The sequence below is a fragment of the Euwallacea similis genome, chromosome 24 (genome assembly GCF_039881205.1).
Source record: "Euwallacea similis isolate ESF13 chromosome 24, ESF131.1, whole genome shotgun sequence".
Taxonomy (NCBI): domain Eukaryota; kingdom Metazoa; phylum Arthropoda; class Insecta; order Coleoptera; family Curculionidae; genus Euwallacea; species Euwallacea similis.
In genome coordinates, this window is record NC_089632.1 from 168,511 (window position 1) to 228,206 (window position 59,696).

The 59,696-nt window shown below is 34.0% G+C and overlaps 6 protein-coding genes and 1 pseudogene across 7 annotated transcripts; 2 read left to right on the forward strand and 5 right to left on the reverse strand.

Annotated features, from left to right (window-relative positions):
• Positions 1 to 2,743: 2,743 nt before the first annotated feature.
• On the forward strand, positions 2,744 to 8,279 carry Ppt1 (Palmitoyl-protein thioesterase 1). The gene is made up of 7 exons (XM_066401979.1): positions 2,744 to 2,993; positions 5,777 to 5,900; positions 7,294 to 7,407; positions 7,470 to 7,628; positions 7,689 to 7,827; positions 7,947 to 8,084; positions 8,144 to 8,279. The coding sequence occupies exons 1-7, from the start codon at positions 2,873 to 2,875 to the stop codon at positions 8,270 to 8,272; spliced, it is 924 nt and encodes a 307-aa protein (XP_066258076.1). The 5' UTR covers positions 2,744 to 2,872; the 3' UTR covers positions 8,273 to 8,279.
• Positions 8,280 to 10,541: 2,262 nt separating this feature from the next.
• On the reverse strand, positions 10,542 to 14,624 carry LOC136416640 (uncharacterized; annotated as a pseudogene).
• Positions 14,625 to 14,747: 123 nt separating this feature from the next.
• Positions 14,748 to 18,945, reverse strand: LOC136416683 (mpv17-like protein). The gene is made up of 5 exons (XM_066401980.1): positions 18,735 to 18,945; positions 16,593 to 16,749; positions 15,552 to 15,640; positions 15,381 to 15,493; positions 14,748 to 15,328 (listed from the first exon to the last, which is right to left on the reverse strand). Exons 2-5 carry the CDS (start codon positions 16,719 to 16,721, stop codon positions 15,039 to 15,041), a joined length of 621 nt encoding a protein of 206 aa, XP_066258077.1. The 5' UTR covers positions 16,722 to 16,749; positions 18,735 to 18,945; the 3' UTR covers positions 14,748 to 15,038.
• A 3,013-nt stretch (positions 18,946 to 21,958) lies between these two features.
• Positions 21,959 to 26,848, forward strand: LOC136416693 (uncharacterized). 2 transcript variants are annotated; one of them, XM_066401993.1, is made up of 5 exons: positions 21,959 to 22,037; positions 22,093 to 22,529; positions 22,585 to 22,708; positions 26,208 to 26,429; positions 26,486 to 26,847. In XM_066401993.1, exons 1-5 carry the CDS (start codon positions 21,980 to 21,982, stop codon positions 26,746 to 26,748), a joined length of 1,104 nt encoding a protein of 367 aa, XP_066258090.1. In that variant the 5' UTR covers positions 21,959 to 21,979; the 3' UTR covers positions 26,749 to 26,847. The 2 variants fall into 2 exon arrangements, with proteins under 2 accessions (XP_066258090.1, XP_066258091.1); XM_066401994.1 differs by having other exon boundaries at positions 21,970 to 22,037; positions 22,099 to 22,529; positions 26,486 to 26,848.
• Positions 26,849 to 28,968: 2,120 nt separating this feature from the next.
• LOC136416692 (uncharacterized) lies at positions 28,969 to 37,118 on the reverse strand. Its single transcript, XM_066401992.1, has 5 exons — positions 36,898 to 37,118; positions 35,590 to 35,771; positions 30,045 to 30,167; positions 29,658 to 29,989; positions 28,969 to 29,605 (listed from the first exon to the last, which is right to left on the reverse strand). Exons 1-5 carry the CDS (start codon positions 37,044 to 37,046, stop codon positions 29,189 to 29,191), a joined length of 1,203 nt encoding a protein of 400 aa, XP_066258089.1. The 5' UTR covers positions 37,047 to 37,118; the 3' UTR covers positions 28,969 to 29,188.
• Positions 37,119 to 46,882: 9,764 nt separating this feature from the next.
• Positions 46,883 to 48,395, reverse strand: LOC136416641 (uncharacterized). Its single transcript, XM_066401913.1, has 6 exons — positions 48,239 to 48,395; positions 48,070 to 48,189; positions 47,822 to 48,000; positions 47,591 to 47,772; positions 47,382 to 47,537; positions 46,883 to 47,323 (listed from the first exon to the last, which is right to left on the reverse strand). The coding sequence occupies exons 1-6, from the start codon at positions 48,370 to 48,372 to the stop codon at positions 46,883 to 46,885; spliced, it is 1,212 nt and encodes a 403-aa protein (XP_066258010.1). The 5' UTR covers positions 48,373 to 48,395.
• Positions 48,396 to 55,833: 7,438 nt separating this feature from the next.
• Positions 55,834 to 56,702, reverse strand: LOC136416704 (retinal homeobox protein Rx3). The gene is made up of 3 exons (XM_066402010.1): positions 56,454 to 56,702; positions 56,274 to 56,388; positions 55,834 to 56,223 (listed from the first exon to the last, which is right to left on the reverse strand). The coding sequence occupies exons 1-3, from the start codon at positions 56,658 to 56,660 to the stop codon at positions 55,943 to 55,945; spliced, it is 603 nt and encodes a 200-aa protein (XP_066258107.1). The 5' UTR covers positions 56,661 to 56,702; the 3' UTR covers positions 55,834 to 55,942.
• Between the last annotated feature and the right edge of the window lie 2,994 nt (positions 56,703 to 59,696).

Consider the following 59,696-nt stretch of genomic DNA (forward strand, 5'->3'; position numbering starts at 1 on the left):
CAATGCCCAGGAATGAGAGAGACGGAATAAAAGTTACAGAACGTGATTGAGATTTTCGAGTGCTCGTGCACTTGTACGAGAAGATTCTTGAAAAATTAGTAATACTGTGAGTCGATTGGGTTCTGAGTCTACGAGTGTTTATTATAACTCGATATACATTTATTACCTATCTTATCATTTATTTATTTAAACATATTGCTATTATCCTTAAAATGGTGATACAACTAAATATAAAATAATTCATTTTCACAATTATTAAATACCTCTAATTGGTTTCTTTATTGGATCGTTGATAGGTATGAAGGGTGTTCTCAAATTAGGAGGCCTACGTAAAACAGTGAAACTTTGAATCGACAAGAATACTATTTTACTGTATGAACTAAATTTCGAAAATCCTTCGTTACCGAAAACAGGGTACTTCAGATTTTCTAGAATTTTATTCCACAGTTCCTTTAGTTTTTTGAGATATCAAGATGAAATGTACCTATATAACTTTTTAGGAACTAAAAAAAATAAAATTTCATTATAAAAATCTACGGAGAGGCACTTTTTCAGCGATTGCAGTTCCTTTTACCATACCGTTTTTTTGTTGCACACCAATGACCACGTGTCTTTCGCTTGAACCTTGAAGTCACAGCTCAATTTATTTTTTTTTTGTCATATTTCATGACTTTCGTATCTGTTACCATTTTCGTCGATACTGGAAGAATGGAAAACGGCGAAAAAAATGTCTAAATTGAACAGATACTTAAAGCTTCGAGATCTTGACCCTCGACAAGATGTCATTATGGTGACTTTGGTAACAAGTTGTGAGTCGTAGTCATATAAATTTTAAAGTAGGTTTCTGCTTAATATTTCAAAAACTGAGGCTGTGAAATATAATTTTATAAATATCTGAAATTTTGACACCCTGTATTTCGCCAATGAACGATCTTTGACGTACACTCTATATAGCAAACTAGTATTATTTTCAATTAAACGTTTCGTTATTTGCCATCTAATTTTAAGACATCCTGTATATTTACAAATAAACGTAATTTCAAAAAGGAATTAGTTCTTGTTGTAATTTCTTAGATTATACGTCACAGAGAAAAAATTAAAAAATAATTAAGAATTAAAAAAACATTAAATTAAAGAATGTTTAACTTTTCTGAATTATTAATTTGGACTATTAAACAATGTCTTTCAAAGTTATGATAACGGTCAAATATTTCAGAAGTGACTTAAGAACAAATTATAACATTTTTCAATGTAAAGTCACCCAGGTTGTCTTATTTAAGACCGTAACAACGTAATAATCCTTTTGCTTTTTGTCCGAAATGAAACTGGTCCCTAAAAATTGAGTTCATCGAGCTTTATTGAAAAGTTCAAATGCAATTTGAATCTGTCTTTGATCGTATTTTTTCTGACTCATTTTATTCGAGAATACCAAATTTCTTTCATTCCAATGCGAAATGGAATACCTTATAGGGCAGTTTACCGAATGTTTTTCGGCACAAAGAAACATATTAACTGAAATTAAGGAAGAAAATAATGAAAAACTTAGTAAATTTAACCATATTTTTACAATATTAAAATAAATTCTGCTAACGAGCGTTAACCTGAACTAAATTCAAAAATCGATAAATTTTGAATCAAACTCAAAAGTCAACAGAATATTTTCCTTGTGAGAGTTTCTTTATTTTTCCGCTAATTTTTATTTTTAAGCTTTCAGCATTGTTACTTGGTTTTAAACCGTATTATTGTTAATTTTATTTATCTAAAAAATGAAGTTGGGAACTTTCTTAGTCAATCCAAAACACATTGAATTTTAAAAATGCTTTGTATTTCTTTGCTTCGGTTACCTTGCATGTACTATTTTTATACTATTCTATATATTATTCCATTAAAAAAAATGTATTTTCGTGACGCCCCGGTTTTCTGCACCATCCCGTAACTTTGAAAATATTAAAAAAATAAAAATACGTGAAAAACTAAATAACTTTTATATTGAACTATTTTTCCGAACTTTACGATTTTTGAAATAAGGTAGTGCACTATCTTACGTAGACAAAACAAAATTTAGTCGTTTCATCTAAACCATTTCTCGAATATTTGACTGTTATCGTACTTTTGAAAAACGCTGCACGATAGCTTGAAATATGTAATTGTACCACACATATCCTAACATTATAGTGTTTATCAAGTTGCTTATTGCGTGGTCTTCCAAAGAGCATTAAGTGCATAGAAATCTAAATAGCGCACATCCTTCTGACTGTGCTTCAAATTGGTGATTCAGACAAATGATATTTGCCACGTCAGCGCCTAAAATCATTAACATACTAATTATGTGCTAATTGGTGTTTATACACGATACTGAAGGAAATATTTATTACCGAAGCAATTAAGAAAATGTGCTAAACGAATATTTTTATGTTTTTTTATGCAGAAACTGAGCACCATTCAATGGTATGAACAAGTGGACATAGCAAACATTTACCAACGTTCTACTACAAGTAATTTCATTTTTTGAATATAAGACATAAGAGGTCATGGTGATGTCTATTTTTGTGCCTCATTTGTTAAAAAGGGAGGATAAAAATGTCAAAAACAATATTATATCTAGTCCTTCCAGACCATGGGCACGATTATTAGATACGCAAAAATTAAATGTCCTTTGCCGTCTTTGAATCAAAATTATAACAAAAATGAGGTATTATTAATAAATGCGTGGTACCCCGTATCATAATTACACTTCGATAAGCCACTCGTAAGTACCACCACAAGTACCACAGATGTGCACTCGAGACAGAAACCGCTTTAATATTAAACTAATTGGCTATAAACAACAATAAGTTTCTTTGCAGTACTACTTACAAAACAGTACTGTAAAATGTCGGCCACGAGCAATAATTATCCACTATGCTTGGTGTTAGTGTTGACAATTTTAGGTCCATTCCTTTTGGGACATGGGTCCGCAGAACCCACACCAATCGTCATGTGGCATGGAATGGGTGAGTTGCATGTTTTTCGATACTAAGTTGGAATTCTCATTAGGTTGTTTAGTATCAATAGCCGGTCAAGGTCAGTAGAATGTTTTCTTTGTTGTATTGCAATGACCAGCACCAGAAGAATGAGGGTTTGGAAATAGGAAGATAATTATATGTAAATGCAATTGTATAAAGGGTGTCTCTAAAAAGTCTGTACAAAATTCTACCATAGATTTCTGGAGCAAAATATAATGATTTAACCCAATTTACCTTAGTCCAAGAGCGGACGGTTTTCAAAGTACAGGATATCAAAGTGAAGATTGAAAAAAGGAAAACAAATATTTATTGGTTTATAATGCTACTATCTGAACAGAATATCGCATCAGAGGGTTTTTAGAGGCAAGAAATCAGAATCCCTTCAAATTTTCGATGCACATTGTAAAGGGCGACGTCAGCGCTAGGTTAATTCTCTTTAAAGGGGCATAACTTTTTTTATCACCCGGTATAAAATTTATTTACTACTAAATTCGTATTTTCCTACATATTTTACGAAAAAAAAGTATCTTAGTCAAGCTTCTATCGGCATTCCTTCTTGAGATACTTGAAGTTTAAAATTTGCTGCATGTCTTGAAAAATAACTTTAAAGCACATATTTCTTTGTGGAATACAGCGAAATAAATAGTAAAAAATTGGTATAGTCAAAAAATATGAAGATTTAAAAAATTATAAGAATTGAAGATTAATTGAATGTTTTGATTTTTTTCGTTTCATCTGATGAATTTTGAACAGACCGTTTAGAGGCACTGCGTATATTTTCAGTATATGTATTCATATAATACATTTGAAAATAGTCTGTAGTTCAAGCGCAATGGGATTTCTCATTTAAATTTAAATCAGATAAGGTATTCCAAAATTTTACCTATTCTATAGGAACATGTATAGGGTATCTTAATTTTTTTGCCTTTTACTTAAAAATTCTGTTACATTCAAGGTTTCAGAAGATGTTTCTTTTTGTAAACATGCACTCGAACAACTTTGAATATGCGTCAAGATGCTTGGGTAAAGGGTTATCCCTTATTCACTTTAGATTTTTTTCTATTTCTTACATCTTTCCTGCATCTGCCACCTTTTCTGGTTATCCGCAAAAATATCTAAAAATACGCATGATTTTCCTGCAATAAGTACATACGCTCCCACTTGTGTTTCCAGATTTCAGACAAATTGCGGTATATAGAATGGTATTTGTTTTAAACCCATTAGACAATAAATTTTATTAAATTATTTTTAAATGTTGATTTTCTGCATATTAATACCCACAGTCAGCTACTGTCTGTTTAAATATAAGTATGATCTTATCTATAAGCCTGTGTTAGTTCTAGTTAGGTCAGGTTAGTTTTGCCGACTGTGTGTTTAGATGCGAAGCTGTTACGATAAGTGATATTTATAATCATAAACTGATACATTGTGAGCCCTGCCTCTTGAAGCCTAAACAGTACCTCCCGCATGGAACATATACATATATGTATATGTAGAGACCATAAAAACTTTATGCTTGCTTGATATTAATTGAAATTTGCGATATTAATTATCTAATGTTAATGACCTGGAGCTCAGATAAATAAAAATTATACTGAGAAAGAAAGGTGGACGAGGATACTTAGGCAATCTATCCAAAAACAACTAGAAGCGAATGTTCAGCTGCAAATGTATGGTTAAAAAGCAGATGAAAAAGAGGATGAAAACTAAGGAAAAAGATAAGAACGAGACAACGTACGTATTTGTAACGGAGCAGAAAACGAAAAAAAAAAAATGCAAGGCTGTGTTCCTGCGATAGATGTTCCAGAAGAGTAAAATGGAAATTTTACACACCACCATGCGAACTTCTCGTAAAGTAGAAAAAAATGACGACGATTCTTTGGATTGAATAAAGATTAATTTGCTTAACCACCATTCAGATTTCCCAGAACGAAGTTACAGGCAATTCAAAATTTTGACGGGGGTAGAAATGTTTGAATTATTTTTTAGTGATGGTATTTTAGGCACATCCTGACCGAGTCGACAAATTATGTTTTATAAAAAATCTTTCCTGACTCACAAATACTGGAAAAATGAGATACTTTCTTGTCATTTTGAATCTGTCATCGAATTGCTTTTAATCCACCCTATGTGCGACTTCAAAATTTAAAAACTCATTACAAATATGAAGTTCAAGGTTCTCTAGCTGCTTATTTAATTTCATATTTAGCATTTGTAATTTAGGAGGCCTTATTATGTCCCTTAGGGACTATGTTTGTCTGGAATGGCTTATATAGATTTATTGAAATGGTAATTATACGAGTATAAACTGTCCTGCAAGACTAAAACATGGATATCTACAAGGCAAAATACTTATTTGGTAGATCTAGGTACCTAATAGTGACAATATCTGCAACCAATAATAATTAGTATTGAATATACAATCGTTACGACAATTCTGGTCACTTTCGCTGATTTCCTATTTTAATGAGAACCAAACTAGAGAATATCATTTACTAACACTTTGTTTAGTGTCGTTGTTATACAAACTCATAATACTTATTCTTTTAAATGCTGATGTTTTGCCTTAAAAGTGAAAAAATTCTGATTGCTTTCAATTACCAAAAAACATCTATCAACTTCTATAAATCGTTTTACATCTACACGCCTAATAGACAATTTGTGGTTTTGTGCAAAAACGTTATTAAGTTTTAAAGGTGAAGTAACTTTGTGGTTATGAGTTTTCCTACGCAAATTTTACAGCACATTGTTGTTTTATTACCCAAATTTAGGCGATTCCTGTTGCTTTGACTTTAGCCTCGGAGCCATAAAGGAGAAACTAAACACGTCGATTCCAGGAGTCTATGTTCTTTCTTTGCAAATTGGAGATTCTGTCATGAAAGATGTGGAAAATGGGTAATTATTCACGTATCATGTTTCATGTTGCGCATATTACGTTTTATCACACATAAATACGATAGTACATATTATACTATAACATTTCATTGAAAGTAATGACCTGGGAGATGTAATTTGGTATAGTTTCAATACCAGTTCAAGTAGCTAGATCAAATTTTTGGTACTACTTTTCGATGCTAATACGCATTTAATTCATTAAACGCGTAACTTGATCACATTATGGTGCACCGATGTATCTGTTATCTGCGCAGTATAAAGTAGTTTACAGTTTTTTCGATTTACTCAAAAATTATTAATTTTTATACTTATGGTGTATATCATATTTGTTCATTTTTTTTCTACCAATCGAATGATGCAAAAATAATTGTAGGGTGCTATTTGAAAAAAATTACTTTTTTCAATTTAAAAATTCTAAATTTTAAGAATTTTCTTCAAAAACGTTTCAAATGTTTTTCTTGATTCATTAATTGTTTATACAAATTTGCAGCAATTTAAAATTTACTCCCTCAATTTATATCAAATAGTTTTGTAAATAATTGAGCTTTAGTAAAGTTCTATAAGTGTCGAAAAACTCGTAAAAATCAAAATAAATCAAAAACAATTGAGAATCGGTACTATGTTGTATTATGAAACTTATGTATATTTTCGACCCAAAACCCATATTTACTAAAAAAACTACCCACTATAAAAAAACTACTACTATGTTTTATTAAAAGATGATGAAGTAAGCGTCAGTTTCCGGTTTAACCGGAAGTCATATCAGGTTGAAAATATTTTTACAATATCAGGTTTTTTCCATAAAACAAAAATACATTATACTTGTAATTTTCCATGTAGTTTTGTATACTAGATGCTAAATTTTACATCCTTGAAGTTGATCTCGCATCGTAGCAGAAATAGTACATTTATCTCGTAAAAAAATCCTACAAGTCTGTGATATTTGCTAGCTTCGGCTATCAATCGTCTTACTTAATACTCATTTTTATTTATTCAATAATTATTATCCACAAATTTATTGAAACAAAATGTTTACGTTCTAGTTTCCATGGGGAGAAAAATGAATTTACATCCAGGAAGAGTTATATTTTTACTGCTTGTAAATAACTAGGTACAATATTATTATTTTATTAAATGTAAAAGATTAAGAAAATATCATTTGGGTATGTACAACATAAAACGTTCTGCATTCTGAACTGAATAAATGCCCCCTACTCGGCATCTGCCTCAAATTTCGGTTTCACGAGTAATCTTCGTTTTTCAGCTCTTTATACGGGACTAACTATTATTCTGCCTTAAAAACCCAAGTAAGATGCTGATGAGCTTCTAATATCTGAAATAGTGTCTAGAGACACCATGCTATTAAGCATATTACAATAATTTCTATTTCCAGATACTTCCTACATCCAGATGAGCAAATAAAAATGGCTTGTGATATTATTAATGAAGATCCAAAGCTCGCAGGAGGATTTAATGCCATCGGGTTCTCTCAAGGAGCGCAATTTTTGTATGTATTATACTAATTATGTTTAGCACATCCTGTGGATTTTACATCATTTTCATGGTTAGGCGAGCTTTAGTGCAAAGGTGCTCCACAGCTAAAGTAAAAAACCTCATTTCTGTTGGAGGACAACATCAAGGCGTGTATGGCTTACCAAATTGTGGTGCTTTGTCCAGTAACACCTGCGATTATATTAGGAAGTTGCTGAACCATGCTGCTTACATAGGGTAAACATTATGCAATTTCTATATAAAGCTCAGTTTACTTTGACATTATTGTGTGTGTAGATGGGTGCAAAATGCTTTAGTGCAAGCCACTTATTGGCATGACCCTCTCAACGAGCAGGAATATAAGAACTATAGCAGTTTCTTGTCGGACATCAACAATGAAAAGCAAGTCAACGAAAATTATGTAACACATTTGCAGGTAAGCATTATTGTTCAGTGAGTATCAACATAAAATATAGAATAAATTTATATTAATATAATTTATTATTAATAAAATTTATTATTGATTGATAATATTGAGTTGAATGGTCGTGACAGGCACTGGACAATTTTGTGCTAATCAAATTTAACAATGACACAATCGTCCAGCCAGTGGACACTGAATGGTTTGGATTCTACAAGCCTGGCCAATCTGTAGAGATGGAATCGTTGGAGGAATCTGATTTATATACTGAGGTATTGTTATGTCTGCGTGCATGAAAAGTGCATTATTTAAAGCTGAGTTTTTGTTGAAGGATCGACTAGGATTGAAGAAACTGAATGAGAACAACAAGTTGAAGTTCCTGGCCACCTCAGGAAACCATCTCAAGTTTGAATGGGCGTGGTTTGAGAAAAACGTCGTTGCGCCATATTTGCGAGACTGATGCAATTGGACCAAAGTTGAAAACGTGTAAATAAATATACATGTATGAGTACAAGTAATAAAACATAAGGGTTATTGTTTGCCGTAACAAGTTTGATAAATACTTTGTTTCTTATCAACACTTGAAGCTGTCAGGGTACAAACTGTAACCATTCTGTTTTGCTGGAGTTACAGTAACTCCTGATCAAATTTTAATTGAAAGAACCATCGTCTCTGTTTCCCTAAAGATATAGCAGAATGATCTATAGTATTAATTAAGAATAAGATGTTTTCTATCTTCCAGAACCAAGCCCTTCATTGACCTGGTATTTCAAGATTCTTGAACCTGAACCCGAAAAAGGAACGCTTGATTAATAGAGGATTATTTTCTTCATTCAGCACGACATAATTTTCTTTACTTGAAAAATACCTCAACTAGAAGATTTTCTTTGAGTCTTTTGTATCTGTTACATTTAATAGCATGTATTTGTTTTCCTAATAAGTAGGTATTGTCGTAATGTTCGTGCAAAGTACTCCAGTAATATTCTCACATCCTTCATCGTCATGGCTTTTTTTTTTATAAGGATACCGTACTTTCCGTTGTTTATCATCGAATCCCGTGTAATTTTCCACAATAAAAAGAGGATTATTTCAAACCAAAATGTAAAAAATATAGAGATTATACTGCTACTCTCCTCAGAATGTGCACCAATAAGGAATAAAACGTTTATGCGTAAATTGCATAAGTTGAAAAGCATTTACTTAATCTAAATTTATCACATGCAAGGATAGTCCCAGAAGAATTTTTTGTCAAAAATTTGCTTATATTACAAAGACCTAAACTTAAAAAGTTTATGTTTAAAGTTTGAAGATGTTACGTTGATTTGTATTGGTTTTGGGGCCGTTTTTAGTAAACGCTTTTAGATACTTTGTGAACATGAAAAAGTTGGTCATCGATACGTGATTCAATACTTTTGTTTGAAAGGTTTTAGTTCACCTAACATCAAAACAGAGTTAGATTCTACTCTGGAAGAATTTGGTCCTTCGTTAACGACTCTAAAATATTGGCAGAATTTAAACACGCTTGTATGAGCTGCCAAGACGAACTCCACAGTGGTCGACCCAATGAGGTGATCACTCCAGAAATTGTGGTGAAAATCCAAAAAACTGTACTGGAAGACCATCGGCTAAAATTGCTTGAGTTAATAGACATGATTGGCATTTCAAAAGGTACTGTACATTGCATTTTGATCGAACAATTGGATATGAGAAAGTTGTACGTTAGATGGGTGCCGCGATTACTCATAGTTGAACAAAAATACCGTCGTGAGGGTACAAAAGGAAGCCCTGTTTCATCGACGCACGAGTCCACAATTCCGTCATCGCGATGACCAAAACCAATCAATTTGGTTTCGAACGTTTTCCTCACCCATTCCATTTACCAGATTTGGTCCCCTCAGATTATTTTTTATTTCCAAACTTGAAGAAATGGCTCAGTAGAAAGACGTTTGCAAATAATGAAGAGGTGGATTTCAAGACTGATGCCTATTTTGGAACATTTGAAGCTTCTTACTATAATCAGGACATAGATGCCATAGAATATTGCGGGGACAAGTTTCTCAATTTCAAAGGAGATTATGTCGACAAATAATGTAATATTTTCCATTTTTTTTTCTTGAAGTGTTAGGTCAGGTCCTTCTGGAACTATCCTCGTACATATTGACAGATAAAATGCGCATTGGAAACTGTTTACGATTTGGGTTTAAGGCAATATGCATTTTAGGATATGTAATTAAATAATATATAACCCTAGTAGTTTTTAATACTTAATGTGCCATAATAATGTCTTATTCACCCTTTCTTTAAAAGCCCCGTTGATATAGCTTTTTTCTAGTTTTTTTTCGCTTGGGATTTTTCAAAAATCGTGCTATAAGAACTTTTAATTGTTTTTTTATGAAAACTCTCTTTTATATATAATTTTTATAAGGCAGACATTTTCATGTCAATCTGGTGATTATTTTATAATGAGATTAGTTAGAGATTGCTTTTTTGTTGGAAGGAATAGGATTTAAACACCTGAATGAGAAGAATAAACTCATGTTTCTGGGGAGTTTAGGCATCCCCACGCTTGAATGGGCGTCGTTTGAAAAAAATACCATAACTGATACGATCACACCAGCGTTAACGACGCTTATAAATAATTACACAGGTATGTACAAAAAATAAAAGCAAATAGAAAATAACCTTGTTTTTTGTTGCTACAACTTTAGTAGACCAATAATTATGAAGTATTAGCATTTGAACTCTCCGGGATCAGAATTACAGTCTTTGAATTTATTCCCACATATATTAACGCGTGACCAATTCCAGTTGAAGCAGCCATCACTTGCGCAGACTATCTTCATAGGTATGGCAGAACTACCCACATTGCCAGTTACATCCTCCAAAACTAAGTCTCTTATTGGTTTGACATTCAAGAAAGTCGCGTTTGATGGGGGATTATTAGTGTAATTTTCTTTAATCAGTATGGCATTGTATTATTTGGTATCTGAAATATATTATCCCAATCCAAATACATTCTGTATTTTTTTAATAGTGATGTTACCTCTCAGAGTAAAGTTCTTGTAAAGTACCCCAGTGATATTGCCATAACTCCCTTCCACATGCGTTTTAATATGAATCCAATTCCTTCCGTTCTCTATCATTGAATCATAAAATGAGGCATTGAGAGTGATGTTCAGGGGTATAGAGTCATTGTTGAATCCCACGGAAATATTTAAACCATAACTACTATGACAGTACAGATTAGAGGCTGTTATCTTGGCTTCTGTAATAAAATAGGAATTCATCCTTATTACATCCTTTAAGGAATCCCTTATTAAGTACTGTCAGTTACTTCTTACCGCAACGTAAATCCACACAATCGTCCTGGTTCTAAATGGTACAATTAGAAATAACCACGATGGTAGAGTTCCAGACGTCAAAAGCATCCGTGTTGTGGTCTTATTTTCCTTCTCCAGTCACACTCTTATAATAATTTTTTTAGATTTTTCTAAACAAGGGAGGTAACTTACAGAATCACCAGCAGAGTCATTAATGTTCTCGTTAGTGAACAGAATATCATTTAACTTGGTAAGCTGCACGACATCTTTAGCGATGTTAATCACATAAACGTCTTCGAAAACTGACCCTCCGCAGGTATCAATTGTGAAGAACTGTGATTATGAGTTGCTCCAACCTCCTTGAATTCCCTTTATTATGGAACCTTCCTCGTTGGAATTAATTGAATAGTTCGTGAGAAATATAGAAATGAAATGTAACAGTAACAAAATTTCTTATCATTTGTTTCAATGAAGTAAATGTTGAAAATGTTTACCTCTAACTTCCAAGCAATTATAAAGGCATTGTTTGAAATGTTCGCGAACATTATGAAGTATTTCAGGAGTTCCTTGTTGACATTCATACATTATTCGTTGCCGCAAGTCTTTTAATGAATTGAGTTTGGTGGCATAAACTTTGGATTTCAAATACCTCCATAAGAAAAAAACCAATTGTGACAAATCAAGAGATCTTGCGGGTCATTTACATCATTTACATCATTCACAATAATATTGTTCTAAACCATCGATTACTGAATCTACACTTACTTTTACATGAAATGCAACACCCAGTAATAATAATAATTAAGTCTTGTAATTTTGGCAAAATAATGCTTCACAATAGAGTATCAAATGATCAGACTTTCAGTTAAAAGATACAACATTTGATAATGAAAAAATTAATAATGAGTGACATCACCTCGTACGGCAATGCAAGCACGTACTCTTCGCGGTATGCTTTGCAACAAATGATCAATATCTTCCTGGGGTATTTCATTCCATGCTATCTCAAAATGATGTCGTAGGTCATCCACATTGTTTGGAGGCCTCGGTAAATTTCGAAGACGGCGATTCATCATATCCCAAAGATGTTCGATGGGCGATAGATCCGGTGACCGTCCAGGCCAAGGCAGTATTTCCAATTGTGCTTCTTCCAGGTATCGTCGAGTAATGTTCGCACTATGTGGTCTTGCATTATCCTGTTGGAAAATGCCATTTGGTAAAGTTTGCATGAAAGGTACTAATACTGGCCTCAGAACATTGTCAATGTAGCGACGTGCGTTTAGGGTGCCTGGAACAAACACAAGAGAAGATCTTCGGCCAACACATATCGCACCCCAGACCATAACACTAGGTGTTAAAGCTGTGTGGCGCCTTTCAGAAAATTGCAAATTTCTTCTTTCACCTCGGTATCGTCTGACTCTTCTACGACTATCACTGATCCATAAACAAAATCGCGACTCGTCACTGAAGACGATATTGTTCCACTCATGATTCCAATCAATTCGTTCTTGACACCAGGCCAATCTGGAAGCTTGGTGTTGGGCGGTTAGTGGCGGTCGTAGATTTGGGCGGTATGAATGCAGGCCAAAAGACGAAATTCTTCTGTAAACTGTTGCCATCGTCACCCGACAATTTAGAGCTCCCATCCAATCTACTGCAACAGACATTGTTGTTTGAAATCGATCACCAATGGCCATCCGTCTAAGAAGTCGATCTTCACGTGCGTTGCTGCTACGGGGAGGACGTCCAGCTGGACGATGTCGCTGAACCCTTTCTTCAGACCACGAAGACCATATTCTCGCAATCGTGGTGTGGTTCCGATTCATTCTTCGGGCAATCTCACGAAAAGAAAGTCCACCCTCCTTCATGCCGATAATTCGCCCTCTATCAAAATCCGAAACGTGGGAAAAATTTCGACGCTGTCTCACTGGGGACATTTTGAGATGTCTTGTTCACAGTTCAACAACAAAATAAATTGATATTTCCATGTAAATATTATTTTATTTATTTACAATTGAATTAAAAATCTAATAGGTCCATGACAAAAAAACCACCAGCATTCTTTCTTTTTTACTGAAAGTTTGATCATTTGATACTCTATTATGAAGCATTATTTTGCCAAAATTACAAGACTTAATTATTATTATTACTGGGTGGTGCATTTTATGTGAAAGTGAGTGTATAAAGTCATAATCTTGCACCTGGTGATTATACTATAAATGAGAAGTACTTTACTAGCCTCTCCACTTAAAGTAATTCTAGTATCATTAATAGTAAAAAGAAATTAATCCGAATTTTGACTTCCAAAGGAGGTATTTCTTTTAAAAATTACTTCGGACCCTTCAGTCAAATTTAACTTTAAGGTCACTCCCGCAGGTTCCTCCAAATTATCTAAAACTATTTGCTGGCATTTCAACGATGATTCAACTTCATTGAACTTTGTCACTATACGGTTTTCGGCGAAACAATGTTGAAATAATGTGATGAGAGCAAAGAGGACGATAATATATATTCTTGTTGACATAATAGCGATGCAGTTCGAATTGAAATTATGAAATTGATAAATATTTTTTTTAGGTGAACAGGTTAGTTAAGTGTTTTATCAGTTGAATAGGTTTTTTATTTCCATTGGTAGGTACATGGGGAGGAATCAATAAATTTGAGAAATGAGTGCATAACGGCACTTTAAACTTTGATACAGAGTATAAGTTAATCGATAAATATGAGACAAAAAAATTACAAGAAATATTTAAGTGATACTTGAAAACTGCGACGTAAAGTACGAAAACTAATTTAGAGACAATTTTTAAAGACAATGGAGGTACTTACAATGGGAACGCCTATAAAAGGGAAAACAGGAAAATCTTGAAGACTTGAGAGAATCCTCTGCAGAGATTGCGAGCTAGGTTCTTTTAAGAAAATTCTACTGGACCACCTTAGATATGCAAAACAGTAAAATTAAAAGTAATAAAATTTCTTTCTCTTTGTGTCAATGAAGTAAATGTTGAAAATGTTCACCCTCAACCTCCAAATAATTATAAAGACGCTGTTCGAAATGTTCGCAAACACTATGGAGTATTTCAGGAATTATTTGTTGGCATTCATATACTATTCGTTACCGCAAGTCTTTTAAAGAATTGAATTTTGTTACATAAACTTTAGATTAAGAAAGTCCAATGGTGACAAATCAGGAGATCTTGCGAGCCATTTACATTATTTACCTCATTCGCACAAGTGGCAAGAAATTTTACTACTTTTGCATTTTATTTGTTTATTTTTCACAAACTATTCAATTGATTCCAACGAAAAATGTCCTATAACAAAGAAAATTCTTTAAAATAGCATACTACTCGTTTCCCCTTTCCGTTTAAGATTTAAAACAGACAGCCACCCTTTCGTAGGAATTAGAGCAGAATGAGTACAAATGTGTAAAAAATATGTCTTCCTAAAAACTAAGTTTACGTTTCCGAGCATATTTTCATTTATTCGTTTACAAGAAAAAGATCTGAGTAAAAACTTTTCGGTACGCCACCCTTTATATTTTGTACACAAATATCTTCTTAATATGATTTCAAGTTAACACAATAATAGATATCTTCTTGGTATAAGATATGGTTGGTGTAAGTCAATTTATTTGAAAAATAAATGTATAAATGTTTCCCTCAATTTGATAATTTTGATGTAATATAAACGGTAAATATGTACGGACAAGAGAATGGTAACGCTAGTAGCATTACATTTGCTTTATCATAACAGTATGTTATGGGATCAGAGTGTACTAAGGTAGCTACAGGAACTTTTTATTCTAGCACTAGTGTTTTGTATGTAAAGAATATAATATATTTTAAAAAATCATTCTTGAATCTTACCCGTTTTCAAAAAATAATCATTAACATTTACTAATTATTAAATATTACCACTTTTAACATATTCTACTTGCACTGTGCCATCGTCGCTTTTAATAGGCTCGACAACTTGAACCTTATCAGAAATATCCTGGCGTTTGAACCAACATAAAATGTTAATCCAGGCAAATGAACAGCTACCAACGTATGTCACCCTGTACACGCTGGGAACCAAAGAGAAATTTATGGTTTGTGCTGGAATCCAAAACAAGCAGCTTGCTGAGAAGGTGTCAATGAATTTTCTTTTACATTCTTCCAGAAGATCCGGCTTTCTCTCCAAGATGCTCATTGCTGCAATACTCGTAATTAAGTACCTAAATTAAGTTGGGACATAAGTACTTACTGACATAAAACACTACCAAGAGTTGGGGTGTGAAGAAGAACTGGTCAATGAACATTTTCTTGGCGACAATTTTCATGGTCTTTCCAGGTAATTTCATGTCGAGGTATTTGTACCTACATGTTTAAGAAAAATTATTATTTCTACATTATGCAGTTGCTATACAATCATTACCAGATTGATAGTAAAGGGCCCGCGACTACAGTGCCGTAAATAGCATAGCGCCCTATTATGTCTTTATCCAGAGGTTTTGGAGGTTTTTCCTGGAATAAAGGCAAAATGAAATTAGGAATTAGTTAATGAAAGATTAATTTTCTGCGAAAAATAGTTTAAAATTTGATTTTTTTGTGTTTGTGTAGAAATAGGTAGTAATTAAGTATAAAATTACAATATGGAAATTTGCAAGTAAGTCAAAGTCAATATATAAAATAAATAAATAATAATCCTACCCATTTTTGGCTAGAATGATTGTAATCCCCATATCCTGCAAATAATTAATTGCCAGAAAACTGGGGGAGGATGTTTCCTCAACTTCCTCCACGAATGTAATTACTGTGGGCATGAGTATAGTGGGCCCGGTTAAGTTAGCTCTTTATCAACCATTGGAGTGACGCAATGTGCCCCTGATCGGGTGTACGTGCAGTGTAATGGCTCATTTCAGAGAATCCATTAATAAACTTTTCAAATTCTATTTCGGGAATTGAGATGCCAGGAAGTTTCATTATTTTTTAAACGTGGAGAATGCTTCAAGTTCACTAAGCCGCAAATTATTTCTTATCCCCATGTACAAAATACTTTAAAAAATTTAATTTATTTTTCTTATTAATCTCTTCCAAATTTACAATTTCTACGCATCTGTAAAATGTGCTTTTATAGTGAAGCTTTGTTGAAAAATGAGCATGTTGTTATCCATCTATTCCATGTGTTGGTCCTTTTACTATGTTTCTAATTTTTTGCTTAATTTTTTCAACTATCTGCTTTATTTTGTGCCTATTTACGTGAAATTTCAATCTCTATTTATCCTTAATAACATTAATTGCAATCAATGGAATAGCCGTAAAGTAGATTTGCTTGCAAATTTTCCGTTTGTCATTTTATTGCTTACTCTACATTCATGGTACTCACTTTTGCGTAAAAGCTAAAAATTCTAAACTTAAACTAGGGATGATTTATTACGAGAACTAATTTAAATGTATACAAACATTACACTCTTACCAGTACTTTCTTGTTCAGTGCTTGCTGGGATGTTTCCGCGGCAACACACAGGGTTCCATAGACGATAGAGTTTCCAATTATTGGGTGTTTTTCCAGAAAGGAACGAAATATTGTTCTCAGTTTGCTCATTTTAAATTTCAGTTAGTTTTTCTCAGATCTATTTATAAAAATTAAAAAAATATCTTGAATTAACACTTCGTGTAGGTTGAAAAGAAAACATTTACTCTACATCAAATCTAGACAATTAAGATATCTTCGACACATATTAGAGACTTCTTTTTCCGTTCGTTTTCACTTATCTTCATATTTTATATATTACTCTTTTAATGCTTTTGATTTTTTTTGTATTATTGTTTAATGTACTAGATTTTGATCTTCGAATGATGTGCTTTTCAAGTTGATTTTAAAATTTTCACACATGAGAAAAAATTTGAAATAGCGGTAGACATAAGGGTACAAATAAGTTTCCGCCGTTTGATATCAAAAATTAGAAATTTATTGTGAAAGAACAGTGCATTGTGTTTTATTCAAAGTATCGTCTATCTCTAGCCATTACTTTTTTTTCCCATCTTTCTGGCAGCATTCGAATACTACGTCGGAAGAACTCTTCATCTTTTAAGGCTATCCATGAATCGATCCAATTTTTGGTATCTTCATATGATGCAAAGCGCTGCTCAGACAGAGCATGTGCCATCGACTGGAAAAGTGATAGTCGAATAGGACAAGGTCTGGCGAATGTGGCGGGTGGGATAGGACTTCTCAATTAAGTGTTTCCAAATAAGTTCTGACCGGCACCGCAACATACGGACGAGCATTATCATAGCAGGAGAATAATTTTATCGCGTCTGGAGTAGTAATGGGCGCATTTTTTTTTGAGTGTTCGGCTCAATCTCATTAATTGTATTCGGTAGAAAGTTCCAGTAATGGTTGTTTTCGATTTGAGCAACTCATAATATATGAAACCAAGCTGATCCCATCAAATACACAACATGAGTTTTTTTCCATGAATATTTGGTTTGGCTATCGATGTTGAAGCATGGCCAGGTAGTCCTCATGATTTTCTCTTCTTTGGATTATCGTAATGGATCTATTTTTCATCGCTAGTGACTACTCAATACAAAAAAACCTTTTTTTTATGCCTGGCAAGCACCATTTCACTTATGTAAAATCGGCGTTCAAAATCTCTCGGTTTCAATTCATAAGGAACCCCATTTCCAACACTTTTAAACGATACGAAATTGCTTGTTGAGTCACTTTTAAGGTAAGTGCAAGTTCTTTTTGCGTTTAGGATTAATCTTCCTCCAATAATACATCCAATTCCGTATCTTCGTACACTTTAAGTCTTCCACTGCGTTCTTTGTCTTTCACGTCAAATTGACCGTTTTTAAATTTGCGAAATCACTCGCGACAAATTCTCTTACTTAAAGCAGCTTCAGCACATGCTTCTACAAGCAATCGATGCGCCTCAGCTGCAGATTTCTTCAAAATAAAAAAGTAAATTAAAAGATCCCGCAAATGACGCTTATTCGGTGCAAACTTGACATTATTGAACAAAACAAATTATGTGATGTTGATAAGGAATCACTAATATTTCAAGGTTATGTTGTTCAGGTTAGTTCAGGTTAATTCAGGTTAGTTCAGGTTAGTTGATCAAACTCGCGATAATACGTTTTACATCTGACAATTTCAAGATTATCTTCTGGTGTGGCCATGTTTTGTTAAACGGCGGAAACTTATTTATACACCAGATATTTACCAGCTCTAATGGCGCTTCCGATCTAAACTAGTCTTCTGTCGCAAAAAACTAGTGCAAAAATAATATATTTTCTGATATCTGTCAAACTGAATGTCAATAAGATAGTATGACAATACGCGAATTGTACATTAAATTTGCCATAAAAAAATGCCATAAGGTTGTTTAAGAGTTGGACATTTTTCACAGAATGGTACCTACAAGATATCAGTGCTATTCGTATTGTAAAATAAATCATTTTTGTCTCGTGTAATTATGAACCGAACAATTAAGCGCTAGTGATAACAAGAAGCAATAAATCTACTATATAGCACACTCTCATGTGATCTGAGTATTGATAGGCTTCTAATCATAAATAAATAGGAAAATAAAATATCGATTCAACATACCTTCCAATTCAGAGCCCTAAGGCCCTAAAAAGCTGCTGGAAGTCACTAAAATACAAAATGTTATGGTGAAAGGTATCCCATCTTTAATTATGATGTTAGTCCTGCCTTCGTTATTTTGTTGGTTTAACAAGTCAAATTGAAATAGATTAACCTCGACGAATAAAATAAATACATTATGGTACTGCGCCAAGGCAAGAGTGCGACTAGCGCGTATTATACATACTGTTAGTCTATAAGTTTGTATAACCTAACAGCATGCATAATACGCGTTGGTATTGGTTTTATGACGTACATATGTATGTAGAGGAGGTAGAATATGTGTTTTCCATTTTATCCTCACAAACAAGTCTTTTTTTAAAAAAGAAATAAATAAATAAAAATAACCAAAGACTCTTTATGATCACAAAACAAACCAATTTCCTATTAAGAAACAAGTCTTTTCATCGTTTACGTACCATTTAAATAAGTTTGTATTGCATTTTTATCAAATTTATGCTTGTTTTTCTCAAAAACTAATCGGTAGATTTTGAATCGTAATACACCATTGAATGTGGTTTTGAAATACCTTTAATTTGAGGTGTGATTTGACCCATGTTTCAATTTAAAAAAACAGCCATGTTGTGCTATCGGTAACGTAAGGAACATTAAAAAAAACAAATGTGAAAAGATAACATTTTTTATCCTATGTAATGCTGCTTTTGAATTAAAAAAATAATTTGTTAAAAAGTTTACAAGGGTTGAGAGGGGAAAGAGGGGGGGGGGGGGGATTATTTAGGGCTGCACGATATAATAGACGGTACGCATAGACGATATGATTATATTATTTGTTTTATACTGTTGCTACGAGTAGTATGTTTAGGTTAAATGTTATTTTGGGTTTTTAGGGGCTTCCGTGAGTGTAAGCATAGGTTCATTTTCTTCAGTGATAGAACATATTGAAAAGCATATTTTTTGTTCACATACAACAAGAACCAGAACTTTATAATATAATATAAGTAGGTGATGGTAGTTTTTCGGACTTATTTAGTTTATATATAATATAATATATTTTCTAAAGGCACCAAAATTCGCCTTCATAGTAAAACAAGATTAACTTGTTCGAAGGTATCATCAGTATCTTTTTTGTTAAGATAATGATCGTTGAATTTATTTTTTTAATGAGCTAATTACGTTTCAATGTATTTTTCTATTTCATAAAAATTAGACTATTTGCTTATTTTATACTTCCATATATTTATTAAATCTTACTCACTAATATGCGTTTTTCATAATTTATGTAACATACAGATTTTTTTAATCAAATTGTCAAATTTCTAAATCAAACAATGTTATTACCTAGATTCTTTCACTCTGACTCACTAATTTCCTTAACATTTTTTTCTAACTCTGTATTTTTTTATCTCCACTGTTTGCTGCAGTTTGTTTTGGTTATCACTTTAAACACTTAGTTTATTTGTTTACTATTAATTTTCCCATATCAAGAACATCATGACTTACATTAAATATTGCTGATGTTACCGCTGGTGCAAATATTGTATTGATAAGTAAACGAATAGGAGCGAACACACTTGATTCGTATGAGAACAACACATTTATATAGTTATGGAAAAAAGTGCAGTAATTGAAGAAGAATTAGTTACATTAATGCCTCACCCTTATTATACTTGTTCTACAAAAGATTCACTTAATTAACTGTGGCAAACCTTTTATTTTATTCCGTTTAAATACCACTAAAATGTAGCACGTACCTCCAACGGATATCGACACTGTCGAGGGCAAAGTTTTGCATCAACCAGGTGGGCCCAAAAATATTTATTTTTATTTGAAAAAGCACAAGCAAAAAAAGTATAATTCTTGAAATCCTTGACGTAAATATATCATTTGCTGGAAAATCAAAAAGGATTTAATAACTTAAATCCTCAGGAATATAGTTACAATTATTATTTTTTGAGTTGACAATAAACATATTTTTGAAGCTCCAATTAAAGCATCCTTTATCAGCATACCGGAGGAATATTGATATGGCTGTAGACTTGATTCTTCCAATAATATTTTTGAAAGTTAAATTAACGATTGGAATATTATCCCTCGAATCTGCCTCACTGGACCATTCATAATTTTTTTGGAGATTTGTTCCATATTTAATAGTAGCTGCAATGAGAGACAAATAAATTATCAAAATAATTTTATGAAGTGATACTAGATTTTTTCCTATAAAAATTACTTAATTAAACATAATACTCGAGAAAATGTATATTATTTCAACCGGTTTGTAGAGCCAAGTTGTGGAGGTACGAATGGAAGAGGTTCTTTTTCATAGACCTGCTCTCATCACAAACAAATGAAAAATTTGTCAATTAAATGACTTATATACATTCTCAATATAAATTCAATAATTCTTTGATGTGTGACTCACCTCCTCCCTTATGTTGAATTCGTCTGAATTTTTTTTCAGGAGAGTTTTAACACGAGGAAATAAATTCATTTTAAATGTTTAAATAAGCTCAGATAAGTCAGTTTTTAGTATTAGCATCGCGTTTTTTAAACTGATTTTCAGTTATACAGAGTGATCCAAAAACAACTTATTTTTTTCAACCATATTTTACTCATGTAAGGTGTGGTTGAGGAGACAAACGGAGAAACTACTCCTAGGATTAATACTCCTATCGGTGATTAAACTACAATATTATTTCTGATGATTTTTTACGGGCAACACCTGGGAAAATCAAAGAAGTTTCACTAACATTAATGGCTATCACATGAAATTACACTTCCATGTTGAGAAATGTTCCACATGGCAGTGGCCAGAGATTTCGGCCAGAAGGCCAGGTCGTTGATGGTTTTAGTGCTATTGGGCACTCATCAAACGACTGTAGGCAAACAGAGAAACTAAGAAGTCATAGGGAAAAATAGTATAGGTCAAGGCCTGCGTGGACATCGGCCACACAGGCATTGGTTTTCGAACCGAACTCCCGATTTCAAAGAATGATGTACTAAAATGTAAAGGTGTATAAAACTATTAACCCTTAAGAAGTGTGACCACTTAATTCACTTTCTTCATGTATTCTAGGAAATTCAAAGACGTCAACTATCGATAACAGTAAATTATGTAAACTTAATATGTTCAATTGATAATTGTTTATCTCAACAAGTAAGGTCCTTCAAGCTGCATCAGTTTCTATAAAAGGTAAATTCATAATATTGATTCATTCTGAGCTCGTTTTTATTGTCTAGACAGAAAAACCATGAATGCACTTCTCTTAGCCTGTTTGGTTAGCTGTGTCCTTTTCCAGTGCGCCACAAGTAAGTTTGCACATGTTAATTACTGAAATATCATTAAAATTCATACACACCTCAGCATTAGGTTGTGTCGTAACTGATTTCAGCCAGGTTAGCGTCGCTTTGCAAATATGTGATTCCATTACCCTGGACAATCTCTACATACCTGGAGGCGAAACTTTGAGGCTCCACTTGAACACTGAGACTAAATTGTATTTTAGAGGAAACACTACATTCGGCTATTATGAATGGGAAGGGCCATTAGTGGAAATCAACGGAACAAACGTGACAATTGAAGGAGAAGAAAATTCTATATTAAACGGTCAAGGGCCACTTTACTGGGATGGACAAGGGGAATGGGGCAATCTTAAGCCCAAGTTCTTTACTATTCAACTGCATAATTCGTCAATGAACAATATTCACGTTTTGAATAACCCTATTCATTGTGTGAACTTGGTTGATTCTTCGGATGTCCGATTGGAAGGATGGGTCATTGACGCTTCAAGTGGAGATCCTGTAAGTTTTTCCTATTGACTTTATTACTGCTCATTGATTTTCTTTTGTTGGAAAGGAAATGGCAGGTGTTGACAAGGCCGGAAACAACACTGATGGTTTTGATATTTCGAACTCTACTAACGTAGTTTTGTCAGGCGGAGTAGTTCACAATCAAGATGACTGTGTTGCTCTAAGAAGTGGTAAGTTGGGGTTTAGATATCAGTTGGGGTATCATAAAAGAAGACTTGACAACGTGTAATTGGTCGATATCTCTTTTAGCATTAGATTAGAGGAGGTTAAATAAGAAAGTTAGCGAAAAGAATGCTGTGCATATTTTATAATTACAGGAAAGGAAGTGGGATTGCAGTTTCCTGGCAGATTCATATAGATATTTTTCTTGAGAACACTTGAATTTCTCAAGTGGTCAAGTAATAAACACTTAACAAGTGGCGCATTTTTAATCTTCAAAACTGGATGTTTAAGAGTTGTTTACATTTCGCATATAATTTTGAGATTGATAAGACGAAAACTGTTATTAGTGCCACATGCCCCATTTTTTGAGGAATGAAGGCCATATCGAAAAATTGAATAAAATTTCCATGTTCGTAAAAAAATAAGTTGAAGATAGTGGACCAAAAACTAAAAGTTGTATTTCAAGTTTAATGACACACGAGACACAAAAACTATCACAATGAAGTCGAGATCAAATTATTGTATCTGTTCAAATAACCGCAGGAAAATTAAAAATGAAATTCAAGAATTTTCATTTATTTTTCTACATTTCTGGAAACTGTAATAATATACTATCGACCACAAAAGTGGCCGACCAGTTTCAAATCAAAATCGCTTGCGGTACTGTGGGTCGGATACCATTTTTTGTCACACTTGACCTAGATTACTTTTTGTTGGATCCTCCTTTTTGTGTATATACATCAATATTTTGCACACAAACATGTATTACTAGCCCAATTTATTAAGACAATTTTATTTTTTTGTATTTTCTCAGTTCATCGTTAAGGCGCGATGGCTCTGAATCTGAGCAAAGACATAAAAAGTAATGTAGTACTTTTGTACGAACAAGGGCGCAATATATCCGAAATTAGTCGTGAGATGAATATTATGGTACGTAATCACATTGTCTTTTTTCAATTAAGGTAACTTTATCACTGGCTTAAATTTGGAGACGTTTTTTTGTTTATATTGTTACTTCTGGCAAGAATTTCATCTCGACTTGAGCGAAAAGTCTGTGAGACGTCGGCTGTGTTATACAGGGTGTTCCCAATTCGATGTGCTATTATTGCTATCTCTTAAACGGGAAGAGTTACAGGGTCGGTTAAATTGGAAAAAATGTGTCACATTTAATACTCTTCTAAGAACCGAAAACAATGTTGCCGAATGATTTTTAGTTTCTGAGTTACTGTAAAAAAACTAAAATTAGGTCTAATTTAATTTTCTAAATGAATTGATAACTAAAGGTTTTTCATCAAAACATTTGATACAAGAACTTCGTAGTTTTCTTATGTCTACAAACCAGTAAATTTCAAAATTTTAAATGTTCCTTAGCTTTTGAGATAATGAGAACAACTTGAGTTTTTCAAATACGGACCAGTGCATGTTTCGGCGATTTTTAAAAGATCTTAATAACCCCTTTACAAGGATGTATCACAAGATAGAATTTTTTTATGTTTTAGTTTAAAAGAAGTAATTCTACATTTTTCTCTCAATCAGCTAGGCCGGTCTTGGAGGGCCAAGTAAAAAATGCAATTATTATACCTCAAAAATGTTATGCAGGCAACTGAATTATCAGTCTGTGACTTGAAATTTTCTCTTTTAACGTACGCATTACGAAAAACGTCGTTTATGTCATTTTTTGTTTAAAGAACTTTTGCGACATAGAAATCACTTGATTGTTAAGTGAGAGGTAGGAAACAGTCAGATTAATTAATTCCTAATTCCCAGCAAAATATTATTGTTAATAAAAGTCTTGAAGTTTAGTAAATTGTACTACAGTGTTTTGTAAATTGTTGGTTTTGTTTATAATTGAATTCAACATGTATTTTTTTTGTTTTCATCTTAAACAATTATATAACCATATCAACTTTTACAATTTACAAAATTCAATGTTAATATAGTGATGTTTTCATACAATTACTAACCGAATTGATTTATTTGAAATTATCATCCTGAAAATATTCCAGCAAACTTGGTATTCGATGTAAAATTCTAAGTTTATTCGCTCGACACAGCGTTTTTGTTGTGGATAATTTTTTGTGAACTGATAAGGCGCCTTCGCCCGGAATACGCTTCAAGCGATTTTGAACCTTAGCATGGTCGACCACTTTTGTGGCTGATAGTACATACAAGGTGGTTCCTAAGGATATTCCGATAGTCAAGGAGTTGATTCTCTGGAATATTCTAAGACAAAAATGTTACATAAATGTATGTCCTAAAATGAGTCGTTTCCGAGATACAGTGTTAAATATAAAAAAATAAAATATTTTTCTTCGCGTTTTCAAAATGGCGCAAGATATTTTATTGAAACTCGGTATATCTACACAGTAGTCCAAACAGCATATTTCCCTTTTATTTAAAAAAAATGCTGAAATTATAGACGTGTGTAGGGGTTACCATGTGAATTCTTATAGGGGAAGGGGGGGGGGTACCCACTAATATTTTCCAAATGGGATACTTATTTGTTAGATGAACTAAAGTGTGGGAAACAGGTGTTCTTGTATTTCTGTATTTTAAGTTGATATCCCTGTATATTTGTACTGCATTTGTGCAAGAAATCGTGTAATCAAAATTCGTAGCGTATCTACCGCAATTCTTAACAATACGTTCACAAATTCTACACGCCGATTTAATGAGAATGCGTTCCAGAAACGTGTAAAATATCGATAAGATGATACATTTTAAGCTAGTTCAACAACATGGGAAGGAAATCGGGAGAAAAGAACTTATTTTTATGTATTTTACCTTTACAGCAGATAATTCGAAATCGCGAATTGTTAATGGTATATATTATTATTTGACATTTATTTTCAATTTCTGTATTACATTTAATTAATCAAGCTAAGGCGAGAATTAGGTCAAAGTTCTTGTAATTGTATAGGTGCAATAAAATAAATAATCTATGCCAAAATTACATTTTGAAAGCATTGGAGTATTCTTATCAGATTATGGCAATAGTAATGAAATCCTTCTGGACTTTTTTTCTTCTATAATTTAAGGGAAACGATTGTTGTTTCAGTGAATTTTAGGGGTTAGAATTCTAAGAGTGTGTAGTACCTTTACAGGTATAGATACTTTGACTCCATCGATCTGGATGAAGACTAAAGAATATTAATATTCTCAATATACAATATATTAATATTTATTACGAATATCAATATATTCTCTAGGGTCGCTTAAATCCTATTTTTCAATATTTATAAGAATGTTGGCTATAGACTCCAACAATATAACATCATTCACGACAGAAAAAATCCATCGAGTTGATTTGAGAGAGAGATTGATCTATAATGTATCTACTGGGTAGTGATAATTATTCACCAATAATATGACCGTATTTTTCAATTTCTTGCTAAAATTTCGGTTACAACCTTATTTTCATTTGGTGTATAAGTACCTTAGAAATTCATCGAAAAGGCGCCACCTTGTACCCTAGTATCTACTTAGTGTTAAAACCGCGGTTTCTAGGATCCAACATATTAGTTGACGACATGATCTGTTATGGGGGACATGGTTTAAGTATATCAGTGGGATTCAGCAAAGACACATTTTACCTCAACCACCTGCAGAATGTCACAATCAGCAACTCAAATCTCGAAGGTGGGGAGAACGGAATACATATCAAAACTCATATAGACGGGGGTGAAGGGCTTTTGCGAAACATCACTTACGACAATATCGTCTTCGAAGGTGAGTACAGTGACTTGCGATTTTACCAACAAGGTGGTAATCTGAATGTTTTCCAGGACCAGTCAACTATGGAATTAATATTCAAGAAAACTACAGGAATATGCCTGAAAATTCTACTTTCCCCAGCCCCAGGAACAATATCCCTATAAGGGATTTGAAATTACTTAATATCGTTGGCAGTGTTGAACCAACAGCAGTTCCTATCTATATCTTGTGCGCTGAGGATGGTTGTTTTGACTGGACTTTCACCAACGTGTTGGTTAAAGGTAACAAGAACAACGAGTGCAATTTCGAACCCGAAGGCTTCAAATGTACTTAACTTTATTATCGTGAATATAAATTATTTTTAATGAGCATACTTGTGACTTTTACTTATCTCGTGTATTTAAAATATTGAGAAATACTCATATAAAAAAATAGAGTTGTAATAGCATACATATCTGTAAGTGAAAATTAGCACCTCTGATCAACATATTAATGTTGTATGTTGTATTTATATTATATATAGCTACAAAAGCATTTATACTCTAAATATTTGATTAGTCGATATTACAACCCCTAAAAATAAAATTCAATCGATAAAACCGGATTTATATACAATGAATTCGGTACAAAGATTGTCTTCAACGTTTCAGCCATGAGTTCATCTTATTTCAGCTTGCTACAAATTATAGCAATAGGCTCCATTCGGTAACTCAATTTGCCAATCCAAGTCAGAGCAGACAATAACAGCCCTTTCTTAATGAACTTACCTACTGCAATATTAAAACTATGTTAACATTAAGCACAATCTTAATGTAGAATACAGATAATATAATAAAAATATGTTAATTTTTTGTCTTGTTGTTTCTTCAATTTTAAGTCAGTTTCGAATGGTGAGTCGAAGAATGCGCCTTTGGTGTCCCAAATTGGTAAGTTTGTTTTATACCAATGCCAATTCAAATCTTTGGAATCTTGAAAAGGTGTCGCAATAAATACAACATTTAGTAAATTATATTAAAGTCAAAATACAGGGTGTCCCACTGGCAACCGTCATTAGACACTTTGGGAAAACTATGAATAGCAAAGTGATGAAAATTTAATGGTTTGGTAAGAACCCCATCTAAAATATTTTCCATGACGTCACATTTCCGGTTGTACCGAAAGTCTATACTTGCTTATTTATTTTAATTGAAACACTATACATTATTACATTTTTGAATTTTACGTTCAATTTTAACACAAGTTTATTAATATGTTGACCTAAGAATTAAAAATTTTCAAGATATTTGCAATTGAATGTTGAAAGTGACACACGCAGATGTCTGCAGAATTGCAAATTGTTAACAAACGAAAATGTGATTTATAACTCTTTTTTGTCAACAATACTGTAGAAGGCTCATATTTTAGTATGCTGCCAAGCTTTACCTAATATTTTCTAGTGTCCACAAAATTAGAACCAACTTGAACATGAAAAAATGCTCAAATCTTAAAAATTTTAAATAAAACTCTATTATTATTTTGATGCATTATGAAACTATGTCGAAAAAAGTCTTGTTACATCACTCCTCGACTTTTGCAAAATAAATTGTTTGTGGTTGATTTACTTTGAGATATACATACAGAATGTTAGTAAGTAAGTGCGAAAGATTTTAATAAGTGATTGCTGAAGTTTATTTTAAGTAAAAAAGTTTATATAAACCCAGGTCCGAAAACGCTTAATTTCCAAGATACAGAGCGTTAAAATTCTTATATGGCCATACCATGACATATTTGTAAGGAAAAAAAGCACGCCAACATTTTTTTTACATGTTACATTAATTGTTAACAAATAAGACAAACATTATTTTAAAACTAAGTATAATTAAAATAAATGATGAAATTGACTGCCCTCAGCCGTAATATAAGAGTCTACTCTTCGCCTCATTGATTGGCATATTCGTTGAAATAATTTTTTATTGAAAACGGCTACATGAGCAAAAAAATACTAAGAAGTCTTTTTTGTTAACAATTAATAGAACATTTTTTTGGCAAAAGAGCTGGTTAAGGTACTCCCTGGGACACCACTAGACTTAATAATTTGAATGAAGTTAGAGCTAAATTAGCAACTTTCTACCATAAATAACGCTGTCAAATTTCAACAAAATTGACTAAAAGATTATTAAGATTTCTACGACAAAATCATTTTAGAAAAAAATTTTGAAACCCTATATCTTGAAAATGAAATCCTACTGCATCTATGTTTATATAAACTTTTCGGCTTAGAATCACTTAAAAAATTACCCTTTGAAGTTTGGCCACGTGCTTAAAAAACACCCTGTATATTTCTGATAAACCAAGCACGTTTCTGCGACATTGAATTTTCAAACATTCGATTCAAATTTAAACAAGCAAATCAAAAAAATAAAAAAATAACAGTTTAAAGACATATTTCGCGGTTTCAAAAATTGTAACATTTCTTCATGCCTGGAAAAAGTTTTTCTGTCATCATCTTTTATTAGATAAATGGAACTTTATCGCTATTTGTTGATTGATCCTTTATTCTAATTGTTCTTTATTGAAATAGGCCTCTTTACAGTAAAATCTGTACAACTTATGTGTGTGTTGTTTTTCTGACTCTCTTAGTTTAAGAAATACTCCACCATTTCCATACATAAAAGCAAATCTGTACTATTAGAGTATCTAATTTCTATATTTACAATTGACTCTGATGGTGTGCACTATTGTAAAATCAAAATAGTCCTTTTGTTTCTAACCTGGTTTTATATTTAACTAAACATCTACAACCAATCGCGTGCAATAAATTCTTTGACAATAAAACACAGACGAGTAATATGAAGAGGATCTTTAAGACTACTTTCATCACTGTGTATGTCATTACCTAAAATGGGATATAACGCACAAACAATCTTGTAAAACTCTCCCTCTGAGATGATTCTATGCAGTTCTCCGTCGAAAGAGTCTCTCAGAAAGTGATCGCAACTTACTTCTAGTTTTGTTAAAACTTTGTGAAATTGATCGTAGTAGAAATTTATAAGTTCTTGGAGGTGTTGCTTGAGAACAACTAGTTGTACGCTGGTGAAAAGAAAGAATAGTAGATCTCTCAGAGCGGAGGCGTATTGAGCCTCTTGAAACCCTTTTAGTTTAACGTCTAGAGGTTGTCCCTTTTTGTCGTATTTCGTCAAAATGTTCTTTACCTGAAACATATCATTTAGTAATCCGAAACATATTGATCCAGAAACTTGTTACCCAAAGATTGGAATGTGTAAATGTAGCCCAATGATCTACTTCTTCCAATGGTACCTTATTGTCAAAAGATTTAACTGCTTTGTCAACTATCTCATGTGCAAACCTGTTTTCTTTCAGACCGTTGATCATGTGTATTCGAGCAATTTGGTCGAAGTTGTTACCTTTTAAAAGGCTGCTATATTCATTTAAGTATGGTCGAATTTTTGTTCTAAACTCCTTGAATTTATCGGTTTTGAGGGCTAGAGTACCAGCATGGAACTTAGCTAGAGCTATCAGAATTGCCTTGGTAGATTCCAAGTCAAAACCAGTACGTCTGTGCACCGATTTGAAGCCTTTGATTGTTATTTTTTAATAATCTGCTCAAACAACACAGTTACAAGTTCATACCTGCGAATGAACATTTTGGGTCAGCAGTAATGAGAACAGCATTGTGATCTATGTCGTCAGATCCATTGAGATTAATTCTTCCACCGAAGCTACGTAACATGACGTCTTCGCCTTGCTTCACACCTAAAAGCAAACAATTTTTTAATCATTTTTAAGTATTTCGAGTTGTTAAAGCTAGACCCACCACACACCCAGTTGGTATTGGTAATTATCATGGATATAATAATTAACAGAGCAATGTATATACAGGGTGTTTCAGAATTATGGTGACAAATCGATAGAGGTAACAGATTATCGAAAAATAAATATAGTTTACTTCATAAAAGATTGTCTTAAGACCCGTCATTTCTGAGATACAGGGTATTAAAATTCTACTTTTTTTTTCTTTTTTTTTAATTTATTGTAAAATTACTGGGACTATTGAAATGAAAATTGGTGTATCTTTGTTTCGTAATCCGATAAATTTGACGGGCATAATTAAAATTTTGTACATAATAGAGGGCGCTAGTTACACGTGTATCATTACATATTTTCATCCAAAACTTTTTTAAATTTAGATTTATCGGTAAAAGAGTTCAAGAATATTAAAGAACAGTCAATTCTGTATAAAAAAGTCACTCTTAGTAATATACTCTAAAGTGAACGGTTGTCCAGAAAAATGACAATTATTGTCATATCGATTTTAAACGCTTTTTTTTTTAAGGAAAGTCTGAGGTTTTTCTATCATTGCTTTTAATACTATCTAATTACAATGAAATAAACACTAATATTACAATAAATGTTCAAAGTGATGACCACGTTGATCAATACATAAATTGCACCGTCGTAACAAGTTTTGTTGTACCCTTTGGAAAATTCTTGGGGTATTCCGAATCACATCAAAAGCATTGAAAATTCTTTCAGTTAATTCTTCAACATTTATTACTGGTGTCGTGTATACTAAACCCTTCACATGACCCCAAAGAAAATAATTCAGGGGGGTTAAATCAGGGGAACGAGGAGGCCATGCCACTGGACCAAATCTACCTATTCAGCGTCTCCCATAAACCTCATTAATATGATCTCTTACTGCTCTGAAAGAATGAACTGGAGCACCATCATTCTGATACCACATTTTGCTATGTATTACTAGTGGCATATCCTCCAAAAGCTCTGGTAAATTATCACATAAAATTTGCAAATTTGCAAATATCTGTTTGAATTTAAATGATGTGGTAATACAATAGGGCCTAGTAAATGGTTACCTACTATTCCAGCTCAAATATTGACTGAAAAGCGGTGCTGGTGGTTTTTAGTGTGCGTCAGATGATGATTTTCTTCGTCCTAAACGTGGCTATTGTGGATGTTCAAATATTCGTCCCTAGTAAATTGCGTTTCATCGCTAAATAGTATTAAATTGGCAAAATTCTGATTTCTTGCAATGCATCGAATGTACCAATGGCAAAAATTAATTCGCTTCGGGTAATCATCAGGGACCAGTGCATACACCCTTTGTGGATGATATGGACGTAAGAGTTGTTCGTTCAAAGTTCTCCAAACTGTCAAATTTGAAATTCCCAATTCATTAGCAATTGCCCGAGTACCCGTGGATGGTTGATTTTCAATTCTTTGGAGAATGTCCCCTTCTACTTGTCCAGAACGAACTCGTCTTGGTGCACCAGCATCATGCCTATTAAGCAACAATGTACCACTTTCACGCAAGCGTCTAACAATTGCTGGAAATTTTGCCTTACTTGGATGTCGTCGAGTAGGAAATCTTGATAAATTCTTTCGGTTTCTCTTGTGTTACCTTGAGTTTCACCATAAATAAACACCATATCAGTCAACTCCGGAAAAGTGTGCTCCATTTTAAAGTAGCTTCTAACGCACAATGGTTTGTTACGCGTCAAAAGGTATAACTTCAAATGTTATAAAACAAAAATTTAATAACTCTAGCTTTTACGATTTTAAATTTAAATTGAATTTGACTTTTTCAAAACTGATATTCAACTCTATTATTATACAATAAATTTTATGCGTATTGCAAACCATTAGTAAGTTAACTGTCAGTGAATTGACAGTTTATAATCATGTCATGAATTTATTTTCTTTGGGGTCATATGAAGGGTTTAGTGTACACGACACCAGTAATAAATGTTGAAGAATTAACTGAAAGAATTTTCAATGCTTTTGATGTGATTCGGAATACCCCAAGAATTTTCCAAAGGGTACAACAAAACTTGTTACGACGGTGCAATTTATGTATTGATCAACGTGGTCATCACTTTGAACATTTATTGTAATATTAGTGTTTATTTCATTGTAATTAGATAGTATTAAAAGCAATGATAGAAAAACCTCAGACTTTCCTTAAAAAAAAAGCGTTTAAAATCGATATGACAATAATTGTCATTTTTCTGGACAACCGTTCACTTTAGAGTATATTACTAAGAGTGACTTTTTTATACAGAATTGACTGTTCTTTAATATTCTTGAACTCTTTTACCGATAAATCTAAATTTAAAAAAGTTATGGATGAAAATATGTAATGATACACGTGTAACTAGCGCCCTCTATTATGTACAAAATTTTAATTATGCCCGTCAAATTTATCGGATTACGAAACAAAGATACACCAATTTTCATTTCAATAGTCCCAGTAGTTTTACAATAAATTTAAAAAAAAGAATAAAAAGTAGAATTTTAATACCCTGTACCTCAGAAATGACGGGTCTTAAGACAATCTTTTATTAAGTAAACTATATTTATTTTTCGATAATCTGTTACCTCTATCGATTTGTCACCATAATTCTGAAACACCCTGTATATTTACAATATAGGATGTTAATTAAGTACATGTACTTATTTCAAGGCATGAATCTTTAACTGGTTTTATGACAAAAAGTTTTTATCAATGTAGAATACAATCAGTTAAAGATTCAACCCTTGAAATAAGTACATGTACTTAACATCCTGTATAACATTTTTTCCGGGCACATAAATCGTGGTTCAAAGAAATTGCTTTTTAAAGTTCGTCTACAACTGTGGTGGACATTATCAAAACCGTCGCCTTTGATAATGACGTACCAAGTAAAATGATTTTAGTCGGGAGGGTTTCCTTACAGTTACATTTATAAAAGAGGTCATAGAGATAATAGAGAATTTTTAAACCACTTTAATCATTAACACGCGATAACCTTATTTTTACCAGTGACCAGATTATTTTTATCAGACCATTAAGGGACTTTAAGGAACCTTAAGTGGTCCATTAATGGTTTTATTATCGATGAATTGTCATAAAAAGCAGAAAAAAAGCTAAATTATTTTTACGAAAATAATGAATAAGTAGATAGATTCTGGTAAGAAAATGAATTGAATTGATTTATTTGAAATGAAGTTTTGCAGTTATATACAGAGTGTTTTTTAATAAGCGTCCGATATTTCACAGAACGGTTCCTGGGATATTTTCAAGATAAAAAGTCCATATAAGCATGGGTCCGCAAGGCCTTACTTATCGAGCTACAGAATTCTGTTAAAAATTTATTTTTATTTTTGTTTTTTCTAAGTAATTTTTGAAATATTATCGAATCTGGACGAAACTTGGCATTTAGGGATTTTGTAACATGAGAAACTTAAATTTTATCTTTAAAATTAATAATTAATAATATTATTTTATCTTTTTTTCATTTTCAACATTTATTTTGATTTTTAGTTAATTTTTTATCAATGTGTTTTTCCGTTTATTGTTGTTTAAAAATTAGGGTTCAAAATTTTTATGTCAACTAAAAAAAGTAATTTTACACAATATTGTAGTTTCACTTTTTGAAAAACATATGCATCGATTACTTTAAATCAAAATATCTCGAAAATGGTTGTTCATAACGACGTTTGATAAAAATACCTTTTTTATGTAAAAATGAGAGGAATTGATTTTTTGCTAAAAAAGGTGATACAAGTGTGCACGAAAATGACTGTTCAAAACAGAAAAAAACATGTAGGTAGCGTCCTCTACATGTAAGAATGAAACTAAGATAAAATTTAACTTTTTCATGTTACAAAACTCCTAAGTACCAAGTTTCGTCCAACTTCGATGCTATTTCAAAAATTACTTAGAAAAACAAAAATTTAAAATAAATGTTTAACACCCTGTAGCTCTATAAGTAAGGCCTTGAGGACCCATGCCTATATGAACTTTTTATCTTAAAAATACACGAGGAATCGTTCTGTGAAATATCGGGCACTTATTAAAAAACACCCAGTATAATACAGGGTGTTTCCAAATAGGTCTGCCAACTGCTTACTTTAGATTCTTGTGACCGAAAGAAGAAAAAAATTCATAAGTACATGGGTTCGTTTTCGCTTCCTGTTTCAAATACAAGATAGTAAAAAATTATTTTTTAAAATTTTTGCCTAATAAGTCCTTATGGCATTAAATATTTTTATGAAAATTGAAGAGCGTAAAATAAGTGTAGAGACGCATCAGACGCAAGGGGAAAACAATGTTTCAAATTTAATTAGTGGCGTCCTCATTAATATGGCCCTGAACATTTTAAACGAAAAATATGATGTGCCACTGGTTAAATAAAATAAAAATAATTTTCTGAATGCTTCATATTTCTATGAAAAAAGATATTTTAAATATTTTTCATAACGTTAACTGTTTTCATGGGAAAAAAAACATGATTTGCTAACTAATATTAAAACCACAAGACTAAATTGGGTACATTACGTTACTTATAAAAGAACAATTAAATAAAGTGTTGAAAATGCCCTCCACCTGCAAGAATGCACGCCTCGACGCTTTTCGCATATTATCGCGCACTGTTTTTAAAAATTTCTGGTGTATTATTTATTGTGTTAAAAGAATCAATTATGCGATTTCTCAGTTGCAGATTGTTGCGTTTTATTTTTTTTCCATGAAAACAGTTAACGTTATGAAAAATATTCAAGAGACCTTTTTTTCACAGAAATATGAAGCATTCAGAAAATTATTTTACAATTTTTGAAACCAGTGGCGTATCATATTTTTAATTTAAAATGTTCAGAGTCATATCAATGGGGGTACCACGGATGAAATTAAAAACATTTTTGTCCCCTTAAAAGATTTGTTTCTACGCCTATTTCATGCTTCCTCATTTTCACAAAAATATAATAAATAAATAAATAAAAGGTCATGGCCTATGGTGTGACGAAGACTATATTGACACATGTGTCACCGTAGTTCCACTATTAGCCGCAATGAGACAATCGTCTGGAGCTATTCCAACTTAATTCCTTTAATCAGGGACTCTATCTTTTAACTTCTCTATGATGTATTACGTCACACTCAGTGTTCGCCGATGTTCCACCATCTATTATCAAATGAAGAGTCAATAAATATACTGAACTTTGCAGCTACCGCTCAGTTTCAGTCAATGTCCAGGTATACAGAAAATCACGTCTTGAGAATGTCCACCGTAGTTGTGAACGAAACGTCAAGAAGCAATAATGTGACTTATATGTCCGGAAAATAAATTCAATGTACTTTGACTGGTCGTGAAACCTTTTACAAATGAATAATATTTACCTTTTCCTTTTAAATAAACATCAATAGTGTTACGTGCTGTAGTGTAGAGTCCTACTTGGTTTTTAAATATGGCTCGAATTTTGATTATGTCATGCGTAATGCTGTATTTGGGTAACGTTTTGGCTATAGTTGATAATACCCAATTTTCGCCAGTTGTCGTGTTGACCAACTCAATTTTTAATCTAAATGAAGAGAAAAAATTAAAGTAGCTGATCAAACAAAAGAAACCAAGTAAATTTCAACACAAAATGTAAAACTTCAAACACCCTAACATTTCCATCGCATTTTCGTGTCAGCTGGACTAACCCACCTTCATATGCATATTTATGTACAGAGTGTCTCAAACTCGACACCCCTATATCTATTTTATGGGAACGGAAAGTAATATGAAAAATTTAAACTATTGGTGTTCAATGGGGTTGGACGACCTCCATTTCGACCTGAAAAAGTTCATTTCTAAATGTTGGAGGAACGAGGTCTGATGTCATCAATGATATTTTTCCCAGAAACATACATAAATTCTATCAAAATTATATCGATCCTATTTTCTCACACAACTTTTATTAAATCATTTTTTTCTTATGTATTATCCTTTAAAATTTATAAGCAAAAACGTCTTAGGAATTATCGCAATAATATATCCAGTAATATCAAATTAGCCTCGATTTGTTCTCATATCTAATGTATTAGACCTCGTATTGTGCAGCAATACCTAAATAACACTTTTGGACAAAACTGGATTGACAGTAACGGGTCTGTGTAGTGACCAGGAAAGTCCCCTGATTTAATTCTATGGACTTTTTTTTGTGGGAACTTCTTAAATTGTGTTTGACTTCCATTCACCTTTCAGAACTGCTGAAGTTGCCATAGAAGAAGGTTAGAAAAGATAAGATCGAATTGAATATGAAGGAAGTAAAAGCTGTGAGAATGAAAAGAGTATTCGTATATTCAAAAAGATATCTTACTTTGTCCAGAAAAGGGTAAGTTTTTTCATTCATTTATTCCATATGTTTCATAGCCTTTGACTTGCATTTCTAAAACCAAATCTCACTTTTTGCTTAATTTCGTCAATAATTTGCTTTATTTTGTAGTATTTATGCTCAGTTTCATTCTCATCTATTTGAAATAATCAATCGCAATTAAAGAAACGGCCACAAATAAGATTTACTGGCAAATTTCCATTTGTATTTTAATTTTAGTACTTATTTCATATTCATTGTATCTGGTTTTCAGTAAATGCTAAAAATTCGAAACTTCTTTACTCTGTACTAAGTGTCTAACTGAAACAGTGACTCAACTTTGGCTTACCTCAGATAAACAGATCCATACTGATCCAAGTATTTCGCTCTTGAGTAATTCACTTTTACGATCTTTGACTGGTCGCAAGGCATGTGTGGAGTAATCAAATTGGGCAGATCTTGGATAATAAAAGGTCCATCTTCCACTAGGTTTTCCATCAAACCGTTTGTCAACTCGCTGTAGGTAAAACTGTAAAAAATATACTGAAAGCAACTGTAAGCATTGTTATTTGTTTAATCGGCAAGTCTGGGCGTTTATCGTGAATAATTTAATTTGCGGTTTTCAAGGATTCCCCATAGTGCAAGAGCATATTCAAAGTTTAAATCCTTTTCGATGAGTATCTTATGATGTCAGGCAAAGAGTTTTTGATAAATAGAGCTTTAACTTGCCTAGTAAGTTTTCTATTTATGGTAGCAGTTACTACAAAAACCATTTAGCTTCTTATTTAAAGCGAACCATTTACTCCTCTCTCAGTACTCTAAACCATGTACTATTACGATATGTTTATCAGTCGTTTAGATCATATTGCGTCTATTTTGTAATAGTTGTAAATATGGACCGCCACTTAAGCATGAATTTTCCATGTGTTAATATCTAATATAAGCACCACTTATTTCGATTCTATAATCACCAGGACACAGTTTTCAATGAAGAAGCGAACATTAAAAATTCTGTCCCTTTATATTTTCTATTGTGCTGTTTGCTTCCATTTTTTAATTTACGAACTCAATAAGCGCAGCTCCGAATGAAATAATGAACCAACAACAAAGCATAACAGCGGCGAATTTGCGCTCCAGCTGAATTTTTTTTTATCCATTGCTTCCATTAGATGTATTATACGCTGCTGGCGGTCTTTCAAACATCCGTAGTACAGTGAATAGCAGAACAAGAAATTTATGTAATGAAATTTGCAGGACCGGGGCTTAATTTTACTGTAACATAACTTTTTTTATTGATTTATTAGGTTACTTCTTAGAACCCTTGTATAGAGGTGCCTAGTCCTGGCAATATCCTAGTTAGTCTAAGAGTACTAGCTGTGTTCAGTATGACTGAGGCTGATTACGGCTCTGTAAGCGCAAGAGAGCTCTAGCTTAATCAGACTAGTTTATGAATAAGGATCTTCGGTGAAAGGTTCGTTTGTTCCATGCTGTCAACTCCAAACAATGGCAGACAGAGGCAATTTGTGGAATACGTAACCAAGAAATGTGTAATAAAGCCCAAAATATTTATTCAAGATTAATTTTATTTTGGCAAGCACGTCTTGTTTGGAAAGATGGTAATTTATATTACCACAGAGTAAAAAATATACTTGAGCATCGAAAATCTTTTCCATTCTTATATGCGACACGTGTTTCTACTTATTCGCTTCATCAGACATGTGGGAGGAAGAAGCAGGTACATACATGTAAGATTTCGGTATCGTTATTGAAAGAAAAAAAATAAAACAAAAACAAATTTTGAGGTACTTCTTTACTTGTCAAGAATCCAAAACCGAGTCCCCGATACACATGCCTTATCCACCCCCGAGAGCACCCCTCTCCTTTTTTTAAGAGCATTGATAAGCCACATTCCAGGCCTTTTCCCACGATTCCCTGACCCATCATCAATTTTTCTCTCGCCTATGTTAAGGAATTCATAAACAACCCTCTATCGTTTTCTCACGCTTATCTTAGAAGTAATTTACGGCTAACCCCCATGTCATTCTCACATGGTATTACTTGATGGTCTTAACATAAGCGAGGAATGCTCACACGGCCAATTCTGACACTAAATTCGCTCTCGAATTTGCCTCTAACAATTATTGACAAATAAAGCATACTTAATGAATTAATGTAAGTCTTAACAAAAATATACTCGATGAACTAAATCTAAGTTTTAACAAAAACATACTCAATGAATTAAATCTAAGTTTTCGACAAAAACATACTTAATAAATTAAGTCTAAGTTTTTAACAATAAAAGAATTTTCAAGGTGTGAAGCGTTACGGCTTCCAACATCAACAAATTTTTTTTTTTTTTTTTTTTTTTTTTTTGTGCGAAGCGCTGCGGCTTCCAACATCAAGCTCTAAAATGCGAAGCGTTACGGCTTCCAACATCAAGCTTTAAGATGCGAAGCGTTACGGCTTCCAACATCAAATTCTAAGATGCGAAGCGTTACGGCTTCCAACATCAAGCTCTAAGATGCGAAGCGTTACGGCTTCCAACATCAAGCTCTAAGATGCGAAGCGTTACGGCTTCCAACATCAAGCTCTAAGATGCGAAGCGTTACGGCTTCCAACATCAAGCTCTAAGATGCGAAGCGTTACGGCTTCCAACATCAAGCTCTAAGATGCGAAGCGTTACGGCTTCCAACATCAAGCTCTAAGATGCGAAGCGTTACGGCTTCCAACATCAACAATTTTTTTTTTTTTTTTTTTTAATATATTTTTTGAATTGGTCAATGCTCACACGAGCCTAATAACTATAACAATAAGTAAATAACTAGTCATCTTCCATCTGGAACTCTCCAGGCCATATTCGTAACATATCAGTTGCGACTATCCTTTTGCGATTTGTTATTAAGTTTAGCAGTTCCACTCGATCATTCGGAACGAGTTTTGTGATTTCAAAAGGACCGTCGTACCTTCTGTCCAGTTTTGCCAAGTGAGAGTTTCCCGATGGATGGAAAACGATATCTCCTACATTAAAGTTTTTGTTAATTCTATGCGTTTTATCATATTTAGATTTCATGTACTCTCCATGCCCAAGGGTACGTTCGTATGCTAGTAGGCGATCTTTTTCTAGAGTATCAGTTATGGTGCGAGGAATAGCAGACGTTAGAGACTCAATGTTTTGGCTGGCTAGGTGTCGACCCGTTAGAAGATAAATAGGTGCGAATCCTGTAGTTTTTTGAACCGTTGTGTTTAGTGTACCCTGTAACTTTTCCGCGCTACTCGTCCATTCTGACTTATCTTTGATTGTTGTTCTCAACAAATCTAGTACCGTAGAAACATACCTCTCGACTTGGCCATTACCTCTAGGGGCACTTTTGGCTACGCAGTGCTGCTCAATATTTAGGTCTGATAGATATTTTGTAACTAATTTGTCGGTAAAATTTGTCCCGCGGTCGGAAATTAGTCTTTTTGTGTTTCCTAAGATGTTCAAATAAATTCTTAATTTATCACAGGTTTCTGTTCCCGTTAGGGTTTTTATGGGAATCAAAAAAACAAATTTAGTAAAGGAATCTATTAAGATTAAAAGATGTTTAAATCCTTCCTTAGTTTCGGGAAAAGGACCGACACAATCGGCGTGTAAGGTGTGAAACGGAATTGGTACCTTTTTGATGGGATGTAGGGTTCCTTGTTTTGGGCCAGTATGTTTTTTACTCGCTATGCACGTTAAGCAATGATTACAGTATTTCCTGACAAATCGGGCCATTCTGGGGAACCAGAAGTAATGATTTATCATTGCAAATGTTTTATCTATTCCGATGTGGTTCTGTTCGTCATGAAATAACTTTAACAGACCAAATCGGCTGCCTTTCGGGACATAAGCACGATAGATAGGGGGGTTTTGTCCCGGGTTGATTTTTCGGAACAAAATATCTTTTTGACAAAAATATTCATGCGTTAATTTCCCTTCTTCTAATTTGGATTTAATTTCTCGTGTAACTGGGTCTTTTTTTTGACTGATTTTTAGCCAGTTATCGGTTGTAATGATATTTATTTGCAACGCGCGGGGTTTCTCTATCGGATTTCGACTTAAATAGTCTACGTGCTGAATATACTTGCCTTTTCGATATTCGATTGTAAAGTTAAATGATTGTAAGTACAGCCACCAGCGCGCGACTCTCGGAACCAAGTCCTTTTTGTTTTGGGTTAATTTTAAGGCGTTACAATCGGTCACTAGCTTGAAGTTTATGCCTAGCAAATATACCCTAAAGTGTTTAACGGCTGTATATACCGCTAGAGTTTCCAATTCGTATGAATGATATCGACTTTCTGCATCTGTGGTACGCTTGGAAAAATACGAAACTACTCTTGTCGTCCTATCTAAATGCTTTTGAAACAGTATCGCCCCGAACCCCACTGAACTCGCGTCTGTGTGCAACTCGGTCTCTAAATTTGGATCAAAAATGGCTAATAATGGAAATTGACTTAGAAAGGCACAGACGTAAGTCTTCGCGATTTCTTGTTCACTTCCCCAAACAAATTTTTCGCTAGCTCTTGTTAGCTTGGTTATAGGGGCGGTACGAGTCGCGAACTCTGGAATATACTTCCGGAAGTAGCTCGCTAATCCCATAAATTGGCGAACCTGCTTGACGTTTCTTGGTTCGGGCGCTCTAAGTAAGGCCTCGACCTTTTCCGGTCCCGGTTTTACCCCGGCTTCTGATATGACTTGCCCCAAATACAAAATTTCGTTTTGGAAAAATTTGCATTTTTTAATATTGAGAGAAAATCCGGCGGCGGAAAGTGCTTGTAACACGCGGTCTAATTTTTCTAATCCCTCGTTAATTGTGTTTGATGGAATTAGCACATCATCCATGTAAACTAGAGCGTCCCTGTCCTTTAACCTACCTAGAGCCTTGCATATTGCCCTTTGGAACACAGCTGGCGCGTTTGATAACCCAAAAGGAACCCTGAGATATTCAAACTGCCCGTCAGGGGTAACGAACGCTGTTTTGTCAATAGAACCCTCCGATACTGGAATTTGATGAAATCCCGAGGCCATGTCAAGGGTTGTAAAATATTTCGTTTTCCCTAACTGATCGATTTGGTCATCGATACGCGGTAAGGGAAAGCGGTCCTTTACTGTTATTTGGTTTAATGCGCGATAGTCAACGCACAGCCGGCTTGAGCCGTTCTTTTTGTGGACTAGTATTACGGGGCTGGCGTAGGGAGAATTACTTTCCCTAATGATTTGATTTTTTAATAAATCTTCGATGATTTCCTTGACTATTTCGCGTTCACACAAGGCCATTCGATATGGGTTGTAACGGATTATCTTGTCGCTCTTTAATTTTATCTCGAGTTCCCCTGTATTGACTTTAGTCACTGAGTTTCCCGTAGTAATGTGCGCACTATACCTAAGTAAGATGGTTTTTAGTGAATCTAGATCTTTTCCTCTGAGAGTAGTCATGATTAAATCGTCAGCCAGGGAAACAGGATTTACTCTTCCTACCTCCCGGTTGCCTTCACTACTCAAATGGATCCGGGTGCCATCTGAATCGGACATAATTTGGATTCCCTTGTGTTCGAATAAATTTCGACCCAAGATGACATCGAAATCCATAATTGTGTCTTGGACCACGTGAAAGAGTAACTGAAATGCCGTTCCCTCACGTTCGATCGTCAGACGAGTTTTACAATTAGTCAGAACCATCTTACCCCCAAATCCCTTCAACATCAAAAAACTGGGGATCAAATGACAATTGAGTTTCCTAGCAACACTTTCCCGTATTAAGCTACATTCGGCCCCGGTATCGACTAAACAATTAACTTCGTTACCCTGAATTGAAAACTTTGTACAAAACTCATTATTTAATTTGACAGTGAAGAAATTAATCTTTGCTATTTTATTATCAGATTCCCTTGTTCGCTTGTTTTTTTTGAAGCATTTCGATTCGTCATGACCCTGTTTGCGGCAAAAACTACAAGTTACGCGGGCAGGTTTTGTTTCCAGTCCAGGTTCCTTTCCCGAATTGGGGCAATTTCGTACTAGGTGTCCTGGACTGTCACAAAGATAGCATAATTTAGGGCGATCATCTTTCCCGAACGGATATTGGCGTTTCGTTCGAATAGGGGTGGCTTGTCTATTATTATCTACCATTTTGAAATTATTAAAGAGAGATAACAACGCAGCCACAGTGGTGACTCCACTATTAAACATTGCGGTTCGTACCGTTGCGTCTCTAACGTCACCCATTACGAGTTCTACCAACTGAGACTCCGATAAATTAAAGTTCAAGGCCTTAAGTAAGGAAATTTTCTTTCTAGCATACTCACAGTACTCTTTAGCGTCGTTGCTGGTGTATTTGCTGGCCTGGCGAAACCGCTCACTCAAGTTGTTTTTCGGCGGGTATAGGTCCGACAGTTCCGCCTTGAAGTTTTCCCAAGTTTTCTCGGAAGGCTGCCAAGCGTTGAACCATTCTTTGGCGTCGCCCATCAATCCACTAGCCGCCCGTGATAGAGTCTCGAAATCGGTCCAATGGAAGGTTTCTCGGAGCTTTTCGATCTCGGTTACCCATCTCGCTGCCCCCAAGTCGTCACTTGTTGGATTGAAGAGTGGTATTTGGATCGAGGTGACTACATTCCTTGAAGAGTTCGGTTGCGCTGCGTTTTCCCTCATTTGTTGGAGAGTTTCAGCTAGGACTTGGACCAAAGCCTCCATGTTCCAGTTTAGTCACACTCGCGATTTTGAAGAAGAAGGGAAAAAAAAACTTCCGTGTAACTACTCGGCGCTATTGAAGCACGACCAAAGCACTTATTCGCACACAATTAAGGCACTGATTAGGACACGACTATGGCACTGATTAGGATTTTATCCCACTTCTGATGTAAGATTTCGGTATCGTTATTGAAAGAAAAAAAATAAAACAAAAACAAATTTTGAGGTACTTCTTTACTTGTCAAGAATCCAAAACCGAGTCCCCGATACACATGCCTTATCCACCCCCGAGAGCACCCCTCTCCTTTTTTTAAGAGCATTGATAAGCCACATTCCAGGCCTTTTCCCACGATTCCCTGACCCATCATCAATTTTTCTCTCGCCTATGTTAAGGAATTCATAAACAACCCTCTATCGTTTTCTCACGCTTATCTTAGAAGTAATTTACGGCTAACCCCCATGTCATTCTCACATGGTATTACTTGATGGTCTTAACATAAGCGAGGAATGCTCACATACACACATCAAGCTGCACGTGTCAGAGATATACTCACGTGCCGTTGTAGCCTGGAATGGAAGGAAACAAGAGAGGGAATTATTATCAGGCATTGGATCAGCCTTTGGTGGGAACATCTAAAGTTTTACCTTTCCTTCAAAGCGCTAGAACGTTTCGAAAAGTGTTACTTAATTTTGTAAATACACTCACTTTCACATGAAATGCACCACCCAGTAATAATAATAATTAAGTCTTGTAATTTTGGCAAAATAATGCTTCACAATAGAGTATCAAATGATCAGACTTTCAGTTAAAAGATACAACATTTGATAATGAAAAAATTAATAATAAGTGACATCGCCTCGTACGGCAATGCAAGCGCGTACTCTTCGCGGTATGCTTTGCAACAAATGATCAATATCTTCCTGGGGTATTTTATTCCATGCTACCTCAAGATGATGTCGTAGGTCGTCCACATTGTTTGGAGGCCTCGGTAAATTTCGAAGACGGCGACTCATCATATCCCAAAGATGTTCGATGGGCGATAGGTCCGGTGACCGTGCAGACCAAGGCAGTATTTCCAATTGTGCTTCTTCCAGGTATCGTCGAGTAATGTTCGCACTATGTGGTCTTGCATTATCCTGTTGGAAAATGCCATTTGGTAAAGTTTGCATGAAAGGTACTAATACTGGCATCAGAACATTGTCAATGTAGCGACGTGCGTTTAGGGTGCCTGAAACGAACACAAGAGAAGATCTTCGGCCAACACATATCGCACCCCAGACCATAACACTAGGTGTTAAAGCTGTGTGGCGCCTTTCAGAAAATTGCAAATTTCTTCTTTCACCTCGGTATAGTCTGACTCTTCTACGACCATCATTGATCCATAAACAAAATCGCGCCTCGTCACTGAAGACGATATTGTTTCACTCATGATTCCAATCAATTCGTTCTTGACACCAGGCCAATCTGGAAGCTTGGTGTTGGGCGCTTAGTGGCAGTCGTAGATTTGGGTGGTATGAATGCAGGCCAAAAGACGAAATTCTTCTGTAAACTGTTGCCATCGACACCCGACGATTTAGAGCTCCCATCCAATCTACTGCAACAGATATTGTTGTTTGAAATCGATCACCAATGGCCATCCGTCTAAGAAGTCGATCTTCACGTGCGTTGCTGCTACGGGGAGGACGTCCAGCTGGACGATGTCGCTGGACCCTTTCTTCAGACCACGAAGACCATATTCTCGCAATCGTGGTGTGGTTCCGATTCATTCTTCGGGCAATCTCACGAAAAGAAAGTCCACCCTCCTTCATGCCGATAATTTGCCCTCTATCAAAATCCGAAACGTGGGAAAAATTTCGACGCTGTCTCGCTGGGGGCATTTTGAGATGTCTTGTTCACAGTTCAACAACAAAATAAACTGATATTTCCATGTAAATATTATTTTATTTATTTACAATTGAATAAAAAATCTAATAGGTCGATGACAAAAAAAAACCACTAGAATTCTTTCTTTTTTACTGAAAGTCTGATCATTTGATACTCTATTATGAAGCATTATTTTGCCAAAATTACAAGACTTAATTATTATTATTACTGGGTAGTGCATTTCATGTGAAAGTGAGTGTATTTATTTTTCGTTCGTTTCGTATTTATCTAATACAGTTGTTAAAATTTTGTAATGAAGAGAAACAAGAACGAAACTGGATAAATTGGACTTGTATTGAATTTTTTTTTAAGTTGATTTTTTCTATTTTTAGTTATTTTTCTTAAAATTTAGTTGATCGATTTTAAATCGCATTACACCATTAAATGCAATTCTGAATGACCTTTAATTTGAGGTGTCACTTGACCCATGTTTCAATTGTAAAAAATCGGCCATTGTGCTCTACCGGTGACGTAGACAACATTTTGACAAATAAACAATTGTCAAAAAATAGCATTTTTCTCCTATTTAATACTGCTATTGATTTTTTCAGAAATAATAATTTATTAAAAAATTAGAAATAGTCAGTAGAACGGGGGACCGAGGGGTGAGTAATTTAGAGTCACACGGTAGGTATCATTAACAGATTTTAAGAATCTTTCCTTTGACATAGAATGAGGGAAATTGCATCCGATCCTATATTTTTAGCCAAGAATTTAGGACAGGTGCATATTCACCAAAAACAAAACACAAAGGATTGATGGGAGTTAAATTTAATAAGAGATTTGTTAAAGTGAGAAGGATGAAAAGAACTTACATTTATACGTATATGTATGTAAGTAGCCAAAATCAGCTAACTGCTGTCCTATTAATGCAGATTTTGCTTACCTGGAAAATGCATATCACTTTTCTTACAAACGTTAGAAACCGAGCCTCGAATAATTCAAGGACGTTACGTTGCCGTGCGGCTTTCAACTTGTAATCATTATCAGAAGACTAGGAAAGAAGAATTCAAATACTAATAGGGTACTTACAATACATACCGATACGAAGATTGATCGCGATTTTCCGAACTTGTCTTCCAGCATAATTACGGCCCGACCCGACCCTAGTGTGGGCAACGGTTCCGAGAAAAACAGAATGAAGGGCATCGAGAAATTTGCTAAAGGTACAGGGCGTGCTTAGGGCGGAGCGACAAGTGATTAATTTTTATTAGTTAGCTCTAAAAACGCATTGATAGACATGGACAGAGATTGCAACTTATAATCGTATCGGAAGCCAAGCTCGAAAAATTACGATTAATCTTTGGTACTGGTACGTATACTAAATATTCCAATCTCTAAATTTTTCCAAATTCGACGGAATCAAATATAAACGACTTAAACTCGGCATCAGTTGAAATCGTCCAGTCGACTCTCACAAGTACAGCTATTTCAAATAGCCTTGTCTTTGTGTTCCTTTAGAGAAGAGGTGTGGGGGGTCATACGTTGTGCAGGTTCACGAGTGCAGAGAGGATAAGAAAGTGATATAGCTACCTAATTTTCTTGAAATAGTAAATCTTATATCTAAGTTACTTCAAGTGTTTTTTCCAATGATAAGTAGGATGATGAAAGCAAGAAGATGATAAGTAATAAGTTGGTGGGGGTTGGGTAAAAGTGCATAATTAGATAACTACATCCTACTTTTATTAACTGGCTCCTAAAATTTTAGAACCATCCTCTTTCTAGGCATAACCTACTTATATATTTAACTTTATACACATGTTCTTCAGTCCATTCCAAAAATTGGTTGGGATGTTGATCTTTCAAAGCTCCGACGTTACTAAACGACTCTTCCATTAGAGGTTGAGACATCCATAGGATGTGAAAATATTCCTTGTTCTTCATCGCCAGTTTTATTTCCTCATTGAAGCTTTCTTTGCTGAATTTCTCTTCTATTACATCCATTTTTTTCAGGTTTTTCAAGAGGGTTTTATAATAATAATCCAAGAGGTCGTCTAGTTGATCTTCTAAGATTGACTGCTTGATACTGGTAAGTAAGAAGAAAATGACATCGTTGGAGGGAGTTCCGTAGTCGTAGAATTGAAAATCTATAAGTTTGGCCTGAACTGGTTCAGATTTTACATATTTTATTATGATGTTGTTGGTCTGGATAAAGCAATGTTTTGTTAATATACAAACTGCAAACTTATGGAATAGATCTCACCCAAATATCAGAATGAATCATGGTTCTCCAAACATCGCTTATGAGATTTTTATCAAAATTTTTGTGGTCGCTACTATACATTGCTTTAATCGTCTCAATTTCTTCCTTACTAAATTCATTGCTAACTTCCAGCGTGTGAATTAAGGTGGTGAAGACCTACAATAAATTGCTTTTGAAAATCTTTTTATAACGTATATAACGAAATTTACTATGCTTGCCAAATGTTCTGGGTTAAAAGTATATATATATAGTTTCAACTTTTCTTCAAAACTGTCTGGATAATAATATCTATAGCCTATTCCTGCTGCATGAAACTTAGCTAGGCTGTCCAAAACCACTTTAGTAGATGCTAGGTCCAAACCTTCAAATTTGGAGGCCCCAACATAGTAGCCTGAAATTCTTAATTATCCATACTGCTCGCTCATTTCATACAAATCTACCATCATTCCTTAAGTTCTTCAACAAGATTATGCCATCTTTATCAGCCTTTTTAGGGTCGGTCAAACCGAGTCTTCCACAATAGAACTGCACCGCAAAATCGGCCCCTTCGGGGAATCCTTGGCTTTTAAGGAATTTGTCGAATGCCGGGACTATGGAATGGTAGTAATGAAACTCGGCTCTAAATAATAGTAATGAAATAATTTCTATTTTTGAGTGAATGGGGAATTTGATTTTAGGATATACTTGCCCTACAGTCTGATTAATTTCAAACAGACCCTCTACTAGTTCGGTTTCAGGAACCAGCTTAGCCACACTATCAATAGTTCGTTCATTTCTAGTCTTTGTGTCTTCAATTTTAATCACTATCCTGTTAAAAATGAATTATTATTTTTAACACAACTAGTTGAGTGCAATACCTAAGTAGGACTGAGACGTAGTTTTCTCCTGGAGACGTGAACCTGGATAACTGTTTGTCCACTATTTTTTCCGTAGGCTTTAGGAGCTGCTGTAGAAACTCGTCCAATTTTCTCACTGTAGGTACACCTTTCATTTTTTTTAACTGTTATTTCTAGACACACTATTTACGAAGATTCGAAATGGCTTTCAGTTAGATTAGCAGATCATTTTATAGCAGTTTCTTATCACCGCTTTCAGTCTCTGGTGGGAAAAATGATTAAGTAGAGAAAGTAAAATATTTAAATACCACACGAGTGGTAATATTGGACGAGGAGTTATTCACTAAGTAGAGGTTGTTTAACTTCGGCAGATAATATTTCAATTAATAGTATGAATCTAATTTGGCAAATCATGCTCTGCGAGATTTATTCTAAATTTGTAGTATGAATACAAGTTTGTTTCAAAATATCCTCTTTTGGCTTGGGAAATTTTTTTTATCTAACAATAATTTCTTGACAAAAAAAATTCTTTCGAATTTTAATTTGCACTTTTGAACATTTATTCATTAACCATTTGGTGCATTGGTAATATCAGTGAACCAATAGGCACTTTATGGTTTCATATGTTTGCACAATGATTAGACGGTTTGAATCAGTACTCATTAAAATATGGCCTAATGAGATTGGAATACAGTCTGTTTTATTTTCATTGTACGTCGTATTTACATAGAGTATATCAATGAAGATTTGTCCTTACTTAACCTTGTGATGGGACCAACTATAGAAATACGTCTAAGGAGCTTTCCATGACAAATGTAAATAATAACATACAGGGTTATTCAAATGTCTCGCATAAAATTCATATCTTTTTTACGAATGATTTTTTCGAAAAACCCTGAAACACGTAACTTTATTTAAATTACTGTTCAACTTTTGGTGATAACATTCATCCCTTATTTACAACTCCTTCATCCCCAGCTACCCCAACTTTTTTTTTTTAAATAGCAACCTAGGTCATATGGGGGCTCTATGAAAAGGTCTTCAAAAACTGTATTCGGTGGTACCAAAAAAATCTGAATCTACTTATTCCATTTCGATAAAATTCGCATAGTTAAATTTTTCCTAAATATTTACTATGACTTATCAGAAAGATAAGCAATTTACAATAATTTACTACAGTAGAAGTAAAAAATTATATTTTTAATGCCTAAATTTAAAAATAGTTAAATTAATAAATAAAATAATAAGATTAAAAATAAAAAATGAATAAAGTTCTTTTTGCACCAATTTTTGCTTATCACTATTGATTGCCATATGTCAGTATTTTTCGAATTTTAACGAAAGAAACGTTTCTGCGTATTTTAATAAAAGCGTTTCTCAATAAATTATGGTGCTGTCAGAAAGACAGCGAATTGTAATTTTAATGTTGTTGGGTTGTGGAGATAAAGTACAGAGTCGAAAAAAAATTTGTGTCTTATTTAACGCAAAGTATCCTGATAATCCTATTGTGCAATCAACTGTCAGTAGAATATTTCATAAATTTGAAGAACATGGAACCGTACGGGATTTACATGAAACTGGCAGACCACAAGCATTAAGTGAAAATAAAAAACTTAATATACTCTTAGCAGTAAATGAAAATCCATATTCGTTAAGTAATAGCCAAGTTCTTAATTACGATACTAGTCAGAATTCCGTATAGAGATTGTTGAAAAACGAGAGTTATCACCAAGTGCATGTTATTCAGGAATTTCTTGAGGATGATTACGATAGAAGATTACAATTCTGTGAAGAAATTATGGCAAAATGTGATGATAACAATTTCTGGCATAATATTATCTTCTTTGATGAAGTTACGTTTTATTTAAATGGCACTGTTAACAGACAGAATTATCGATTTTGGTGCACTAAAAATCCACACAGAATACATGAAGGACATACACAATATCCCCAAAAAGTCAATGTGTGGGCTGGCATAATTAATAACAGAATTTTAGGACCATATTTCTTCGACGAAAATCTTACTGCTCAGCCATACTTGGATTTCCTCATATTGGAATTAATATCTGAGTTAGCAGTCATTTCTCCGGATGAAAATGATCTAGATATCCTCTATGAAAGAATATGGTTCCGACAGGATGGTGCTTCGCCACATTACGGTTTAAATGTTCGAAAATACCTGAACCAAATTTTTCCAAATTGCTGGATAGGTCGATGTGATCCTATTGAATGGCCACCAAGGTCACCGGACCTTACACCACTCGATTTCTTTCTATGGGGGTATTTAAAGGAAAGGGTGTATCAAAATAGACTCAAAAACATTGAGGACCTTAAACATAGGATAAGGATGAAAATAAATAATATTCCAGTCGAAAATATTCGTACTGTAGTAGATACTATTTATCCTAGACTTGGTGCATGTCATGTTGAAGGTGGAGGTCATTTTCAACATTTACTACATTAAATCAAATTAGGTAAGTAGTAATTGTCTATTTAGAATAACTCATTTTATTAAAAAGGGTATTGCTCTTAAAAAATAATTAGCTCTTGTTTTATCGAAACGGAATGAGCAGATTCAGATTTTTTTGGTACCACCGAATACAGTTTTTGAAGATCTTTTCATAGAGTCCCCATATGACCTAGGTTGCTTTTTGAAAAAAAAGTTGGGGTAGTTGGGGATGAAGGGGTTGTAAATGAGGGATGAATGTTATCACCAAAAGTTGAACAGTAATTTCAATGAAGCTACGTGTTTCAGCGTTTTTCGAAAAAATCATTAATAAAAAAGATATGAATTTTGTGCGAGACATTTAAATAACCCTGTATAATACCAAAATACCAATAACATATATATTATTTTATGTCTTTAGAAGGAATGACGAAACTGCTTTTTAGTTAAATATTTGCTATAAATTGACACGTTGCCATGTCCTTGGACTTTTATTATATTACGGGGTTCGTTGTTAGCATATGGTCCTTCGTGAAACAAATTCCTGTAAACAACTTAATTGTCAAAGTTTCGATGCTGATCGACATCTTCATTGTTGCTGGTTCCTGATATTGGCCGTTATTGAAATCTATGTGATTTGCATATGTTGCAGCGATGTATGAAACCGTTTTTCCCTCACTCCGATATAGATTTGCTCTGTTGGATCGTTCTTCACACTAACGCCCACAATTCTGACAAACAGCAATATAGACTGACAACACAGACGTGGATTGACACACCGCAACCTGTCAACATACCAAATGTGCATATAACAGTGCAGAAGAAAAATGCTTTCATACAACAACCTAAGGAAGCTAAACTCAGGAAAATGTCAATCAGCGTCGAAACGTTTTTCAATTAAAACACATATGTATACGAACACAAGAAGATGGTGTGCAAGAAGACGGTGCATAGAGAAAAGTTGAGTTGTGCGCGTGGTAGTACTATCTAACACAGGTAAAAGTGTTCTAAATAATGTAGTTCAAAGCGTTGCTTCAGTAGCTCGCATGTTGATTGTATTTGTATTTTATAAAAGTTGGTGAGGCTCACATGTTGTGAGGACTCTCACTTATCGTCGTATCTACGAGAGTGTAATATTTTGGTACCAGAAGTGGGATAAGTAAGTGACAAGTTTTGCATGGTGAAGATGAGATCAATCGACTGCAATAACGAAGACGAAAGGAAAACTGGGAAGTGGAACGAAGTTAAAGAAAGAACAGGAAGAAGCGGTACAAAGACAAAAAGGAAAATACTAAGAAGCGAAGTGCGAAGACGAGTAGAGAAAAAGGAAGAAGAAAAACACTATCGGGAAGAAGATAACAACTGACTAGATGGTCAGGCGGCAGCTTTAAAAGCACTAACTGCTAATCGAAAATAAACACAGGATTACATGGACAGATAGATGATCAGAATAGTCGAATAGATGTTTAAAATAGCCATCGAGGTTCTGGGTGGAGAAATTAGGACTATTTGAGAAGAATCTAAAAAACCAGATGAGCCAAAAAGGTATAGAACAAACCGGATTCAGTACCATGAAATTTTAAAGCACCAAACATATTCTGATAAATCTCATGAGACCTGTTCAAGTGTCAGTTCGTTGCGGCTGCTTTGACAGATCATTTGATTAAATCCCAGAAAGCTACTAAGTTAGTTCTGGCAGTTGGCGGAAATGTTCGGGAAATACGTCAAAATATCCCTGATGCACAGAGAAGAGAGTACTACCCGTTCATTAGCTAACGCCTTATTATTGAGATACGAGGATAGTCCCAGAAGTACTCGACCTGATATATGGATAGCGATTTTTTTGTCAAAAATTTGCCTATATTACAAAGACTTAACTTTAAAAAACTTACGTCTAAAGTTTGAGGGTGGTACGTGGATTTGTATTTGTCTTGAGGCCGTTTTTAGTGAACGTTTCTAGAGATTTTGTGAACATGAAAAAAAATGGTCATCGATACGAGATTCAATACTTTCATTTGAAAGGTCTTAGTTCATCCAACATCAAAGCGCAGTTAGATTCTACTCTGGAAGCATCTGGTACTTTGTTAGTAACCATAAAATTGGGTATCAAAGTTTAAACGCACTCGTACGAGCTGCGAAGACGAACTCCGCAATGGTCAACCCAATGAGGTAACCACGGCAGAAATTGTAGTGAAAATCCAAAGAACTGTACTGGAAGATTGTCGGCTAAAATTGCTCGAGTTAACAGACATGATGGATATTTCGAAAAGTACTGTACATTGCATTTTGACCCAAAAATTGGATGAGACAGCTGTGCGCGACATAGGTGCTACGATTACTCACAATTGGTCCAAAACAGCGCCATGATGATGTTTCAAAGGAGTGATGAAACATGAGCCCATCAATTTACACCTGAAATGAAAGAGCAACCAAACTAATGAAATAAAATGGAAAAATCGGCTCCAAAGAAGACGAAAACCATTCTATCTGCAAGGAAGGTGATGGTGTAAGGTTTTTAGGATACGCCGGTGGTTAATTTTTATAGACCATTTCCCTAAAGAAAAAACAATAAACGTAGAATACTTTACAAATTTATTACAGCGTTTGAGCGAAGAAAATAAAAAATCAACCGCATTTGGTGAAAAAGAAAGTCTTGTTTCATCAAGACAATGCACGAGTCCACACTTTCGTCATCGTTATGGCCAAAACCAATCAACTTGGTTTCGAATTTTTTCCTTGTCTATCCTATTCGCCAGATTTAGTCCCCTCAGATTATTTTCTATTTCCAAACTTGAAAAAATGGCTCGGTGAGAAGATATTTGCCAATAATAAAGAGATGGAGTTCGAGGTTGATGCCTATTTTGAAACATTCGAAGCTTTTTACTATAAATAGGGTATAGAAACCATATAATATCGCTGGGAAAAGTGTGCCAACCTCAAAGAAGACTCTGTTGAGAAATAATGCAATTTTTCCCCATTTTTTTCTTTAAGTGTTAGATCAGGCATTTCTGGGATTATCCTCGTGTGGCAATAAATATCTCACGCAAGTGTACCAAAGCAAATTGAAGAGCAGAATTCAAGGTACATGAGAGACCTTACAAGAATTCAGGGTTGAAATCGAACGACTAATAAGATTCGTATTATACAGGGTGTTAGTGAAATAACTTTCGTAAATTTAACCAGTGATTAAGAACATAATTTTGAACAAAAAAGTTCCTTACAACAGGGGTCGTAAATACAACCATTTCCCTGGAAAATCAAAAAAACATTTTCTGAAAATTGGCAACGTCGCCTAGTATTTATTTCATTTTCACACCCACCTAAGTAGCCGCATGAAGTGGGTTTGCTTTTTACACGTTTTTTTTGGGTCTGATAGATTTTACAGTACATAATTAATAAAATGTCCTAAATTCATGGAATTTAAAAATTGTATGATTCTTATTTTATTATTTTGAAAAGCCATTTACCTTGAAATTATTGTTATCATCTTTAATTAACTTAACATGACACATTACACATTTTACACCACTCACATCACATTCAAAAACACAAATTTATTATTGTTTTTGGTACATTACATGTTCTAAATGTTCACCATCTGAGTCCATGCATGCTCTACTCCGGGTCTCCTTGTTGAACTCTTGAACAAGATTTAAAATTTGTTTTTCGGCTTCAGAACCAACTTTTCTCTGTCGACCTCGTGTTCTTGATATAAAGAAACAATACTCCCTGTATCCAGAAGATTTTGGGAAACTCGCATAATGTTTGTCGAGCTGGAAGTTTTCTTTCTGGATAACGATTACCGTAGTAAATGCGCCGAACTTTTTCAGAATTTTGTAATTCCTCTACATAGATCAAAAGCATGTCATGATACTCGCGTACAGAATACATTGTCACGTAGGTACTATTAATAAGTAGGGATAAAATCACTTAAAGCTCGCCCAAATTAACTTTGCGGATAATTTGTTGCGTGTACCGACAGAAGATGCATTTAGCGAGACCGAAATCACACTAAAATATTAAAAGTATGGAAGGACATACAGTCCATGACAAATTTGAAAAATAAGGGAGGTTTTTGTCTTTTGTCTCTTCTTGATGGTCACTAATGGGTTCCACATGTCCATGGCGCCAGGCATGTTTGCCCAGGATCATATGTCACATAAAATGGGATAAAGTGCAGATGGTTACATAACTCATGTACTATTGAGGTACTAAGTCAATCTGTTTACTGCGCATTCCAATGCCTTATCACTTCACCCGCAACGTGGGTGAGCGACCCTCATAAGGGCCATAAAAAACAACCCTGACGAAAATAAACTTCTCTTCCTCAGTAACGTTCAGTGCGGCGTTGCCACTTACGTTTTTTTTTACCGCTTAAGTTATTAATTAAGTTTTCAATTGCTTTTAGCAATGTTATTGTTGAATTATTTTAAGTTTTTTTGTTACGCGTCAAACAACCAAAATATGTCAAGTACATTTTTCCACATTTTATTCAAATTTTAAACCTTATTATAGCTTTTCGGTTACCAACTTTGACATTTTTTTTTGAAAAAACTATTAGGTTTTCGACCCCTGTTGTAAGGAACTTTTTTGTTCAAAATGATGTTCTTAATCACTGGTTAAATTTACGAAAGTTATTTCACTAACACCCTGTATAATACAAACCTCGGAAGAATTACTCCACCAGATGAGCCTACAGAACTGTACCGATGGCGTTTAAGCTGCAGATTATCGATTTGTTAATCAAGATGATGGATGAACATCTTCAGCGTTTTGTCAACACAGATTGGCCGGCCTCATTATAATTTTTTGAGAATGAATAAAAAAATTTGAAATTGGTGTGGTGGTCCAAGCGCAATGTGAACTTTCCATATACGTAGCTTGTGTTAGTTAATAACAAATTAACTCAAGATCGTCAATAAAACAGCCAAAGACAAATACCTTTTATAAACTCGAATACTATTCACGCATCTAGATGCCTCCATTATTCATCGCCAACATTAATACACTTGTTAGTTAAATAACTAAGTATTAATGTTCCATATATAACCAAAATATTTCATTTTAATCATCTCTCAAAGACATTTGGTATATATCTGCCATAACATGTCATTTAAGAAAATTTGCCTTTTTTTAAGCAGAATTATTTATTATTCTACACAATTTCAAATCAGCAATAGCAGCTACACTAGAATATGAAAAATAAATGAATCCATGTAATGTAATAAAATAACCGACAAACTAAATTTTTAAAGCTACCTACGTAGAAACACAATGATTTAGGTTTGTTGCGGATGCCCAAGAACGTTATTATTGTTAGGTCCTAATAATTCGGTTTGTTCCTTTTCCTGAAGCTTTTTGCCCATAGACAAATCATCTGGAAGACCTGGAGAAAGATCTCGCGGACTGGGAGAACTTCTCGTTGGAGAGCAAGGGCATGGGGTATGGAGCGTTCCCAAAGAAGGATTTTGGTGGGCAGAGAGGTTAATTTGTGAATACTCTGAAACTTTTTCCGGATGTGGATGTATTGGAGGTGGTTGCACGTTGTTTGGGGCTCTTCCTGGAGAAACATTCGTCACTGTTCTATAACTTAAAGACTCGCATACATACCTGAAATAATAAGAGGCGGGGAACTCATGCTCAGACATCGCATTCTCCACGCATCCTGTAAAAGTTGTAGTCTTGCTTGTTTTCTCCATTTAGCTCTTCTATTCTGGAACCAAACCTGTGTGTGATAAAAATATGTTATCTTAAAATGTCAGTCTTTTTAGGAAAAAATTTCTGACTTACTTGCACTCTAGCTTCAGACAGGCTAATCCTTAAGGCAACTTCTTCTCTGAGGAAGACGTCAGGATAGTGAGTCTTTTGGAAGAGCGCTTCCAATTCTTGTAATTGCTGGGGGCTAAAAGTCGTTCGGTTTCTGCGTTGTCTTCGTCTCCCGAACATATATTCTGTTAAAAGGTCACTGGGAAGGGGGGATAAGTACGGCCCTGCCATTGGAATGCTGAAGAATGGGCTATGCAAGTTTCTGTACAAAAACTGTTTGTTGTTTTCTGAGTTGCCAGAAACTAAAATTTCCTATTAGCACTTTTGTAACAAATTTAAACTAATCTTGTTATTGTTTTCAGTTACGCAAGAAAAAAAATTCTTTAGCACTTAACTTGATTAAACTTCTAAAAAATTCACTAATAACACAAATTTTTCGTTAACAACTCCCCTAAAATGACAATACACTAAGAACTCTCCTATTGTCGTTAGGCTATCACCACCGAAACTAAAACACAATTTGCAAATAAGTGTGTTGATAAGGCGCCCCTGACGCTCCACCCCTCTCGGGGGCGTCGCGACGCCGAGCGCCGGCGTTCTCTCCCTTCTTTAATAAGATAATGCTTTCATTGGTTAGGCTTTGTTTTTCCATTCCTATTGGTTTAATTCGGTATTGTGTGTTCTTCAATTTCCCCTTGTTCTCATTTCATTAATGTTGCTTATCACGTCATAGGGTAAAGATTGAAGTTTTCATGAAATGATATTATTATATCGTAACAATTGCAAGAATTTGAGAATAGCGTCGATTTCAAAATATTAATATTCTGGATTTAAAACTTCCTTTTCAAAGCCACTCAAAGGCTGAGGAGTTTCTTGGTACATGAGAGTAATTGGTCACTTTTTTATGTGTTCATAAGGTGGTACTTTATATTGGAACAAAATCTGGAATACGTAGATGCAATGTGGTCACAGCTGTAGAAGGCACTATGAAAAGGTATCTAGATATTTGAAAGATACTTGGCCCAAAAATGTATTTAGTTATTTAATTTAATAGGCCCTTTGTGCAAAAATATCCATCGGACATTACCGGCTTTTGAATATTTTGGAGTACCACATTTCTTTCCTCTATGTCCTGTTCCGATTTTGCTGCTCAAAAATTCGTTGAAAAAGTTCTTTACCAAAAGTAGTTACTTTTCATAAAATATATAAATTACAGTTACTTTTTAGACCTTGAAAAAAGTACCTAAGGTATTAGTAACTAGGTATTATTATTATCTAGACACTTAAAAGTGTATTTTTACGATACTTTCATAATTCTGAGTGTAGTTAGAAAATATTAATTTCTTATTATTGTCGACATGATGTTTTATGTGTCTTTTTGAAATTTTATTTTCCGCACATTAACTCTTTTTATATCTGTGTTGCTGAATCAATCAGAATAAAACATTTTCCAGTAAAATCCAGGTGTAAACACAAACATCCTTACTGCAAAATTCTGGCCACCGCGATCACCAGGTTTAACTAAATGTAACTTTTTCTCTAGAGAACTTTAAAGAATTCGTAAATCGAACATATGTTAAAACAGGGAAAGATTTATGAAGCTGTATCAATAACTAATGTACCATTAGGATAAACTTTCAACGAAGCAAGCGTGTATGAATAAAATAAATTGTTACACGCAATTCTTGTTTTAAATTTTTTCTATGAAACTCTTGAGCACCAATTTTTTTAGCATCCTTTAATCATATAATTTTATTTTTATTCGATTCAATTAGTATTGAACTCTGACACAAAATTGCATTTTTCTGGGATACAGACTATTTCTTGAAAATTTGACTAGAATAAAAAAATGTAAAATTGAATTTGCTATTAAACTGGTAAATATAGTAATATGGCTTAAGGATGGGTGATCCTCTTCTTGAGCTGCACAGCTACACAAGTTTCTGCCATCTAAAGCCATTAATATTAGAAATATATTTTCAAAATTTGATTGTTCCGTGTTAAAGCATTGCTGAAATATAAAGTTTTTCACATTTTTTGAAACGAATTTTCTAAGGCGAATGTCTTAGCAAGCGTAGACATGAGGAAAATAATTTATATGAAAAATCGACTTCTTTTGAGTTCCTCTACGCACATCTTTTCTGTGTCTATTCTGTTGTAAATCATCCTTTAATATGGAATAGACTTAACTTGTTTCTAACTGAAAGTAATAGCATTAACTCGCTGAAAATACTAATATGGCACGATATTACACTCTGCTTCAGTGTCTAATTCAATTATTTATAATATTGTTTGTTAAATAATTGTCCGTTCATGCTATCGATCATGCATATTGTTAACAGAACTGAAATTTCATCATATAGCCCAGTTTCAGAGAGGCAAATCACGTGTTGACCTAAAGCCTTGGCCCATTTCTGAACATTTTAGTTGTCGAAATATAATTTTGCATATACAATAGAATCTAAAACTAGATCATTATTACTATATGAATCTGGTGATAATCTTTATAGAAAAGATTTTATTCTTGGTACTTTCTGACTTTTAATTATTTAGAAAAGCATGAAAAAGAGTATCCTATATTAAGCATTATTTCCTACGTAAATCCTACGTTATGTTGTCAAATATGATTGGCCAAATTATACTAAATATATGAACATGGTTAGTTGGGTTAATTTTGAGATGTGTCTGAAAAGCAAATGCAAATTTGATTTTAAATCCTCTCATTTGTATTTTCCTAAAAATGGAGGTTCTCACCATTTTTCGGATTTCCGAACTTTTTGGTGGCAAGGCACCAAGAAGTTTGAAAATTAAACAAGGAACTTATGATATGAATGATCAATCATGCAAAATTGTGGGCGGTAAAAGGTAGTCTGTTCCAAAACACGTAACCCCAGTAGATTTATTACAAAGATTTTTAGAATATAAGACATCTGTGAAATTTCAAATTAACAAGTACCTGTTTATCTCAAGAACTGAAGAAGCTGTAGGAAATAAAATCTTGCATAATTTGAACATTCTAGATCTGAAAGAGGTTTAAAAAAAGAATCACCATGTTTTTACCTTAGATATCTATGGTTAACGGGTTAACCTTTTCCGGACATCTTGGCGCATTTTTGAAATTAGTTAAACAAGACCTCTCTATTTTCTTCTTTTTTCCGAATGATTTTTCTAATTTAAAATTTTTTGTGCTAGCATTAAGAGAATGTTTACTCCAAATACGCTTTGCATGCATAAGGGATATCTCTCATGTTTAGTCATTAGATTGGC

Excerpts from the sequence above, each read along its gene's own strand:
- Ppt1 (XM_066401979.1), top strand. The coding sequence starts at position 2,873 with ATGTCGGCCACGAGCAATAATTATCCACTATGCTTGGTGTTAGTGTTG. Across the intron at positions 5,901-7,293 it reads ATGAAAGATGTGGAAAATGG|ATACTTCCTACATCCAGATG; the intron begins GTAATTATTCAC and ends TTCTATTTCCAG. Across the intron at positions 7,408-7,469 it reads TCTCAAGGAGCGCAATTTTT|GCGAGCTTTAGTGCAAAGGT; the intron begins GTATGTATTATA and ends TTTCATGGTTAG.
- LOC136416641 (XM_066401913.1), bottom strand. The coding sequence starts at position 48,372 with ATGAAAGGTGTACCTACAGTGAGAAAATTGGACGAGTTTCTACAGCAG. Across the intron at positions 48,001-48,069 it reads GAAATTAATCAGACTGTAGG|AGCCGAGTTTCATTACTACC; the intron begins GCAAGTATATCC and ends ACTATTATTTAG. Across the intron at positions 47,773-47,821 it reads GAAGAACTTAAGGAATGATG|GCTACTATGTTGGGGCCTCC; the intron begins GTAGATTTGTAT and ends TAAGAATTTCAG.
- LOC136416704 (XM_066402010.1), bottom strand. The coding sequence starts at position 56,660 with ATGGCAGGGCCGTACTTATCCCCCCTTCCCAGTGACCTTTTAACAGAA. Across the intron at positions 56,389-56,453 it reads TGTCTGAAGCTAGAGTGCAA|GTTTGGTTCCAGAATAGAAG; the intron begins GTAAGTCAGAAA and ends TATCACACACAG. Across the intron at positions 56,224-56,273 it reads CCCGCCTCTTATTATTTCAG|GAAGAGCCCCAAACAACGTG; the intron begins GTATGTATGCGA and ends ATGTTTCTCCAG.
- LOC136416683 (XM_066401980.1), bottom strand. The coding sequence starts at position 16,721 with ATGAGCAAACTGAGAACAATATTTCGTTCCTTTCTGGAAAAACACCCA. Across the intron at positions 15,641-16,592 it reads CACTGAACAAGAAAGTACTG|GAAAAACCTCCAAAACCTCT; the intron begins GTAAGAGTGTAA and ends CCTTTATTCCAG. Across the intron at positions 15,329-15,380 it reads CTTGGTAGTGTTTTATGTCA|CAATGAGCATCTTGGAGAGA; the intron begins GTAAGTACTTAT and ends CGAGTATTGCAG.
- LOC136416693 (XM_066401993.1), top strand. The coding sequence starts at position 21,980 with ATGAATGCACTTCTCTTAGCCTGTTTGGTTAGCTGTGTCCTTTTCCAG. Across the intron at positions 22,038-22,092 it reads CCTTTTCCAGTGCGCCACAA|CATTAGGTTGTGTCGTAACT; the intron begins GTAAGTTTGCAC and ends TACACACCTCAG. Across the intron at positions 22,530-22,584 it reads ACGCTTCAAGTGGAGATCCT|GAAATGGCAGGTGTTGACAA; the intron begins GTAAGTTTTTCC and ends TTTGTTGGAAAG.
- LOC136416692 (XM_066401992.1), bottom strand. The coding sequence starts at position 37,046 with ATGGAAAACCTAGTGGAAGATGGACCTTTTATTATCCAAGATCTGCCC. Across the intron at positions 35,772-36,897 it reads TATGGATCTGTTTATCTGAG|ATTAAAAATTGAGTTGGTCA; the intron begins GTAAGCCAAAGT and ends CTCTTCATTTAG. Across the intron at positions 29,606-29,657 it reads TTACACATTCCAATCTTTGG|GTAAAGAACATTTTGACGAA; the intron begins GTAACAAGTTTC and ends GATATGTTTCAG.